Source organism: Lipophrys pholis (genome assembly GCF_963383615.2).
Source record: "Lipophrys pholis genome assembly, chromosome: 22".
Taxonomy (NCBI): Eukaryota; Metazoa; Chordata; class Actinopteri; order Blenniiformes; family Blenniidae; genus Lipophrys; species Lipophrys pholis.
The window spans coordinates 4923730-4995818 of NC_137644.1; the positions used below are offsets into that span (position 1 = coordinate 4923730).

Sequence of the window (72089 nt, forward strand, 5' to 3'; positions counted from 1 at the left end):
ATCTTGGAACTGCTCAGATGCATTAAAAATGTTTTTTTTAAAAAGACATACTCAATTCTGGAGATATTAATGTCTCAAGGTGATATAAGGTTTCTCTGGTGAAGCCTAAATGAATGGATAGCAATGTGTTTTTCAATTCAATTATAAATTATTGTTCTTTATTTTAATTGTCATTTCTGCATTAGACAAAAAACAACCGTGATATTAATGACAATATTTAACTGGATATACATTTTGGACATTTTTTCATCATTTGGGTCCAGGCTTCTTACAGTAAATGTCTCTTTTCACAGAATATTTAAGGAAAAATTAAATATATCTATACAACAAACGATGCACGTAGATGTTCAGAAAGAGAACATTTCCTCAATTCATGTGCTTCCAGTTGAATCAGTGGAAGCGTGGTTCAGTTATTAACTATAAATAACAGATGTTGATATTTGGTTGTAAAACAAACACATCACTATTTAGACTATATTACTAATTTTTTCACACCATTTCAGAGCTGCTCTGCCTGCGACAATCCTACCAAATACTTCATATTTTGTTACAAAACGCTTCAAATCCATGACTTTTGACATTTTCTCGACATTTCACTGTATTTCACACCAATAAACGAATATTAAAATGGCACCATTGTTCTTATTGTTTCTTGAAAACTAAACTGCTTCACAGAGCAATGTGCTCAACTGGGTTTATTTATTTCTGCTCCTGCGGCAGTTATTTCTATTAACGCTTTAATGGGCGATGGGTTGTGTTTGATCATTTCTGCATGGATCCTGTCAACTGCATTGCAAATGTCACATTATACTGTTGGATAGCTGGATTTGTAGGGTGGAGGCTCCTCCATCCACTGACACTTCAGTCCCATTCAGGGGTTTCTTCTGACGTCTGATTTTTAAATCTTTCAACACGTTTCTAATACAAACGTGTTGATTTAGTTCTAAAAAATGGAACAAAAGGCCTGAAACATTGTTGAAACATAAGAGCTTTGGGGAGGATAAGCACAAATACATAATAATCGTAAATGAGCTCCTATGGTGCATCTTCATAGTTTGGAACAATAAATAAGAAACAATGACCATATTATCTGATTTGTAAAACATATTCCAAACTCGTCATAACCGTCACTACAGACTAATAAAAACTTGACTGGAAGAAATGTTACATAAATAATAGGGCGACACTGAACTGCAATAATTTGTGTTTACAGGCACTTCATGCTGTGGAGACCTTTTAATATGGATCCATCAAGACAAAGGTTGGAATCGATGCTTTACTTTACTTTGTGGTATACTTGGCATTACTGAAAATCGTCCATATAAAACAGTTTCACGCAGCAAAATCTCAAAAGTTTATTTGTCTTGTTTTTAGTCCAACATTTCATCCCACTTAATTTCAGATAAACTCACCTGACAAGTAATCCAGCAAGATGCAGGGACTTGTTTTAAGAGGTCTTAAATATATTAATAAATCAAACATTCTTGAAATAATCTTGTTTTGACTTGTATTTTAGAAGAAACAAGGTGTGTTTTACATTTCATACGTTTTTCAAGCTGAGGTGTTTTTCCGAATTGGATCGATAATCTTGATTTAAATTTTTTTTTGGCTTATTCTAAGAAACCGAGCTTGAAAATACTGGTAAAATGTCATTTAAAATAAGTTTTCCCTGCTAAGTGTAAGATCTCAATATTCAAAATCACAACAAATCTTACTAAGACACTTCCACTTCCCACTTATTTCAAGGTAAAAGCACCTTGAAATAAATGTAGTTTTCTTGTTTTGACAGGGGCGTTTTAAAATAGAATATCTAGTTTCCGGCTGACTGCTTATATCGTTTTACAATTTAGTGGAGTTTTCCATCCTTACACGGATTTGCACATTTTTGGCGGGAAAGTTAGAGCTCCACTTCCTGTGGCACCGGAAGTAGAAAGAGAACTAGCGGTACTCGAGTACCGACTCCTCTGTATTCCATTTGGCCCCGCTGGCGGGTTTGTGAGTGACTTTGTGATGACCTCTGTTGCAGATGCCCCCCTCCACCCCCACCCCCCACCCCCATCACCCCCTCTTCTCAGAAAATGGAAATGGCTTAGCACTATCGCCGTTGCGCCGGCAACCATCTGAGTCCCCCATCTCGCGGTGGAGAAATGAGTCCTGAACAGGCTCGAGAGAGGCAGGGATTAAACATGATCCCGCCGACGGGCTGTCAGTCAAACCCGCAACTCTCCAACCTCCTGTTTACAAAAAAAAGAAAAAAAAAAAGAAAGATCACCCCCATAAAATAGGTGCGTTTCTCTCCACCAGCTTCATAAATTAAACCGATCATGAATCCGTCCTCATGCGTTCTCTCCTCTTCTTGTAAGCGATTAAAGCAAAGAACTCTTGAGTAGGAAAAAACAAATGGTTATTCTGCAGCGGATTTAGTGGTGGTCGTTATATTCCCGTGCCAAGAGGCGATGGATTAATTTAATTAGCCCGGTGAAGATTAATGGCAATGCATATCGGCCTTTTCTGTAGATAAGGCTCCACACTGTTATACAGGATGTGTTGTTTTCTAACGCCGCTCTAATTTGGGAAAGTTTGGAGTGTTTTTGAAGCTAAATTCGGCTGAAATTAGCAGATTATAGAGTCCATAGCTTTGGTTTGTGTTCAATTATTGCTATATATTCCTTTATATTGTGGAATCACCGTGCAGTGGTTTAACTCTTCAGACGGTCGCTGGTTTGAGTCCCATCGCAGTTCTCTTCTCTTGATATTAATAATAATACTATTACATGAACTGAAACATTAAAAATGAAATTGACATCATTTGAAAGACTTCAACAGATTAGAATAAATCCAAACATTCTGAGTTACAGGTTATAATGTGATATTATGCAGACGAAGCGGTTTATTTGAAAAGGGTTCATATTAAGTTGAATAGAAACTAAGAGATGAAATAGGTTCAAGGGGAATTACATTTAAAAAGTGGAAAAGTGGATATATTTTCAGGCGTAAAGGACCATAACACCGTAGCATTGTAGCATTAGCTGAACTGGAAGCATCCATATTCTACTTTCAATGAAGATTTTCAACAGATTTCTGTGCAGATATCCACACGTTCATGTTTGACGATATGTATCCATGCATATACAAGCAATTCTCCAGAATTAAACAAGAACAACTTTCCGTATGTTTTGATACTAAAGTGCTGCATCGTGTATGTTTGTCCGCCGTGTGTGCACCATTGTGATGCGGCACGTCGGTTCTCACAGGACCTCACAAAACAAAAAATAAAAATGCACTGCCTCATAATTACTGCCCCTTTTGATGTCTGCCTTTCATTCGGTTCACAAGCGGAAGTGAGGACAGAAGCAATAACATTTAGACCAGTACGCTTTGAGATTTTGTGCACAAATCTGAGTTAAATTACACGAATGTCAGCACAAGTCACCTCACTCATGGTTGTTGTGGTTATTTATCTGCATTATTGAGGTTGTTCACCACAGCTTATTAGTGACATTTAAATGAATGGCTGGGCCTTTTAATAGTCCCACACTTCCACAGAGCTCACATAAAGTATATATCCACTTTGTAATTTATATACTTTATCTCACAATATAACAATTACGGAGCCGCTTTGATGCGTCTCAATGATCCGTTCTTCTCAGACTGCAGTTGTATCATTGAGAAGTCAGGCGTAAATAGAGCCTCAAAGTGTCTGGATGTTTTATTCCTCTCAATAACTGACAGGATCTGATTCATTATTAGATTAGATCAGGAAACTATGACCCTAAAAAAAAAAAAAAAAACCTTTCCAGATTTCTGTAATGTCACTTTTAGGTGCTGATGATGACGGGACTATTCACAAACTGGTGAAGAAAATAAAGAATTAAATCCCTGCCTGCTCATGGAGTAGTTAATCACGTTACAGTAACGAATTACTGGTGCCAGGCTGGGTGGGAGGGAGTGGGGGGGGGGGGGGCTGAGACCCCCGTGCAATTCGATCTGCGCCTCCTTTTGACAGTCATTTAAAGGGGATCTGGAGAACCCGATAGCCGGGGACTTACACCCCTCCAAAGGCTTTCGGGACACTTTAGCCCGGCTCGGCTCGGCCCCGCAGCGCCAGTGAGTCTCCAGGCGGGGTGTAAACGTTAAATGTTCACTATTTGTTCTGTGGATTGAGAGGAAAATCAAGCCACTCTTTCATTCACCCCCCCCCCCCCCCCTTTTTTTTCAAACCAGCCTCCCTCCTGTTTCTTTTCCAGACTCCACAGTCATTGACTGAAGCGGCTTCGAGGAGAGACTCCTAATAAACAAATTAAAAAAGTTTATGGAGAGAGAAGAGGAAGGGAAGTGGAATATTTAGTAACAGCTGACGGCCCGCACGGGGACTGAACGAGTCCTGACGTGGTGGAAGAGGAGGTTATCTGCCATCGGAGCAGTCCTTATCTGAGGATAAATATTTGTGTATCATGGCCAGAACCTCCGACGTGTTGTGATTGTTGCAGCACAGGTGATCGACATGCAGATAGCCACTGTACGCTTCCTCTACAGGGGCACATCCTCTGCAGGGCTCATCTCCTGCAGAAGCACATCTTCTCCATCCTCTGCAGGGGCGCAGCTGCAACCTGGGGGGTCGCTGCCCCCCCCCTCACACCCCTCTACAAAAAGCTATCTTTCAATTATGAGGTTAAAAGTGTGTTTTAATAAACGACTCCCTCATTAAAGAGGGAGTACATTCCCCTGCAGATAACAGGCAGGTTGCATTGTGTTGATCTCTCCTGGGAGGATTCCTGAAGGGGTGTCCACCCCCCCACCCCCCCACCCCCCCACCCCCCACCCCCCCACCCCTCCACCCCCATCCCTTGCATCTCATTAAAGCTCATCTCCACATCTCTATCTCCCCCATCAGGGCCGCAGCATCAACCCTGCACATGCCCTATTTCTGCACGATTCAGATTGTTTCTTTCATGGGGTGAAGTAAAATCTGGCTATTTTGGATGGAGGCCCCTTCAAGCAACAAACCAATGTGATCTGGTTGTTTCACACCACCACCCTCCTCCTCCTCCTCCCCTCCCCTTTCAAATGAAACCCCGAACTGGACTCCCAGTGGCCACCCAGGCCAGGATTACTCTGCTCAGCCAGGAAAAAAAAAAAAAAAGAGGAGGAGGAGGAGGAAGAGGAGGAGGAGGAGGAGGAAGAAGGAGGGGGGCCTGCCTGGATACCCAGCCGCCTGTAAGTGTCCATCCTCGGTTTGTTTGACATGGCAGCGTCCTGGGTATAAAACCGATAAACATCTGGTGGCGCTGCCAGGACATTGGAAAATGAGGGATTGGGGGAGTTGGGGGGTGGTGGGGTGGGGGTGGGGGTGTGCGTGTGTGTGTGTGGGGGGGGGGGGGGGGGGGGGGGCAGCATTGAAAGAGGCGACGAAAATCATAATGAGAAGAAAGATGGGCAGAGAGAAAGAGAGAGAGAGGGAGAGACAGGGAGATGCTGATCAGCTAATTACAGCTGCAAATAAAATGCAAATTTATCCTGGCACAGTGAGCATGCCCAAGTTTAAACATAGCGCCATCCAAAAACTCAGAGCTGCACTGGCTCACAGCCAAGGACGACTTCAACAAAGACTGATGATCCAATAATACAACCTGCACTCGTATTATTATTATTATTATTATTATTATTATTATTATTATTATTATTAATAATAATAATAATAATAAAAATAATAATAATAATAATAATAATAATAATAATAATAATAATAATAATAATAATAATAATAATAATAATAATAATAATAATGATAATGATAATAATAGATTTGTAATGGAGTAACTTTGATTGCAAAATAAAATATATAAACATATTGAAGGCAGAAATCCCCATATTTTCAACACATAACTTAAAATTCCAGTAAATAAAATGAGAATAAATTTAATGATACACCTGGCTATAATAAATGGTATAGACGCACAGATTGTTGTTTTTACCTTCGCATGAGTGTGAATGTACAGCAAGTCGTGTCTCATCGCATAATATAATGTGATATTTAAGTACACATTGACATGTTTAATCTCGTGTCGTAGATCTCACAACATGTGACCTAACTGTATAATCTTATATATAGCTTTATATTGAAGAAAATTTGCAATAACTAGATCTCATTTTTAAAAACAAAATCTGGTTAATTGCAACGTATAACTTACAACTTCACATTTATGTTAAATAAATAAATAAATAAATAAATAAATAAATAAATAAATAAATAAATAAATAAATAAATAAAATGGATATGGCATATGGATCATCTTTTAAAAAAAGATATGTTGTTTTGAAAAATGTATTTATACACCTCTGGCCTCACACCAAGCCAGATTTAAAAATGTGTGTGTGTGCATTTGTGTGCGAGTGTGTGTGTGCGTGTGTGTGCGTGTGTGTGTGTGCGCGCGTGTGAGTGTGAGTGTGTATTTAGCAAAGAATGGGGGTCCTTTCCCGTCACCCTGCTCATTATCTATCATTACCTGAGCAGAGCTGCATCTCCCATCTCCTCCAACAATAAATAAAGAAAAGTGACTCCTCCACCATGATGCTTCACAGCCACAAGCCAACAATACTCCAGTCCCTCCCCCCTCCCCCCCTCCCCCCTCCCCCCCTCCACACTGTATATGCGCACTTTACGCACAAGGCCACACGTCTCCGTTTCCCTCCACCTCCACATCTCATGTGATTAATGATACGTCTCCACCCAAAGATTAATCATGGGAAATCACACCAAAAAAATGTTGGGAGGTACTCCTGAGGACTGCAAGTAGTGTCTGGATCAGGTGGGCTTTGGGGGGGAGGGGGGGGGGGCGAAAACGAATTAGCTCCATGGAATCTTTTTAGATGCAAATATTTTGTTATCTCCACTTTGCTGCACTGTTTTCAGTGTTTATGATTAATTATCTCTTCTTGGTGAAAAATAAATCATGCGAAATTAGGATCGAGCCTGACTCCACCGGCGTGAGCAGAGATGGCAGGTCGATGTTGTTAATTTCAGGTTGAAATTGACACACTAATTATAGTGCAGAGTGCTGCTGGAACACTAGCAGGCAAGATTATACCTCTGTGCTTCTATTTTTTCTCCTTCTTCTCCTTTTTTTTTTTTTTTTATCAGATCCCCCCCACCCCTCCCCCCCCCTCCCCCCTCCTTATATTTTACCAATTAAAAATCGTAAAGGCATTTCATTGCCCCGGGATAAAAAAAGAAGCAGCCTCTCTCCTAACATGGCCATCACTTTCCCCCATCAGATTCATTGTGATGTATTAGATGCAATAAATTATCCCATGTAACAAAACATGGCGAGCTGAAAGGCTGATAATCTGCAGAGGGGAGATAAGGATTCATTATTCCAAATCATTATGAATCCAGCGTTGGCTGTGACTTCTTTCTTAATCAGCTTCTGTGATCCTGGATACGTGAAGGGAGCAGATAAGAGCAGAGTCGTTTATAATTCTCCCCACCTCGGCCTAATATTTTAAAATAAAATCGCAGGGAGGAAAAAAAGAGAAAGAGAGAGAGAGAGAGAGAGAGAAAAAAAAACCCAGCACATTGGCTTAACGTTTGGAGGGTGCACAGGACGAGAATAATAAAACACATTGAGGGAAATAAATAAGTAAATAGATAATACGTGGCCCATACATTTTTGGTGGTGTTTTGTCTCAAATTAAGGTCATCTTATTCGACGTTTACAGCGGAGAATCATGTAGGCAGGGAGAGAGAGAGAGAGAGAGAGAGAGCCAGAGATATATACTGCAGCGTTTATTTCACATTTTGGAGTGGGAAGTGGCTAATAAAATTTAGGCTACACCAGGAGGCTGTAAAAGCGGGTGACCGTAAATGATTTACTCCGTTTATGCACTAACGGGGCAGAAAAGCCACAGTGCAGGGGTGGGGGTGGAGGGGGGGGGGGTGTGAGGTGGGGGTACAGATAAAGCGCATACAGTGAATGTTTCTCATGGCGCCACAATCTGAATCATTAAAAAAAAAAGGAGATGCAGCTGTGTTTAATCAGAATATAACGGTGACATTATAACTCCTCGCCGGTGGAGATTATAAATATCATCTGGCTGTGATAGAATAGATGGGAATAAAAGCCTCCACTCTGTGTGTGCGTGCGTGCGTAATGTGTGCGCGCGCACGCAGGCTCCGCTTGTTATTGTGGCCCACGGTGTACCGAGGAGGGTTTGTGCTTGCAGCTTGTTGTCAGTCCCCTCTTCTTCTTTTTTTTTTTTTTTTTTTTTTTTTCTTGCTTGTCACGCGGGAACTCGCGTCAAATTCTACATTAATCACGCGATTTCACGCGCGCACGAAGGGAACGAGCGCGTGTTTGGACCGGTTCGGGGGGAAGACGAGAGACGCCGCAGCCCCAACGTGGCTCAGCGTGGCGGCCTATAGTAACACAATGCACCCCCGCCGCCCTCCCCCTCTTCCTCCTTAAACTGCACCGGGTCATTTACAGTCTCCATTTACAATTAATTAAGGATCGAGTCCCCTAAAAAACACGCGCCCCTCCTCTTTACCCTCCCGAAAAAAAACCCGTATTTACATCTGCCTCGTCAAATTAAAAAAAAAAAGAAAAAGAAATTCCCTCTTCATTTCATTCTATCCCCACTGAACAAGATGACGTGAATAGTTTTTTTTGTCGTAATTAATCTTTTTTATTACACCTTTAATATGCTTTAAGTATCCGCGGGTAAACGCGCGTTTATTCTCTCTATCAAAGCCATCAGTGTGAGCGTTTATCACTTAATATCTCCACCTTAACACTGGAAACCAAACAGAAAATAATTCCTAAAAATAAGCACTCTATTTACATGAAAAAAAGCAGATTAATAAATCATTACGATCAGCGCGTGTTATTATTTTCTAATTCTATTTAGATACTAATTCCATCAGTGAAAAGGCTGCGCTCGCCCTGCGTGGAAATGCTGAATAATTCATCGGTTTAAAAGACACATTTTGGCTGTAAGTTTATACAACGCCAATTATGTTTAATTTATTATTACCTTAATTGAATCCCCCCCCACCACCACCACCACCACCACCACCAAAAGCTAGATTTGGGTGTGATCAGTTTACATTCTCCTTCAAAGAGTCAAGGCGCAACATGAGAGATACCAAGCCTGCAGCATCCTCCCTCTCTCCTCTCTCCTCTCTCCTCTCTCCTCTCTCCTCTCCCTCCTCTCTTTCTCCTCAGTGTATTTCACAGAGAGAAGGATCGGATTTGCTTGGTGCTCCTTTCAATCAACCATGGTGTCAATAAGCAGCGAGCAGGCCTGTGTGTGTGCTGCGGGTGAGCAGTGGATGGCGCGCCGAGCTCTGCCGCTTTTAACAACAGCTGCCTAAAAGCGCCTGACCACAATGAAGCCCCGATTACATCATCACATTGATATGATAAAAAAAGAGAGATTTGCAGATTTTGTTTGCTCTATGTGCTTTTTTTTTTTTTTTCTTCTTCTTTCTTTTCTCCTGCCTCTTCAAACGTGCCTGTAATTTGGAGTTTGGCGCGGATTGTTGATGAGACACCAGCCATGGCTTCATCTGTCCTTTGTGGCGGAGGAGAGGAAGAAAAGGGCTGCTCCTCTTCTCCTGCACAAAAGCTTGTGCAACGTTTTTCTGCAGAGAAATGTCTGCAGAGCACAAGCTGAAAGGCTGCACAATGTCACTCCATCACAAAAACGCACATTTATCAAACAAAAACGACGAAATTTGATGTGGTGTTTTTTTTTGTGCATTTACGAAAATAAAGTTCTATATTTGACTGAATTTTGATGAAAGATGAGGAGGATTCATCTCGTTGTAGTGGGCGTCACCTGCACGGATTTGTTCAGGTGTGCTTTATTTTGATTATATATAAAAAAGAAACGCCAAAATATTCAAATTGAAGGTAAAAAAAAAAAAAAGAAGAATGATAATAATCGATGATAAGTGCTTCTGTAGTGTTTGTATTCCCGCTTTATTTGTTGTGCACACAGACCCGGAAGAACTGCGTGCTCAGTACAGTAAGTACGGTAAAGAGGCCGCCGTTGGTTGGCCCGGACGCGCGAGCAGGCTTTGCCCGGTAGCCTATGTGAGCGCGTGTTTCTCCTCGCGGTGAGTTATGATGATGTGACTCCGGGACCGAGGGCGCGCGCACCACCACCACCACCACCTCCTCCTCTACCTCCTCCTCTAACACGAACAGTACTGTGTGTGAGTGTGTGTTTTTTCTTCCTTCCACACTCTCGTTCTTTCTCCATCTGCCTCCCCCCTTCCCTCTCTCTCTCTCTCTCTCACTCCCTCTCCCTCTCTCTCTCTCTCTCTCTAAATGCCATCGGCGGCTCCATCTCTATGTCACTCTTTCTTCACATCTGCGGAAAAAATCCTCCACCCTGCCCGGCAGCGTCCACGTACAGGTCAGTAAATATTTAGATTTGCGCTGAAGCCGCATCCTAAAAACGCGGCGTCCAATCGGTTGCCCCTCCCCTCCGCGGCTTTTGTGAGCTCCACTGATGCTGCCCGTCGGTGTGAATGATTGCAAACTTTTGCGCACGGGATTCCAGGTCCAAATAAAAAATAAATACAGTAAATCTGTAGCAAACGAAAGCGCTGGAGTTTACTGTGCCGAAGCCTGCCAGTGACACCTTTCGTCTGTGTGCACTTGCTGGAGGTGGAGGAGGGGGGGGGGGGGGGGGTGGGGGGTGGGGGGGTGGCTGTAGTGTTGACAATACTGGCTACAACATCCATAACGACCGCCATTGTTGCGTTTGACGCCTCTGCTAGCGATGCGTGTTCGTCTACGGTCAAAACCCCCCCCCCCCGCATTATTTCGTTTTTACGCACGGGAAATTTGCTTCATATCCAATTAGGAAACGTGGTTTCCTCACTCAGGCGTGCGTCATTTTGGAATGATGTGCTTAAAAAAGGGTTTCTTAAAATATTTAGCCACCTACCTCCGTGCCGACCCCCCCATAATAGCGCAGATGAGGGGCTTTAACGACCTATTACCTAGCGCGCAGGTCGGTAGTATAGGCAGGATCCCATACAAGCCGTGAAATTGATCTGATTACCTTGCCGGCGGGTCATAAAAAAGAGGGGAGCCGGGTTTGCTGAGGCTGCGCTTCCACCCCGTTATTAGTTTCCTCCATCTCGTCTTTGGTCGATATGTCTTGATATGGCGGGGAGAGAGAGAGCGAGCGAGAGAGCGGGAGAGAGAGAGAGAGAGAGAGAGAGAGAGAGAGAGAGAGAGAGAGAGAGAGAGAGAGAGAGAGAGAGAGAGAGAGAGAGTGGTAGAATGAATAGGGTGCCAAATTAAGGGCATCACACGCACGCTGTCACGGGCCAGGAGCTGTTATTTCTATGAGCTCGACACAGACCTCGTTTAGATCCCAGAGGCTATTTTCAATGTTTTCGTGCTCTATTTTTATTTTTTTTTAATCCAAACCAGCAAAAGTGGTCACTTGGGTAAGATTAAATAATTTAAAATGTGGACGGAGAAACAAGCAGCGGCATCGAGTGTGACACAGAAGGACAGACAGTAGGTACTTTCACTTCTCCTCGCTTATAAGAATCAATCCAAGGCTTTCAGGTTACATTTATTCATAAACCAAATTAGGCCAAACGGTCACGGTATTGCTTGTTTGTTTCGGGGTGCAGAGGCTAAAAAAGGTGAAAAGGCCTCTGCGCGTCAAATGAAAGATTACATCAGTGAGTCTGGCGAGAAGCGATAGAAGCTGATAAGAATCTCAAGTCGGTCAATTGCGGGCCGCTTGGTCTTCTTTCTTTTTTCTTTTTTCTTCTATTATTTTTCTGGGAAAAAAAGACACAGAGTGTCACCTTTTACGTTCCTAGAAGAATAAAAAAAATGCTGTTTAAATCACACCTTTATGTTTTGAATCATTCAAGGAAATTTTTTTTTTATAAGTTTCAGTCTCGACGCGCGGAATTTGACGCCCTCGTTTTGTTCTGAGAAGCCGAGTTGGTTCACATGCTGAGAGAGTCAAGCAGCTACCTTCGTTGTTCTTTTCTTGAAAGGACCAGAAAGGTGACGGATGACTAACTGAGAACACTCAACCTGCACATATCGCTTTCAAAATGTATAAATTAACATGTAACCGAGAGAATATCTCAGAACTGTTGTGTTATTATCCACTGGCTGTGGCTGTCTTTTTTTTTTATTACACCAGGGAACACGAATCAGCTCTGAAACATCGTCTTCACTTAACACGCGCGTCTGCGTCATGTTGCATTTAATTGTGCGTTCATTGTTTAAAATGTTTCCTTTCTATGAAGTTAAACGTCGATTTTTTTTTGCGCAAAAACATACAGAGATTTAAATATGATGGAAAAAGGCTTCAAGGAAACACTGAACTCGGACAGTGCCTATTAATTTTGAATTACTGTTCCTAATTTACTTTAAAATATAGTAAATAATAGGATAGGACACCAAAACATTTTCTTTTTTCCCCATAACAATAATTATTATTATTATCATTGTTTGATAAATAATAGAAGCTGATGGCGTCATGATACTTTGATAACCTACGTGTGTTTTTATTATTGTGTGATTTTTATTTCTGACCTCTGATTAGCAGCTAACGGAGGGAATATGTTATTTATGGGGGGAAAAAACAATGAATGTAACTTCAGATTTTTGATTGGAGGAGGGGGGTAAACACACACACACACACACACACACACACACACACACACACACACACACACACACACACACACACACACACACACACACACACACACACACACACACACACACACACACACACACACACACACACACACACACACACAGAAAGCAATTGATCTCCCTCTCTGGCAAACGGAATAATCCCTGTTCTTGTTTTAAATTCTCATCCGCAAAAAGGGAAAACTGTGCCATGTTTTGATTTTAATCACATCCCGTTGACACAGTCACTCAGAAATTATCTCTCCCATCAGATAAAAATAGCTGCTGGACCCTCGCCTATTTTTTCATTTCTTTTTTTTTTCTTTTCTTTTTTTTTGTGAATCAACCTTTACGCACAACAGCTCAGCTCTTTGTAGGCCACGCTGACTTCACTAAAGACTAATAGCGGCTCCTTTTAGCGCCTCTCTCTCACGCTCGCACCGACTGAGAAAAAAAAAAGAAGAAAAAAAAAAGAGCTGAAGCCACCGTTTCTGCCTTCTTGTCGACAGTTTGGGATTATAAATGACAACTTTTTAAGTGAGACCGTCTTATTCCGGTGCTGAATAAGCTGCGGCGTTATTGACACCGCGGCTTGGGGAATCAAGTCATGGGACGGCTTCCATGTCCCATTCTCTAAGCTTCGATACATCCAGTCAAGAAACAAAAAAACATAATCGGGATTTTAGGCTACATTTACCGTCATGTGTTGCCTCCGAGCACCTATAACGGAGTACTTTGTGGATAATGGCTCCGCGATACTTTTCAAGAGGATAATTACACGAGTCCGCTGACAGCTTGACAATGGAAGCTACAGCAGTTTGCATCCAAGTTCAGTCTCAGGTTTTTGCCTGTGTGAGAAACGCTCCCCTCTTACTGCGCCCCTCTCTGCCTCACACACACACACACTCTCTCTCCAGGTAGGGCTATCATGGAGAAGGGAAAACAGGACGCTTTGCCAAGTCTCTCTCTCTCTTTCTCTCTCAGTCTGTCTCCCACGCGCTCGGCTGAGCACCTTAATATCACACATGAAGTGAGGGAGGGTTCAAAATTAGGATCATAGATGAATAAGCACTAATGGAGTCATCACCTGAGGCCGCCATCATTGTGGAAAAAATAAACTTAATTGGCATTTATCAAGCTGATGAGGCTGCAAATGATTCATGCGCTTTTACGCAGCTCATGAATGAATGAATGAATGAATGAATGAATGAATGAATGAATGAATGAATGAATGAATGAATGAATGAAGCTTGACGCTTGAAGGGACCCTACCTGATGTACACACCGAGATAACCGTACGTGGATCCCTGCGTGGCGCAAAGGGCGTGCGCGCTCCCGAGACCGGGGCGTTCATTTCCTTGAGTGTTTACGCCGCCTGACGTCACATCCAGTGGCGTCGCGGAGGCGAGCCCCCGAGCCTCGTGCGTGCACCCTCAACGCGCGTGCGCGCTCACACCCGCCTCTACTATTACACGCTGTCAATCTTGTGTGGACAAATACAAAGTGGGGTTCAGACATGAAATACCTGAGCAGGACGCACGGAACGCGCACGCGCCTCCCAAATTTGGCTCTGATTTGGAAGAGGTCAATTATAATTGCTTATTTTTAGATGGAAATAGAGAGGGAGTAAATCTCTCCCCGTGCGCGCTCTCGTGTTACATTTAATGCCGTGTTTTGAATAAATCATGACACGACCTATTGTTGCTCGTCTGTTTAATAAGTTGCTGCAGTGAGTAGAAAGTTGCAGCAGCGCAGACATTGAAGTGAGGTGAGTGGCAGCCGGTAATAGCCAACATTAGGATATCTCTCCCTTTTTTTTTACCCCCCTTCTTCTTTTGTGTGTGTGTGTGTGTGTGTGTGTGTGTGTGTGTGTGTGTGTGTGTGTGTGTGTGTGTGTGTGTGTGTGTGTGTGTGTGTGTGTGTGTGTGTGTGTGTGTGTGTGTGTGTGTGTGTGAACTATAAGCTCAGTCACCCGAGCGTCCTTGTCCGTGCAGCTTCACGGTGAGGGAATCGGCTCAATTTGGATCTTCCATTAGAATAATGCGCCTGTCACCGCGAGAGGACGCACTGTCACAATTTTAAGAGCATAAATGTCCCGCAAACCTGCCATTGGCCCGGAGCAACAGGCTTTCTGCTGCATGCAGCCGTCTTCTTCCTCTGTGGCTGTGCAGCTGACTGAACCCGCCTCATTGAAGAGAATTATTTTTTACTTTTTATCGATTATTTTCACTTTGATTGATGATTGAAGCTGATGGGAAGAAGGCTTATGCGTTCTTGTGTTTCTTTCTCTAATGTTTTACTATTAACGTTCTATGTGGGGGCGTGTTATTGTTTAATGTATTAATTTGAATAGGAGGAAAATCCCTCATCCACTTTGGATAATACTGTTTTTCATGCGCAATTAAACGGTTAAGTTTCATAGGGAAATGAAAGAATAACAAATTCATATTTTATTGATATGTTTTTGAATTTATTTGGCAAGGTCATTGAAAAAATCTTGCAGCTCTTGCATCTCTCCTGACCCACGTTATATTCAATTAGGGCAAGCCCCTCCCCTTAACTGATGACACTGACAGACCCTCCTTAAGTTGCGTCGCGCCACAGCTGTCTGCGAGCATTGAGCTGCCTGGCGCCATCCTGAAAGAATGCCTTCACTGTAAAAAAAAAAAAAAAAAAAAAAAAAGGACTGGAGAGAGAAAGAGAGCAAGAGAGAGGTAGAGCAAGGGTGAGCGAGCAAAAGGCGCACAGACCGAGAGGGGAGGAGAGAGAGAGGAGCGGAGTTAATGGAGAGGCTCTACAACTGCGCACAAACACAGATTTGATCAGTGAGTTTAACTTGCTGGTGCTGGTCAGTGTGCAGTGAAGCCATCCACTGCAAACAAGCCCCGCGCCCCTACGAGCCTCCACTACTTGTTGAGCCGGGCTGAATCGCTGACATTTTTTTTCTTTCTAAGAGGAAGAAGTTCAGGAACTCTGCGTGGAAACCGGATTCCATTTTGGACGTATTTATATGACAACACCTTTGTTGCATTTTGTAATGTGGGGGTATGTTTCGTGTTTATATGTCTTCAGTTTTGCGTAAATCCAACAAAGCGTGAGCCAGTAGTCTGTTCAAAGCCGCGCTGAGTGTAAACACATCTGTTGAAAATGAGAGAATAATTTCTTCTTTCTGTTCCAGGTGATCAGAAACGAGCGCGGAACCTGTGGATTTAACTAAAAGAAGAAGAAAAAACTCCGGGATTTGGGACAGACTGTTTCTCACCTTTTTACTTGTGCCGCTTTGCTTCGGCGTACATGAACATTTACTAAAGAGACAACTTAAAAAAAAAGGCCAGCAATGGAAGTAAGTGCTGATCAGCCCCGATGGATGAGCCATCATCCCGCGGTGTTGAACGAGCAGCATCCCGGCTCACATCACCCGGGCCTCGGCCACTCATACATGGACCCTTCGCAGTATCCCCTCGCTGAAGATGTGGATGTACTCTTTAATATCGATGGACAGGGGAACCACGTCTCTCCATACTATGGAAACTCTGTCCGAGCCGTCCAGAGGTACCCTCCTCCTCCACACAGTAAGTAAACGGGCCCGTTTAGGCCTTTTATTTAATAATGTGCACATTATCTCCATGCAGACGTTTGTGAGTAAAAGGCTCCATTACGGCAGCTGCGTGTGGAATTATTTGAATTATCGAAACCGCGATCCAGACCGGGTTGCACGTCGTTTCTCCTGAGATGACTCTAAGAGCTTCAAACGCTGAGAAACGATGCAGTAAATGTGTAGAACTAACCCCAGTTTATTTGTCTTTTGGTTTTCTCATTTTAATTCCACCGTCGAGACGTCACAACGCTGACTCGTATGTCCGAGAATCTCTGAAGTTTTTCTATAGCCCGTGCGCAATTTGCTTTCTAGATCAATCGTATGTTTGGTTACGGATTTCAGCAAACAGAAGTGTTGGCGCCGAAGTCGTAGATACACCTGGATTATTTTTACTCAGAAATGCAGCCGGGCGCACGCACATTTAACTCTCCTGCTTGTTACGGGCAGTCATTTGTGGAAATTCATGAACGTAGATATGAAGTCACCGAGCAGACTTTTAATTTTGTTCTGAATTAAGGTTATATATATTTGTTGCATGTTAAAATGGGAACATCAAGAGTAAAATCTTGCACGCGAAACCTCGCGTAAAGGGAGGAATTGTTTTTTTACGCAGCATGGAAGTATGAATGATTAGCTGTCGTACGGACATTTGAAGAAATAAAAAGCCACGATGTATGTATCTGTGCGTAAAAGTGTTTCCAATTTAATCCAGTGTTGAAATAAGAAGGGGGTTGATGTGAAAGTCAGGTTGTGATCTTCTTGTGTTTCTGTGTGCTGCCTCAGGTAGCCAGGTGTGCCGTCCCTCGTTACTGCACGGCTCTCTGCCTTGGCTGGAGGGAAGCAAAGGAATCCCACCGCACCACAGCACTTCTCCCTGGAACCTGAGCCCCTTCCCCAAGAACCCCCTGCACCACGGCTCCCCGGCCAGCCTGTCCGTCTACCCCTCGGCCTCCTCCTCCTCCCTGTCCACCGGTCACTCCAGTCCGCACCTCTTCACGTTTCCCCCGACGCCCCCGAAAGACGTGTCCCCGGACCCGGGCATATCCACCCCGGGCTCCAGCAGCTCCGGGCGGCAGGAGGATAAAGAGTGCATAAAGTACCAGGTGTCCCTGGCCGAGACTATGAAACTGGAGTCAGCTCACAGCCGGAGCGTGGCATCAATCGGAGCAGGGTCTTCCTCTGCCCACCACCCCATCGCCACATACCCACCCTATGTCCCTGAATACGGCCCAGGCCTCTTCCCACCAAGTAGCCTGATAGGTGGGTCCTCTTCTAGTTATGGTTCCAAAACAAGACCAAAAACAAGGTCCTGTTCAGGTAGGCGTGCGCTTTATTACATTCCCTTTTGATCTAACACTATTCCCCAGATTTGCAGCCTCCATGATGTTTAATTTCACATTCTTCAAACAAACAAACGATAAACAAACAAGCAAACAAACGGCCCATAATTACCGCATTCATGCGTTACATGAAGCAGCTTCAGGCCACACAGGTGAACACAAACAGACATAATAATAATAATAATAATAATAATAATAATAATAATAATAATAATAATAATAATAATAATAACAATAATAACACCAACAACAATAATAATAATAATAAGTGGTGGTTTATTTAAAAATAAATGTGGAAATAATTATATTAATTATATTTGATATGTCTTTACAAAAGCAGGCTAACTCTAATGAATGAAAAAAAAACAACAACCAAAAAACATATATTGGTATTTTTCAATGAAATAACTCGACGTGTAGCTTCCATTAATTTTCCCATCCTCCTCCTGCCCGCCAGCAGACAGTTGGGGGAGAGTGAAAGAGAGGAAAGCCAGCTCTCTGGGCTGTGTCGCCCCGTTTATATGTTTAAGATAATCCCATTACTGTCAGACCAGTGCACGCCACAGTTGCATTGTTTACCCAGCGGTGGAGCTCCGGATGCTGCGCGTTCATTCAGGGAAAAGAGCGGCTGAAGCGCCGCCGTGGCAAAGCGCACCAAACCAAACCACCATCATCATAATCATCATCCCGGGGAGGAGGGGAGAGGCAGCAGCGAGCTCACATAGGGCAGATATTTTAGATGAGGAGTGGGGTAATTATTTTAAAGGTTAAAAATCCCAGTTTTTCTGTAATGAGATTAATATCAAGCGTCTTTTTGATGGGAGCGAAAACAGTGGATTAGTTGATGCATATCATCGGGATTATTCAGCGTCATACACTTGGTTTCATTAATGCAAATAAAGATTTTAATTCGAGGATCATGTGCGATAATGTGCATTTTAAGATATTCCCGCAATCTGTGAACTATTCATATTTCTTTTTAATCCGTGCAGCGTGCTTTGTGCAAACTTCTCCAGCACGCAGCCAAAGCACACCCTGCCTGTGTGTGCGGCAGGATACACAATCTGCATTGCAGAGGCCTGCTTGATCTTAAGTCAGATGCATGGGATCCGACGCGCTTTGTGTTTGATTTCAGCTCCTCGTGCCAAAAAGAGAAAAACCGTCTTTAAAAAAAAAAAAGGAGCGAAAACACAATCCTGCTCAGGTGCTGATGTACGTCTGTTACATCTATAAAAAAAACGCTGCACGACGCGCACTGACACATCTCTGTCTCTTTATTTTTGTGGAGAAGAACTGTGTGAGTTGCTTTATTCTGCAGCTTAAAAAAAGGGGAAGTGAGGCTGTATGAAAATGCAAACAAGAAAAAAAAAAAAGAAGAAAAAAAAAAAAACAGCTCTCGGCGTTGCACAAAAGCCCCGCGCAAGGAGTCTGCGCTTTCAAATAATCTGAGTGTGACTGCAGCTCTCCTTGTTTCAGCCTCAGCCCCCCAACTCGCCCCCCAAATACACACTAATCAAACTGTTAGTGCGCGTCTCACCTGTCGGTGTCACTAGAGAAGTGTCAGTCAAACATGAACGCTCCCTCGATCCATTCTGAACAAAGGACATGGCCTCTTACAGAAAATCTCACACACATTTGATCCTATTATTATTATTATTATTATTATTATTATTATTATTATTATTATTATTATTATTATTATTATTATTATTATTATTATTGGCGGCCTTTTTAAAATAGATTATAATAGATAATAGATTAGTATACATATATTTTTTAATACGTTTGTTTAGTTTAAAATGATTTTACGCGTTTTTACGCATCATGTTTAGGAAGAATTTGTAATGATTTCTGTCTCATGGACCTTATAAACTGCTGACAATGTTTTTTTAATATGTATGTATGTATGTGTGATAAATATATCAATGTTTTATTGTTATTGTTGTTGCTGCTGTTAATATTTAAATTATTATTGCTATTCGTGCGTTTTGTTGCTTGTCTAACACATGCTGTGCCATCACTAACCTTTTTTGTTCCCATGCACACATGTAGTTGTTTTCGATATTTCGGAGGCCTCACTGACCTGGAACCTGTCTCCATGTCCTGTGTGTGCGTGCGTGTGTGTGTGTGTGTGTGTGTGTGTGTGTGTGTGTGTGTGTGTGTGTGTGTGCGTGTTGGCCCTCCGCAGAAGGTAGAGAGTGCGTGAACTGCGGGGCCACGTCGACTCCGCTGTGGAGGCGGGACGGTACGGGTCACTATCTGTGTAACGCCTGCGGACTCTACCATAAGATGAACGGGCAGAACCGCCCTCTCATCAAACCCAAACGGCGGCTGGTACGTCTTTACCACATTTTCTCTATTGATGACATTTCCGTCTCTCTCTCTGTTTTTCCCCTATCCAGGAAGAAGTAGGCCTATTAGCTGCAGGAAATTGACTCGACAAGTGCAGGTCTCTGTTTTCAGATACTACCTAGAAAAAAAAAAAAAAAAAAAAAAAAAAAAAAGCAACAACAACTGCACAGTATATTCTTTTCCCATGCAATTTTTTTATTTGCTAAAATTGTCATTGATGCACATTAAATTTGCTGCATCCATTAAAGAGAGAGCTGCTTCTAGTGTTGGAATGGCTGCAGCCTTGCATTCATTAATGCACCCTGAGCTCCATCTTTTATTTTATTTTTAAAAAAAAAATACAATAAAATACATATGAGCAAGTGTCTTTTAATGGAGCTATTTCTGCAGCAATTTTAGGGAAACCCCCTTCCATCAGAGCTGCATGTCTTCTTATGAGTATTAGAGGAGTTCCCCTCTAGCTTTTAGAAGAAAAAGGCAAACATTGGCTGTCCAGTCCTGCCCTGCTTTACTCTGGACTTCTTCTTCTCCTCCTCTTTGCCCGGCTCCTCAGGAAAGGGCTGCCGGATATCTGAGCAGCGCAGATAAGTCGCTTTTAACAACACAGCCCGCTTCCCCAGTCAAAACAGAAAGGCTGCAGGAGCCCGGGCTAGTCCAGCAACACAGTCACGACTTGAGATTTGTTTAGTGTTATAATCCCTGTTTAAATACACCAAGATAGTCGAGGTATGAGTAATCGCCACGCCATATTTGTCCTTGTGATTTTTTTTGCTTAAAAAAAAACACAATAAAGAAACTACAATACATTTAATAGGAAGGCTTGAGCCTTCTACGTTAATACATTCCTTAAAAAATAATATAGTTAAATGTGGATTAGTCGTAAATTCATGCGTTAAAATTAAATCCACAGTTCCAAACATGGCGATCCTGCAAAATTATAATAAAATAAAACTATATGTAATTTATACATGTATACATGTATACATGTGCTCCCTGATTGGTGATTCACAGCGCACACTAGCTGTGTTTGTAGGCCACCACACGTGTATAATTGGAAATCCCTCCGTGAGATAATGTAGTCCTTTACGTCGGCGTGTCCTCTGTGGTCACCTGTCTATTGATTGTTTTTAGAGATTAAAACGTCAATGTCAAGCCACTGCAGCAAACTGGAGGCTGTGAAGGCAGGCATGCTCAGAATCCACGTGGAGACATGAGTGCGTCAGGCTCAAGTTTGACTCAACCTGCACGAGCCCCCCCAAAATACCAAGCTTTCTTCTATTTTTACCCCCCTTTTTAACTGGCGTGCAATTATTGCCATGTGGTTCATTTCACCACATCATGTAATCACATTTTGCATCCATATTCTTAAGAAGAAAAAAAAATCTTATAAACTACAAAGCTCCTTTCAGCTTTAATCGATACCAAATCTATTCACCCCCCACCCTCCATTTTTTTCCCCTTCTTTTCCAATTGTTTCGCGTCACGACGTTTAAAGCAAGGCACCATGGCACAAACACGCACTTTAAGGGGAAATTTAATCAGATTTAATAGCTCTCCCATTTCAAGGCACTGCTTTTATGTCTTCTGTAAATATTTATTCTCTGGGAGGTATGCGCTCTATGACGCTATTTTTAGCCTTGAGTGAAAGCAGCTCTGTTTTTAGTATTCCTCCCCTTATTTTAAACTATTTTCAGCTTGCACTAATGCAACAAAAACAAAATATATATATATAAAAAAAATCCACTCTGTGTACATAACGCATGCATATACAGTAGGAGGAAAGTTTACGTTATAAGTGTTTTAATGGCTTTACGCACGACAGGAGTGAACGAAGCGGGTGTGTGACCGAATGCAACGCGTTTTTTTTATTTTAATTATTATTTCTTTTCTTTTTTTACTCCATTTATTCAAATGTGTGATAGAACTGCATGCATGCAGGGCCGCAAATATGGCATACCTTTTTTTTTTTTTTTTTAGGGGGTGGGGGGTATTTACATGCCAAAATCCGCACGTTTTGCGTAAAGGCGGCCCTGGATGAATGGTGGAAGCTTTGAAAATAAAATATATTTAAAAAAATCTACTGTTGTTTGGGTCACTACACGGTCATGTGACGTGTCTGTCTTTCTTTCTTCCCTTTTCTGTGACCACTCCACGTGGCAGTCCGCAGCCAGGCGGGCGGGGACGTCGTGCGCCAACTGTCAAACGACAACGACGACGCTGTGGCGGAGAAACGCCAACGGGGACCCGGTGTGTAACGCCTGCGGCCTGTACTATAAACTGCACAATGTAAGTAATAAACCCCCCCGCAGTATCTCTCCATCAAGGCTTGAATATATTGCATCAGTGCTCCTCTCGGTCCTCACGTCCTGCTGGGCCCACCTTTTCCCCTCTTTTTTCTTTCTGCATATTTGATGTGACTCGTCCCTGCAGAGACTTTCCGGGCCATGGTGATAACAAATACTGTAGAATTAATATGATTTATTGGCAGTAAGTGCGAATCTGAAATGTATAAGACCTAAGTGAACTAAGCCCGCAGCCGCCTTGCTTTTGAATATTAAAGAAGAAGGGGGGCTTAATTAAAATTCGATTAATTTCCAGGCCGCCACCCCCCCCCCCCCCCCTCCTCTCTCTCTCTTTCACACACACATGCACACACTCTGCGTATTTCCAGTCCTTCTGGTTCCCAGCGCACCAGGGACTCCGAGTCCCCCCTCTGACCACCAATCCGTCTGATTCGTTTTGGGTTGGTTAGTGCCTCACCACATCATTTCACATCCTCAATCTGAAAACCCCAGGGACTCGTTTATCTCCCCCTCTCTCTCCTCTCCTGTGCACAAAGCTGTCACTTTTAATCAAACTGCCATTGTAGCTGCAAACTAATAATAATAATAACCCGGCTAACTGCTCTGAGGCCACATGTAGGTAATTTCTCCCCCACCTCTCGTCCTCTCAGACAACAGATAAAGGTTGAAAATGTCCCTGTGTGCGAGGGGAAGAGTATCCTGCTTGTCACGCGAGCGGCTCTCTGTTAAATCATTTTCCCATGTTACTTTTGGCAGATGCTAATGCAGTGCAGAGACAGATTCAGACCAAGGTTAAAGGGAGAGCAGAATAACATTTCCCACTTACTCACCAGCGTCTGAACTGACCCCGACCTCGCTGTAATTGTGAAATTAGTTTATTTTGGGTAAATCCGGACTTCTGTTGCTCCCTTTGAAACAAATTCCACATTCTTCATGGAGACTCCGGCCGGAGACCCTGTTGGCCGGCGTGTGTGTTGCTTCTTAAGCAGAACACCTGATGGTGGTGTGCCTGTTGTCCTGGCAGCTCATGGTCAGATAAGACGCTGGTGGAAAAGTTGCCTCGAAGACACTCGGTGGTGTCGACGCTCTTCAGTGTTTCGGGGGGTTTTCTGGTGTCTGTCTGTGAGGGAAGTGTGACACCTCTGAGGTTTCAGGTGGTTTGTGGAGAGAGAGGATGTGCGAGGCGGCGTGTTTAGCGGTGGTCACCGACTCAAAACACTTTGGTCGGGCTCGTTTTTTTGTTTGATGTGCTGACGGCGGCGGCCGGGCGGCGGCCGGGGGCCCGAGGCTCCCAGTCATCTCAGCATCAAAGAGCCGAGGCCTGACTGGCTTTAAGGTGGGCGTAGCTCGCCTCCGAGACACAGGCGGGGAAAGTCACCCAGTACGGAGTCGCAGCTTAGAAAATGAAACTGCACCATGGGGGGGGGGGGGGGGAAGGAGGGCACAGATCTCTGGACCTCCGCTAATCATGGAGGCAACTCTCTTTAAAAGAGTCAGCAAAAAAAAAAAAAAAATTCCAATGTCTCAGACAGCTCCGGAGAGAGAGAGAGAGAGGACAAAATCCCCGTTCCCATTTCCCCGGCAAGAAGCAGTGAGAAAGATCAGGACGCCAGTCGGCCTCATCCACCTCCCCTCATAATCCCGCCTGCAGCCCGAATTCCATCATCCAGCTCTCCTTCCCGGCTAAACCGACGTTGGAAGATGGCAGCTGGGGCCATTTCTGGCCAAGAGATGGCCAAACGGTTGAGGAGGAGGAGGAGGAGGGTGGAGAGGAGGACTTGGCCGATGCCGGCGGTGGCCGTGGCCATGAGTCTCCGCGGTCGACCGGCTGCACATTAGCTGCCAGACCCTTCTCCTCCGCCCCCCCCCCTCCCCTCGACTTTCCCTTTCCTCCGCTTTCTTTTTGGCATGGCCGCAGCCGCAGATACAGTCCAGCTTAAAGGAATCAGCTAAATCCAAACCCAACACACACACACACACACACACACACACACACACACACACACACACACACACACACACACACACACACACACACACACACACACACACACACACACTAAAAGAGTGTATATAAACAATTTTCTGTTCCGGGATGGGACAGTCAGATTTCTCTCGTAATGGGACTCCATTACATGTCATTACGTCCCTCCAAAACCCCAGAATCGTCCCCTGAGAACACAGAAAAGCTCCCCGAGAGCCACATCTTGAAGATTTATTTTTAAAAGTCGGTGACACCCCTCATTTAAGGTTTTTTTTTTTTTTTTTTATTGTGTTGCCCTAATGTTGTTGTGATGGAGCCTCTTGCTTTTAAGATGCCTATCTCACATAAACAAAATACTAATCTGGCCCCTGTTTCCTTGTCTCCTTTCGAGAGCAGATCAACCGACCTCTGACCATGAAGAAGGAAGGCATCCAGACCAGGAACAGGAAGATGTCCAGCAAGTCCAAGAAGAGCAAAAAGTCCCAAGACAGCATGGACGACTTCTCCAAGAGCCTGATGGACAAGAGCAGCTCGTTCAGCCCGGCCGCCCTGTCCCGCCACATGTCCTCCTTCCCTCCGTTCTCGCACTCCGGCCACATGCTGAGCACCCCCACACCCATGCACCCCTCCTCCAGCTTGCCCTTCGCCCCCCACCACCCCTCCAGTATGGTCACGGCCATGGGTTAGAACCCCCGAACCCTGAACGACCTCGCCACTGAAATTCACCACCAACCTGCCGCCTCCGCCGCCACGCCCTCCTGTTTCTCTGCTGACCTGCTTCCAGATCCTACAAGACGAACGGACCCCTCGGTCTGACCTACCCCCCACCCCGACCCCAACCAACCCCACCCTACCCCCTCCCCCGTCTCACGGCACGAGAGGCTTTAAGGCTCCTTCCTTCCCCCTTCGGTTCTATCTTATTTTTATAAAAATCAAAGTGTACCTCTGCGATGTGAATGCTTTGCAGACTTGACTGTGGCGCGCTGACCTCCCGGAGGGGGACACCACCTTTTCATCAACCACCTCCACCTCCTCCGCCACCTCCACTCAACACGGAGCTCCATTTGTGTACAAAAAGCCATTTTTTCCCCCCACATTACCAGAACTTGACGCCCACTCCCTCTACCTCCAACCCTCTCCTCGCCTGTGTAACAGGAAGAGCCCCACCCCCACCCACCCCAACGCCCAACTTCTTCTTCCCCTACTGGAGACACTGACGTTGAATATATTTGTACAAATTGTATGAAATACAGTACATTTAATGAAGACTTTTTAATTAAGTAAGAGGAAAAAAAAAAATGTAAACATGCCCGTGGGCAGCTAACGACGAGAAGGGTACGAGTCGCAGCGGGTGGAGAGACTTGCCGCCGGAGAGGAACGAGGGAGGATGGAGGCGAGGAGAGGGAGAGACTTTTGAGAGAAAAGGGGCAGGCTTCGCTTTTCGCCTGCATGAACTGCGTTGCATTAAGTTGGGGGAGAGTCGGCGGCTCCAGCTGCAGGTGTCTCTCCACTTTCTTTCTTTTCTTTTCTTTTTTTTTTTTTTTTTGAATGTGCTATAGGTCTCGGGCAATTGGTTTGTGTTGAAGCGCGCACGTACACACACACACACACACACACACACACACACACACACACACACACACACACACACACACACACACACACGATCACCTAAAAGACTTTCTTCCTGCCCACAGATTATATGCATTGTGAAAAAAAAAAAGTTCCTGTATTTGTTATTTGTATGTATAAATCAGAGTACCAAAAATACGAAAGAAACAAAGATGTAGAATTATTTCTTTATGTTATGCAGACTGAATGGTTGTAAAAATTTAATAATAATCACTAGTGTAAAATATGACTGCTTTTTTGTTTCGTAATTTTTTTTTCCCCCTCTTTGAAAATAATAAACTAGTTTAATCTCTGTTGACATGTTAGAGCCGCGGTCCGGGGTCGTCTTTTCTGTCCGACACACACACACACACACACACACACACACACACACACACACACACACACACACACACACACACACAACAGAAAGTGACAATGTCGTAAAGACATAGCAAACTTTAATAAAAATCACCTGAATTAGTAAAAAAAGGTATTCAAGCAAACTAATCAAAAAGATAGTCCTATATATTCACACTTCAATATACACTTTTATATCATTTATTGGTACAAACAAATGTTGAAATGACATATTTCACTTTTTCCAGCTCATGGTAAAGTCCAGCTGTTCCTCATTTCTTTAAAACTAACTGATATAAGTTCATAACAGTTACGGGAAATATCACATTTCAGAGATATTATGATCAGGAAGAGACAACAGGTGAAAAAAAATGAACCTAAATCTGATTTCCTTGAAGCATCGGATGTTTCTTTGTAAGACTTTCTCGAGACAAGAAGAAATCGGAAATTTTCAAATTTCACCGGCCTCATAAGTTACTCAACATAAATCATTTTAAAAGGTATTTCTCAAAGTAAGAAACACTATTGAAGTATCAGTTAAGTTATTCAGAAGAAGAAATGACTGAAGTGCCGAGCCAGAGAGGTGAAAAAGAGGAACTGACTCGGGTTTCGACCACTAATTGAACCGCAGATTAGATGGAGCTGCTTCCTCCATGAACCTGCTCGAGCTTTGAAAGAGCGAAAGAGACAATCAGGCTGGAGTGTAAAGCTCCATTTCAACACCACTAAACTGTACAAGAAGTGTTCAAGCTTTGAAGGCATGACGGCACGGGGATCAGCCACAACATTAAGACCAACGCTCAAACTGCTGAGAGCAGTGAGAGCAGTGTTCATTGCGCTGAACGAGGACCTGCTGGTCATAATCTTATGGCCGATTTGTGAATGACCGTATTGAGTCTATTCATGATGCATGTCTGATTTACACCCTCTCAGTCAAACCTTTCAGAAACACTTGCCGAAAGAGTAAAATACGTTTTCAAACGTCTCAACCCCGACGACTCGATAGCATTAGCATTAGCAACACTATGCTTTAAAACATAAAGGACTAAAATGACTGAATAATAATCTACAAATACTCAAAAATCCTAATGTTTCCCTTTCTTTAAGGGTATAGAAATACAACTACATGAGATTTTTATACAAATAGTTTTTGCATAACTTGAAAAATATCAAAGAAACACGTCAAAGCTTAACGTCTATTTAATTTTTTCTTTTTGTTTCGTTTCTTCGACTTGAATTTGTACATTTGACACGTTGCCAGGTCGTCTCTCTGGCCGTTGTTTGGACGCCTCTCACTTCCGTGGGATGAATTTGACATAAAACAATGCTAACTATATAAATTGGTATGATAAGATTTGAAATAATAGTATATATCCATTACAAATATGTGAACAACGGTGAGATAGTTTGAGGTTATCCTCACAAATAATCTCATACAATCTAATCTGTGTGCATTTAAAGTACAACAGTGATCACATGCAAATGGTCAGAAGATGAAATTATGATAATTTTCTGCTTTTGATCATCAATTCCGACCTTGTAATGATGCAGAAAGCTCGGGAATCAGAGCAAGCGGGTTCTGATTGTTGTTAATCGTAATATGCAGTTTGTAATTTAAGCGCATTCTGTGAGAAAGTGCGTCACACCATCCAGCGCAGGAAGAGAAAAACCCCGTTTATAGCAGCATTTCTCTGTGCAGCCGACACACTGTCGGTCTTGTTGGACTTGATTCCTCATATGCAAAACGCTTGATTCTGTTTTGTGCCCGTGGCCTTGCAACAACTCTCCAGAACGGGAAGCAAAAAAACAAAAACAAAAAAAAAAGAACTGCTGGAAAACCACATTTCCAATATTGAAATATATATTTGCACAAGTGGAATGCCAAATCCGGCAGCTGCAGCCGTCTCCGGCCTCGCTGCAGAAAAAGGCCATACAGAAGTCAGGTATTTGGCATCATTTGTTTCTGAGCTGCTGTGACCAATCGCCAGATTTGCTCCTGTGTTTTAATAGCGAGGTCAAGGGGCCATGTGGAATGAGAATGGGAACGGTGTGTGTATGTGTGTGTGTGTATAGAGGGATTGAAGAGAGCTTTGCCCCAGCGGTGGGACCCCCCGGCCCCTGGCTGACCTTTCTCTTTGTCTCCTCCCCGGTGTCGGGCTGTGGACGGCCGCCAGCGGCGGGTGGAGGCGCGGCGGGCGCTTCAGGTGAGGACGACTCCAGACCGCAAGTCGCTCCTCTGCCGGCGTCTGAACCTCTTCCTGCATCTGCCTCTCGTCTTTCAGGTGAGGACGATGACAGAGCGGCCGGTGTAATGGGCTCTCAGCAGCCGTCCATCTTCATCAGCAGAGGTCAGGTCACCGAGGAGACGGAGTTCAACCACTTCACAATACTCTCATTTTAATCCAAATAAACGTGGAGGGAAACCTCTGGCCCCGTTCCAAATACAGTTCAACTGAAAACGCATTGTTTTCGTTACAGAAATGTTCCGTGTTTACACGACAAGGTGTTGAAAACAATATCCATTTACATGGAATTGGCAGAAACTGTTGTGCTGTTGGTTGTTTTTGTACTGAAACCACACACACATGCAGCAGAGAACAATCCTCTATAAACATTAACATTAACACTGACATTCTGGGGGACCGATGGCCAAGATAGATTGTTATTAGGGTGGCAGGCAACGATAAAACTACCAAGTCCAGGAGAATCTGGACCGGGAGCCGTGACACGACGGAGGAAACGTTGTTCACTGTCCAGCTACTGAGCATGTGCAGAACTACTCGTTACTACGGACGTGATGCGCATGCAAAGTAGCAGTGTTTCCGTCGTTTACACAAACGGATCTGAGCGTTTTCAAAAAGTTCCCCCTAGGGGTAATTTCCCAAAACTTGTGTTTTCAGCGACTCTGAGCACGGACACACAAGACTTAATGAACGTTTTGTCATTTCACTGCAAATCATTGCCTCTGACGTCCCCTATCGGTTAAATCCAGATACTTTAATGGCCTCTGTTTATCTCAACGATAATGATCTATATTACACTATACAAACTTTTCAGCGTGTAGTAAGTTAATATGCAATGTTACAATCAGTCCTGTAAATAACTTCATATTTACTTTCATAAACTATAGTGTGTTAAAGAATGAGCTTCACTACTTGTTTTACTGTTCCACCAAACTATCACATCTTTAATCTGACGCATTAATTTAATAGTTTGGGCTCAGTTTCATCTCCAGTGGGCAGGACTGATAATATAACGCCATAATAACCTTTAAAGTCAGACTTTTCTCTGTTGTGGCGCAAAATATACGTGATGAAAATGTTGGTATTTTCAGGAAACCAAACAATTACCACCAAAAATGACTACAATCTAAACCTGAGGCCAATTTTAATGAAACCGTCATTTGAATCCCAGACTTTCTGATCTCCAAGCTAAAAGGGCATAAAAAAATAAGGTAAAATAGTCAAAATTGCTGAATGAAATAAAAAACAACAAACAAAAATTTGTTGTAAAAGTTGTAAAATGTCAAAAAAAGAAAAAAAAAAGACTCAAATAGCCAAATAATAAAACATTATAAAGAAAGTGAAGATGACTGATGTCGATATAAAAACAACAACAAAAACAAAAAGAGGAAGAAACACAAAGCTCCTGAAATGGATTATAAAAAAGAGCAAAACAGGGGAAATGAGAAATTACTTTTTTTTTTTTTTTTTTTTAAAGTAAAGATGACTGAAGTCAATGAAGTGGCTAGAAAAGGCCAAAACAAATAAACATAAAATAAAATGATTAAGTAAAGTAATTCGGCTAAAAGAGCGAAACTCCCCCACCCCCCACCAAAACCCTAAAAGAGAAAAATCAGCTAAAAGGCCTCAAATACTGAAATGGCTGAGATGGAAAACAAATTAGATGAAACTCCTTCAAGCACCAGAAAAAAAAGGACAAAAGAAGCAAACGAGCAAATCAGATTAAACTGTGTTAAAAACCCACAAAACAAATAAAAGTGTCCACTGAGGCTAAAACAGCTGAAATTGATCAGTTCAAACGTCTATATTTGCTGAGCCGGTTAAAGTTTGTAAAACCAGAAAATAATTTCTCTTGTTTATGACAGTTTATGAAAGTTTATGACGTCCAGCCTCGGTGTGTTCAGTAAAACTTTGTGTTATTTTCATGACTTGGCGGAAAGTTAAGTTTAAGGAGCAGAAAATCTCTCACACCTTTTCAGAAATGGTTTTGGTAAAACATTTCTACCCTCTGGACTCTGGCGTGTTAGTTTCTACAAACATTCTGATTCTGGTTTGAGGGACGGACCGAACCTCTGTCAGTGTGTCGACGTCTGACAAACCAGCTTGATGATTCCCGTCTCATAGCGGCATGGTTTTAGGCAGCGAGCCGTCCGGCCGGCATTCGGACGGTCATTTTTTGTAAAAGATCCCGACAAGATAGCGGACGTGCTGCTCAAAGCTTCTCAAATATGTGTATAATGTCCATCACTACTTGTCACCGTCTATTTTTGCTTTAATTCATCTTTTTTCACAGAGATATAGCGAATTATCAGCTCGAGTACACAACTCGCCACTGACTTTAGGTTTGTAATACGCCCAGTAACGAGCAAAGAGACTGGACAATTGATACCATGTGGTATATACGTTTTGAAAGGCAGCCTCTGATTGGTTCTGACTTATTCTGATGTGTTCAAATGCTGAAGCAGAGGGGAGGAATTTGGAAATATTTTCTTTCCAAAATGCTGAAGAATTCTATCTGCAGAATCCACACAGGCGGTATTAATTCTATAAACCGATGATCCATCTAATGTTTCATTTCCAAACTATTGACACATGTTTGTATATCTGCACATCATTCACGCTTTTCATTGAAGAATAAAATATTTTTGCTGTGAAAATGCAGATTTTGATATAATTATTGACAATCATGTCTGTTCCATCACCAAATTATGTATGACTGTGACATACTGAGGTCTTGAGACTGAGCTATAGGAGGCCTGCAGAGAACAAATAAGATCTAATATTCAATTAAAAACTAATAATAAGATGATAGAAACTTTTTCACAGTTCAGAGTCTACAGGTGCTCAGTTTAGGGTGCAGATAGAAGCAATAGGAAACTACAGGGGGCATAAACAAGTACAGGTTGTGACGTTTGGAGTGAGGTGAGTCAGGTACAGGTACAGGTACAGGTACAGGTACAGGTACAGGTACAGGTACAGGTATAAGTGAAAACCATCACCAATGAAAAGAAGATATTACCTTAAAAAAACTAAAAACTTTTGAACAAAGTAAGAAAATAGATTTGATGCATCAGCAAAAATGTCAAGAAGAAAAGGAAACATAACACGACGGGGCGGCATGGCTCGCTTGATAGAGCGGTCGTCTCCCCATCGGAATGTTGCAGGTTCAATTCCCATCTCTGCATGCCGAAGTGTACTTGGGCAAGACACTGAACCCCAAAACTGCCCCCGTTAGAGTGACAGCATCTTGCACGGCTGCTTTGCCAGCTAAAAGACACTATACAAGTTACTGTTAAGAAGCAAAATCTACACGTCACAATGCCGTATTTAGTCATCCAGAATGCATTACAATGCACCATTTAAGGTCTATATCTATTTTAATTTTTTAAAATACCCCTCCCCCCCGAAGACAGACCCAAAACACCAATTCCTGCTCAGCGGAGACCAAACCCAGTCCGAGGGCTCAAATTACAACCGAATCCTGAAAGATACTTTTCAAAAAATGATTAAACTCATGTGTTTAAAGAGACAACGCGGGTCTTAAGCACGTCGATGATAAACAATAAACGCATGTTGTTTCTCCGAACGCTTCATGATGCATCTAAAACTTATGATGGGATTTGTATTGTCATTTTTTATTTATTTTTTCAAAAGTCAGGGACAGATCGCTTCTTCCTGTCTGCCAAAGGCCTCGGAGCTTGAAACATGGGGGATGAGCTTGTGGGGGCATTGTGGGAGTTCTCCCACTTGTTGGAGACCCCCGCGCCACTTTGAAAAGAGCAGCCTCGCGTCGCATTGTCTCCTTAACAATCGTAAATTTGAACCATAATCTCCCGTCACAACATCGCAGATAAAAGATAATTATCTCTTTTACTGAGGAACCCTGGGGCTTCTTGGACGGCCTCGCAGACAACACTCCTAAACCCTCATCACACACACACACACACACACACACACACACACACACTGAAGCGGGTGGAAAATGCTCACAGTGTTTATGTGAATGTGTGCACAAACAAACAGCATCCAAACCTCCTCTCACAGCTCTGAACAAGCAGATTTCTGCTGTGTTCTCGCCTCCGAAATGAATTTGACCGCAGAGTTCTCACCGGCTGACTTAAAGAGCCGTTTCCAGCGGAGTGCGAGTGAAGGGACGATGGTTTCAGGTGGCCGAGGAGACCCAGAGATCAAGTGTTTTGGAGAAACTTTACGTAAAGCAGGATTTGGTTTAAATAAATAAAGGAGGATTATCGGGGAGAAATTAGTCAAATATGGCGGCATCACTACAGCATAAGTCCAAATTTAGGAATAACTACACAGATTGATTTCAAACACAGTATTCTGAGGGTTGCCACCCTCGATTCATCTGAATAGACTCAAAGTCAATCTGCGTGGAGATCATTGATAAAAAAAAAAAAAATCTTCTGGCTCTGGCTCAGCTGAGGAAGTCAAGACGAAGGTCACACAATGATGAACTTTGTCAAGTTGTCCCACCCACCGTCCAATGAGAAACAAACTTCGAGAAAAGAACTGGCTTTAATTGCTCAGATTAAAAAAACTAAAGAAAAAAAACCAACCTGTTCTTTTTTCAAGATAACTTTTTTGTGTCTATTAATAGCTTTTGTAAACGATACCAAACTTAATTTCAAAATTAAAAACTTTTCATGAACTTAACGTAAATAACCTCTCACAGCCCAACTTCTGCACCTTCAGGTCCCACTATTCGGCCACTTTGTTCACCACTGCTGTAGAGGATCTGAGAATATAAATGTTAAAGTTACAATAGAATGAAGGAAATGACACAAAAGGTTTTGCAATGTTTGCAATAAAATAACAGAGTTTGAGAAATAATAGTTTTTTTTAACTGACGACTCCCTCTAATGATACGACCCCAACTCTAAAGCTCGCAGAGACCCCGTTCACACGTCAATCATTTAAAACTGTCGCCTTAGTTTCGTTAACGTTTCACTTTCAGACAGAAACATTTTAAAACCGATCGTCTCACACACACGGAAAAGCTTTCGTCTGCATGTCAGACGACATTTGCATTTTCAGAAAACAATACGATGTATGTACTCAGTATCTGTGTCCAAGAAACACCGTAAGTCTCCACGTATGCAGATGATGGTGCAGAAAATGTAGATGAAGTATTTCATTGGATGACGTGTGTGTATGTTGAAAACACAAACCTGTACGGAACTAAAGCACTTTAGCATGCGTTTGGATAATAATGACCTCATATTGTGCAAAATTCCCTTTCTACTGGTTTTCTAACAGTAATGTTTGTCCCCAGCCTGTATGAGGCCCAAGATTTGAAGAAATTCTGTAATTTCCCTCACTTGGTCCACGTTTTAGTGAATGTGTGCTCATACAGGCCAATCAGAGATGTTCCCTTAATGACATCACCTGGGGAAATAACCTCTCCCTCTGGTCGTGGATACTCACTTTGATCCTCCCACAGGTAAATGAACTCGACATTTTTTCCCCCTGGCAAACGCTACGGGAAAACAGATGCAGCTCTTTGAAGGTCCCGACACAGAAACAGCCTGTTCTCAGTAGAGCTCAATGGAGGGACTTTTAGACCAGCTGAAACTCTGGACCAAGGCTGGACTTGGAGAAATACACTTTGAATACAATGTTTTTGGACCTCTGACAACTCTGTGAAATTCTTGCAAAACTATATAATGTGGAACCTTCAAATCAGCCTATAATGACATTATATTTTCCTGTGCTTTTTGAAACACACACCATTTGTGTGTGTTGCCATGTTTTCTGCTGTACTCTGCAGGACATGCTCAACAGCCCCGTCCCCCCTGGCTGGTCCTGTGTAACGGACAACCACCCGCCCCCAGCCCCCGGGGCCAAACTGAGTGTCACCTGTCAAAAAAAAAAAAAAGAAAAGAAAAGAAAAGAGAAAAGAAAAAACAGCGCCGTAGCGAGCACATTTGCATGGGCCCGCATCCACAAACTGTCAGTGGGGTTTACCCGACCCTGCGTGAAGCCTTCAGCGCTCTTCACACGGAGAACAAACACCCGGCCAAATCACCTGAGCGGTGCAGCAACCGACTGATAGCTGACTGGCACCTCTTAGCCACATCACAAATCCACAGAAAAGTGAAGCAGACAGGTGTTTGTGTTGGGTTCATTTGGCTGCAGTGCCAGGGGACATGCATTAGCTAAGCCGTGTTTGATGACACGATCTTGGCACCATCTGCGAAGGCCTGTTTGAGGAGTGTGTGTTGAATACCACTCTGTTTATATCTGGGCCAAGTCATGCGTTAATCACCTTTTAATAGACTGGATAAGAAGTTGATATCTCAGGACAGATGTGGCAGCTTTATTTCTCTGCTTGCTTTTTTTAAAAGTGGGGGACATAATTAACTATTAATTTCTTCTATTTTAGAGTTTTATTGACTTGGCTCTGATTAAGTACACAAAAATACAAGTTTGTGGATTAGATTTATTTATTTTTTTGCCATAAAAGGTCACTTTTTGGGATCTTTTTAGGTCATGTTGCATTCGACACCTGAAACCTCACAATGAGAAGCTACCGACAGCAGGCCTGGTTCACTGAAGCTTTTCAGGTAAAAAAAAAACTGCGGCATTACAAATGGAGAACTTTAGACATCTCGCTCAGGACTAATATATCTTTGTCGCGGTGTAAAGACATTGTAGTGCCCTGATGGCTGACCGCTTTGAGTGACGCGTTCAGGTGCATCATGAAAGTGCGCCTTCCGGCATGTTAATGAGCTGCGGGGCTCCTACACTAGTGACGTTACATGATAAACACGATTAAACTATGACTGATTAGTGAGCTGGAACGTGCGCCACACGGCAGTGCAGAAAGTTTCGGGGGGCCTCATGTGCGCAAAGAAGACCATTCTTCGCAAGAAACAAAGCCATGTGACACTACACTAAATATATTTGAACATATGCTAGATATATGAAACATATATAAAATATACATTACAAATAATATGAAAAAGTACATTGTACAGGATTTATTTTCTCCCCGAAATTCTGAAATCTCATCCGTGGACGAGGTGTCCTGCAATTGTCGCGGGGTTATCGGGTCGAGAGGTTGGCTGATGACATCATCATTTTCAGCAAATGTGTGTCCCCACGTCAAATCCATGGCGGCGTCTTCAAAATTTCTCCACTCTGGAACCCGTTTTCAAAACAACCCGTTTTCATGTTCCTAAAACGGGGGTGCCGTGTGGCTGATCGGACAAAAACAACATGAAACAGCGTTGTCATGTGGACGGACACGGCCTCATACGAAACCTGAAGAAAGTTCACCCATTTGGTCGGGTTCATCCTCTGAGGATCCCGAACAATACAAACGACTTCTGGCACATTTTCCAAACAACTACTCTTTGGATTAAAGGAATGTTGCTGATGAAGAAAGTTCTGGTTTTCTTCAGATGAATGAGCAACTCGCTCTTTTTCATGTGATGTGAAAACAAACTTCCTCTGTGACACATGCAGGAGTGAACGTCTTTTAACAAACTGCCTCAGAAAACTTACTAATTACACAAAATACAGCTCAAACTGTATCCAGTGTGTGTGTGTGTGTGTGTGTGTGTGGACTGCCAGCAGTTAGAGTAGCTACCTGACTAACAAAGGGACTGCTGTGTCGGTGGACTTGTCCAGAGCCCCGGGGGCTGTTTACACATGCCATTGTCTCCCGCCGGCCAATCAGACAACCCTTATTAGGTAAATACCCCGGCTGCGGCCAATCGCTGGCAAGCACACCACGATCTGGGCCGGTTATCTGCAGCACCCCAGGAAGTGGGAGAAACGATGAGGGAAATGACTAAACACATTAGTGCACCCTGATATCTCCTCCCCTCCGACTATCTACCTCTCATCTCATTAGAGGCTTAATTCATCTGGTCGTCTCCGTTCTGATTGGCCCCTCGATAGCTCCGTTCTCGCTCATCGTCTATGGCCGATGGATTTCATAGGATGGTTTGAGCATCGCTGATAAAAGCTCAACTTTGTGTGTGTGTGTGTGTGTGTGTGTGTGTGTGTGTGTGTGTGTGTGTGTGTGTGTGTGTGTGTGTGTGTGTGTGTGTGTGTGTGTGTGTGTGTGTGTGTGTGTGTGTGTGAATTTGCAGAAGTCCTGGCCGACACAAAGACGCCCTTTTAGTTCAGCTCATTGTTTTTTTTTATTTCACCGTGATGCACCTGAAGCCCACATTTGCATAAAGCGTGTTGCTTGGAACTTCAAAATTTGTGGCTTTTCCAAGTCGGCTGATAAACATCGTTGCTTTGAGAGGCTATTTTGTGCAAAGAAAAAAAAGAAGAAAAATGAGGAGAGATAAAGAAATATTTCTCTCGCAGCTTAACAAACCAATTTGAGCCGGGTTGTGACGCTTAGAGCAGCGACAAACATGTAATAAAGGGTGTTTCCTCTAACTATCTGAGAGAAAAACAAATGTTTTAACTCGTTTTTGGTCTCATTAAAGTTATCAATCCAAACTCACTGACAATATGGACGATAAATCTGCATGGTGGTGATCAGATTAACACTTACAAGCTGTTTCTGACTAGAGTGTAAAGACGACAGTGTGTAGAAGCTCCACATCTGCAGCAGAGCAGGATAATTACTGGCAGCTTTTGGGGAGTATGTGAGGCTGAAGATGTGCAGACGGAGGCAATATGGAAACAGTAAACGAACCAAAACATGGTCTTTGTGGCGCATCCAGCCAAGCCTCGTGACCTTCTGACCTTATGCCTGGAAAAGCCTTAAACATTCTTCATTTGCAAACTTGATGACAGACACAAACTTGATAAAGGTTGTAGCTGGATGTAGTCGACACTCTGGGGGAAACCTTGTTCTGATCGTGCAGCTACTGAGCATGTGCACAACTACTAGTTACCTTGGCTGTGGTGCACGCCTTCTCCGGTTACCATGGAGACAGAGTCTGAGCTTCCTGGGAAAGTTGCACCCTGGGAGCCGTTTTCAAAAACTCGTGTTTTCAGTGGCTCCGAGCCCCGCTGTCGTGTCGCTGGACACACAAAACGCAGCAAAAGTTTTCAGGGTTGAAGTTTGAGCTGCCGTCTCGCTGTCCTGCTCTTAACGTGAGCATTAGCATTATCCGAGAAACACAGTCAGCTCATCGTGAAATACTCTAAGAGGTTGTTGTTGTGTACTTTCCGATCTGTTACAGGTTTTTTTTAAACGTGTTGTGTTTTATCTTTTATTGTTAGTTAGTTTTTCTCAGGTTTTCAACACATTTCCTTCATCCCTTCGTTTGTGTTACTTGCAGCGGATTTATTCCCATGATCTGAAGTAATCCTGGGAGTCGACGCCAAAGTAACCAATCAAAACTAAACCTTACAAAAATGTTTTTTTTCTTAAAGCTTGTAATCAATTTTTGACGTGCATTGATCCGCTGTTCCTTGTAGTGGTGTGTTTCTCCTTCCTGAGGTGTGTCTGCCCCAACCGACGGTGCCACTGTCCCATGTTTGCCCCCCCCCCACCCCCCCCACCTCCGCTCCCACACACCCCTCCTCCCTCTGGGAGCCCTGGGAGTGTTTGTACTGGAGGCAGCCAGCGGAGACGGCCGGTGTTTTCATAGCTAAACCTCTTTCCTGAGGTAATGCTGGCCTGAGTTGACCACCGCGGCACGTAGAGACCAGCGGCGGCGCTGGCAGGAGGTCACACACTGCCTGTGATCACATAACCATGGAGCTTTAGAGTTTAATGTTTAGCAGCTGATATTTGCTCTATGACTCGACTCTACAAGTGCAAGAGTTCACATGTGTTTGCAGGCCGGGAGTGACGAACACAAAGCCAACGGAGCCGCTATGAGGCCGACAGAAACTTGACGGAACACGACGAGAAGTTTGGTCAAATGTCTGTTTTTTTTGCGAATTTTATTCTTTTGTTTGCGATCTGGAAGATTTACGGATAGTCCAAAAACAATTATAAAGTATTTGACCCATCTGCCAACTTCAAGCACTATAGACAAGGTAATTTATAGATAAATAGTTGAACAGATTGGTTGGCCTCCCAAGTGTATTGTTGCCTGAAGCGACGTTAAATATTTCAGTTCTTACCTGTCAGTCCGACCTGCAGCTTTGGCAGGCTGAACAAGTCATGTTAGCACGTGAGTTTAGAGAAAGATTAGTGGGCTTAGAAGAACTTTTTTTTTTGTACAGGAGAGGAACAAAGTAATAAGAAAGAGGGATTTAGATGCCTATGCACACAAATGTGAGAGGGATAAAGTGCTGACAGCTAAGGATAATCTTATGATCAAATTAGGCGTTTGTGGTTCTTGCTCTCACTTAATGTGTTAAAGAAATAAAGAAAACAATCACAAATGTTGTTGGTTTGGGTCTTATTTCCACATAACCCACAGAAAGATTAGAGTTAGATAAAAGCTGTTTGCCTACTTTCCTGTGTGATGTTATGAGTCGTGAGAGCAAATCAAGAATTTAGTTTAAATTTGTTAAAAAGATAACCTTCCATAAACTTTGGTTTGTATGAAGTCATTCTGTCGATGATCCAACCCTTTCCCGTATATAATGTATGACCAAAAAAACCCCAAAACTTCCAGAAAATGTGAATTTAGTAAATTGAATAAATGCAACAGTTGTAGATCGTCATACTCAAATTACTCCAACATACAATCAGCATAAGTTCAAACCTGTGAGCTTCTGGTGACGTAGACCAATTCCACATATAAGCACAAATATACCTCCAGTGTAACAAACTAGATTCTCTCCAGTTTAGAAACTTGTGCTCGGTCTAATTTTAGATGAGCACAATGTCCCAGTGGGCTGTTGGAGATTCTAATTTCTTTTACACAAAAAAAGAGGAACTTATGATAAAAACAAGCGAAGCACAGTTCACTGCTCCCCTGAACTCCTAGTGTTCACAGCGAACCTCACCTTTAGAGGAAACCTCTCGGTCGTGGGATTCAAACCTGAGCTCTTTAACCTCTAGGACACTACACTGCTTTACTTCCAGCTTTCTTTCCTGTTTGAAAGGGTTTATATGATTCTAACATACGAGTTCATTGCTTGATACACGGTGCGATTTCTGACGTGTTGGAAATATGATGCAATTCTGGACGACAAGGACATTTTCCACAAAAAATGAAGTATTCCTGCACCTTCACACATTGAAACCAACGGCAATAAATGTAAATGATCCTGTTTTGTACATCCCATGAATGTTCAGTGGAACCTCAGTTCTCATTCCGGTCCCATTCCAGGTGACATGATTGAATTGATTTGAGATGTTTACATCTTTAAAAAAAGAAAATAAATGGCCACAAATGGCTAAGTTCAGTATAAAAGATCGGCAAACTTAAGGATGGATTAGTTTGAGGGAGGGGTGTGTGTGTGTGTGTGTGTGTCCGCGGTGCCCTCTAATTTACTTAAGTGCGGTCTAAATTGTGAAGAAGAGATAAGAACGTTGCTAATAGACCTTGACCTCGACTGACAGTCACACAATGCGGGCGGACAAAGGAGCCATCGTAACTTCTTCTGCCTCCAAAGTATCTCCTCAAGATGAAACCACCGGCTCAGCCGGATTACTAAAAAACATTCTTTAAAAGTCATTAGTAAGTTTGATTTGTCGGTGACCTGGGGCCTTCTGGTTTGAAAGTTATGCATGATTCACCTGCGTTTCCTTGGTGCTGTTTGATCACCGAGTTTGAAGAAATTCTTCCATTAGGGCTTTCGCTGGTGATAATATGAGACTGGGTGTGGTCTCAGACTGTAATAAGCTGATAAACATTTCATCTCAGTTTGTGCTCCAGGGAAGGCTCTGTCGCACTGCACTTAATGGTGCCTGCGCAAGCAATTTCTCAGCTGCAGAATAAGCAAAGCAAAGACAGACAGAAATATGCTTAACACCGGCGAGGGAGACCGATCCGTTTGAAAAAAATAAAAAAGAGAGGGAGAGAGAGAGAGAAGGCGCTGCCGAAGCGCCCGTGCAGTGTGCGGTTGCGTAAACGAGGGGCAGATGAAAAGCGGGAATGCGACGCTGTCAACACCCGAACCAAACGAGACAGAGTGTGTTTATCTGAACGCCTCCCGATCAGCAGCCGTGAACCAGGAAGCAGCAGGTGCTTCGCTCCAACGGCAGGCCCGCTATTGTTGACAGTGGATAAACAGGTTGGGGATGGGATGAGGTACTTTGAGAGAAACGGGAAGGGGGTGAGTCGGGAGGGGAGGGTTTGGTGTTTTCCCCTAAACATTGGAGGAGGAATTAGCCCTGACTAGCTCAGTGTAAAATTTGAAAGTGTAAGCTATTTGTTGTTTTTTCCCCCCAGCTGGCGTTTATTAGTGTTGTCTTATTGCGGCTCTGCTGAACAAGCCTGGCCCGCGCCGCCGTCTGGCAGGGGCGGCGGCGGGATAAAAAAGCCAGCGAGGGGAGATGGCTGGCATTGGGGGAAGGAGAGTCTCCATTGTGTTTCCATTGTAGCTCTGTCACTCTCTGCTGCCCTGGCTTGTTGTCCCCCCCCCCCTTTAAGCAGCCCGTCCATGTCAGCAGAAATGAGCTTTTTCATCCCTTTCGACTCTCTTTTCTTCTTCTCCTTCTTCTGCTATTCACTCGGCTGTTTCTCCAAACGTCTTTAAGTAAAACACCCAAACCCGATCACACAGTCTTAGCACATTAACACATCTGCGGCTTAACCTTGAGAGCTTGGCCCGTCGAGAGAGCAGGGGGAGGACGGGAGGCAAACAAAAGTTTGGTTGGTTTTTTTGGAACGGCGTCGTTCTAAATGGACTGGAAACGAGGAAAAAAAAAAAAAAAAGTTATTTCACAGTAAAGTTTGGCTCAACAGTCGGGGCTTTGTTTCATGTAATGTTTCATCAGAGCAGAAGGCTGTGGAGCACTCCGGCGGTTTCTCCTGTTCTGCTCGCGGTGCCAGATGGGGGGGGGGGGGGGGGGGGTGCCTCCAGGGCAGGTGAGCAAAAGGGGAAATGGAGGTGGGGTAAGATGAAGGGTAAGACTCGGGTGACCAGTTTTACCTGGGACTGACTCGAGCCCGTCCGGACATGCAGGAGAAAGAGAGCGAGAGAGAGAGAGAGAGAGAGAGAGAGAGAGAGAGAGAGCAGCCCGAGGGGAAGAGAGAGAGAGAGAAAGAGAGAGAGAGAGAGAGAAAGGAAAACACATTCTCATCAATCTTTTCTGTTTGGCCTCAGTCCTTCTCTCCTCCCTGCTTTGCCTTTATCGGAGCCATCTCCATCTCTCTGTGAGCGCCCTGCTCCTCCTCAACGGCAGGACATTCCCCATTTCACGACGTCTTCCTCCACCACGGTCCTCCTCTCTCACGAATCCTTCCACAAACTCCAAGGAGATGAAAATGTTCCCGTCACTGCTGGCTTGTGAAACAGAAACAGAACAACTCCCACGTACCAAGAGGAGGTGGATAAATACAAGTTGGACGAGTCCGACGTTTGTAAAAGCGCTGGGTTTTCATTCCTTCGTCTCATCTGTTTGTTATCATCTGTATTTTCACACTCGGTAATAAATCAGGCGCTCGAGCTGAGTGGTGTGACGATATCAGACAATGAAAACAATTTATTAAGAGCTAAGTGTTGTGTAAGTCTGATTCTATTGCTGTAGATCTATTTCTAAAGATCCGTTCATGAAAATGACCACTGCTGTCAGGGGTAGAGTTAGGAGTAGGGAAAAAAAACCCTAATAGTACGTCAACTACTTTACAACAATGCCAAATAGAAGAAGAATTTCACAAGATGTGGTAATTATTTTAATACATCTTGCAATAACAAGCATTTTCTGGTATTATAACATCATCCACCTCCACCAGGTCACGGTTCTGACGGAGACGGGAGAACACTGTCGAAACATGTAAGGAAGCCCGAACAGAAGAAAAGAAATTACTTTCACGCATTTGCTTGTTTGCATTGATCCAAGTTGTGTCACACCAGCAGGAATATGTTCAGTGTTCAGCCTTTCAGTGGAAACTCAAACAGCATATTTGTTTGCACAAAGGTAGGTGACGTCCACGGATTTCCTTAAATGACCGAAATGGTGCAATCATTGCGTGCTGCGCTGGTGAAACTGCAGCATATGGCGGACAAACAAAAGCTAAATGTTTGCCAACCTCAGCTGCTCTACCTTGAAATGTGAAACGCCTCAGGGATCTTTTGGTTTTGTGACATTTCTGTAAACAAATTAGTTGCGAGGACCGACGTTAAAAACCCTCAAAACACCCGGAGATGTAACATTTCCATTGTAACGGGGGGGTATACTGTAGTTATCAGTCCTCCTGTGTCTATGAATCTATTCCCTTGGTTCATTCAATACTTGGGTCACATTTACACGACAACGTTTCAAGTGAAAACAAATCCAAAAGTTTTCATGCTTATGCAGGAAGGTTTTTACATGGCAGAAACACTGGTAACCATGTTGGGCCACTAGTTGGCGCTGTTGGCCATTTTTTGTAATGAAACCACACACACATGCAGCAGAGGACAAAGCGCTCTAAACTTTAACAATGGGACTAGACGACCAAGTTGGATTGTCAAAATAAAACTACCGAGAATATGGACCCCCGTCATGGGAGGCCGCCATTGTTGTTATTATCCATCGACTCCCACATGAGCAGAAGAACTATTTATTATCATGGGCGTAGTGCAGTATTTCAGAAAAGTTGCAGTTTCCCCCTTTTCCACGGAGATAGTGTCCGACCGTTTCCAAAAAGTTCCACCTTTTGTAGCCCCTTTCAAAAAGTTGTGTTTTCAGTGACTCCGAGCACCGTTGTCGCGTAAACGGATCTCAGGTTGTGTGGAGACACTAAAACAAAACCTTTAAAAAGAAACAGGCATCAGTTTGGTAAACACAAACAGCCTTGTCTTCCTTTTAAAGGTGATGTGGGTTTTGTTTTGTGCCAAACGTGAATTTTTTATTTTTTTTCCCACTCAGTTCTTCTCACAGGAATAGTGAGCCTGGATCTTCTTCCTGAACTTTCCTTCACCCGGACGTTGATGCCTCATGGCACATATCCCAGGAAGGGATGGGTGGGTTATTTATGAGTATTGGACATGTGTCATACAGATACTGTATGAGTGTTCCTCTGTGTGAAAACCCAGCAGAAGCTTTCTGTGGGTCATTTCACCTGCGTAACGTCTTCAGAAGTCGCCTCTTCCTCCTGCTCGGTTCGTTCCTGCGAAGCCGGATGACACGCTCCGCACGGTTCAGTCACAGTTTAACTGAACGCTGGCAGGGGTTATGGTAATTACAGGAGTGGCAACTGAAACTATGGTAGGAACTTTTTCCTGTTGGGTCTGATGAAGTCCCCTCCCCCATTTCCTCCCCACTTTTTTCACCCACGACAAATGAATGCAACCAGGCGGTGACAAAACGGCCATTCGTCACCTGCCCGACTAGATTTCAAGAAATCTATTATTCATCTCCTCAGTTTAGTTTATCCTCATTGATTTGTTTTCTTTCCCCTTCTTTTCCTCCCTTTTTTCTTTTCATTTAATTCCCGCCGACCCAAAAAAATGATTATTGATTGAGTTGCTGTAAATACCACTTGTTTTATGATTTATTGTAAATTAATTATTCTTCAGCTCCACCACTGTCGTGCCCAAGCATGTCTGAGTATGTAGAGACTTCAGCGTTACACTCACCTGCTGGAACCTTCCTGCTGAACGACAGCTGCTACTGTTTGTTGGACGTCTAATGAATCAGGTGTTTGCTGACTAACTGCTCTCTCAGAAAGAGCACAAGGAGGCAAAACCCGACGGCCTGCCGACACGGCGACAGGCGAGCGAGCTCTCCGTGCCCGTTCGTCTAAAGTTGGCTTGGACGTTTTGCTCAACAGGTGACCCTCTGCGCTCGCTGGTTTTCAATCATTAACCCTGTGGGGCTCAACGGGCCCTCATGTAAGGCATATGAGACTTCTATGACCATCAGGAGAGGGTAATGGTCTCTCAAATCAATGTCAGCGCCTGTTTAGATTTAATTAGTGGCCTTAGAACAGGTTCCCTGTGCGGGTGCATCCACTTAAAGGGCCCCTCATTGGATTTTCACGTTCACAATGGAAAGCCTGAAGCGTCAATTCTAGTAATCCTATATCTGCACTTGTTGGTCTGTCCCTGGAGGGCGATGCAATGCGGCGCTCTCTCCTCGCGTGTGCATGTTTTTTTTTTTTTTTTTTCCTTCTTTCATTTGTCATAAAGCATATTTGTTGCATTTAAATTTGCCTGGCGTGCGCGCGAGAGCCGGCGCGCACGTCCATTCGCACCGCGGCTGGATTGATTGAGCGGTGAATTGCGAGTCCCCTGGGTGTTTTTTTTTTTTTTTTTTTGGAGCGGTTTGTTGTTTCTGTTTTGTGGCTTCACAATGGGCCTGTGTGCATCGGGGTGGGATTTGTGTGCATGTGGGTGGGAAGCGAGTGACTTTCTCAATGTATGTATGTTTGAGTGGTGAAGGGCTGGAATGAGAACGTAGCGCACAGAATTCCTGCCAAGCTCTTGAGCAACAGGGAATCAAAAATAGCCTTTTTTTCCCTCCCTCTCTCTCTCTCTCTCTCTCTCTCTCTCTCTCTCTACTCCGCTCCGGGTAATTCCAGTCATAGGATAGTGTGAGAGAACCAGAAGGACTGCTATGATGAGACGGCACGTCCTACCTTGATAAAACTATGTCACAGTCTTGTCGGACAAAGACTTGCTGACAGACGCAGAAGTCGTGCCGTTGACTTTACCGTCGGGTCCGTTGGTTTGACGTTCCTAAGTTGCAGTAAACTCTTTGTTCGGCTCAACATCGAGAAGAGAGCTTTTTAAATCTTGCCAATGAAACATCACCTGCTCGTCTCTCTCCCTTCCTTTCCGCTTGGGCGACCCGGTGTGACCGCGAGGTCTGGGCCGGAGCAGGGTGGAGGAGCACCGGGGATGAAAGCTGGGATTGTTGCAGGGTGGGACAGGTTCCTCCGAAGCACCTGGCCATCTGGACATTACATCCCCCAGAGCCGTAATGGATGCCCTCCCACCCCCACCACCCCCTCCATCTCCTGGCTGAAGCCCCATAATAGACGCCCCCGCCAGCCCTGAAGGGGAGCCCCGGTGGGACCGCAGTTTGGGGAGGTAGTGCAACAGGATAATGGGCTTCATTTAAAGCTCCATTCATGGCCGAGGCCGGAGCCGGCTCTGAGGAGCTGTGAACTGCGGCGGAGGCGGGTCATCCGGGGTCGCGGCGAGGACCGCACAGGTCTGACCACCGGCTGGTAGTTAAAACTCGATCGCTGCTGCAGGACCCAAACCGTTACCTTCCTCCTGCTGCGGGGGCAGCAGGTGTAAAGGGGAGGGGCTTGTGGTGCAGGTGTGTGAGCCTGATTCAGATTACCTATGAACATTTCCAGACGTGATTAATTCTGTGGTCCACTGTGTTGATCCGAAAAGGAAAAAGGAAAGTCTTCTTTCGTTTTGCAAACTTGTGCGGAATTCACCAAAATGCAAATGCTCATTAACCGAACTACTGGTTGATTTCATATTTTTCCATTCTGAGCCTCTAAGTCACAGCAGCTCACACATGTGCATGCATGAGCTGTTTATATATACTCCACTGGCACCTGAGCACATGTGTTCAGACTACCTGGAGGGTGAGTCATGCTCGCTGTACTTCACAGCAGAGGTGAGAACAAGTGCACGAGGACAGCATAATGACAGGAAAGTGAGAGTGTCTGTCTGTACATTGACATCAGGTACTGTGACATACCGTTACATGTGCTGTTCTACGCCGAGCCGCGATGTAGTAATGAGCTTGTATCGGTTCCCGGGCGACACAAAAATTTGACTTTCACTCACGTTTCGGCCGCCAAATGTGAAAATTCTACTCTTGGAAATCTGAAAATTGGACACTAACTCGCACGCTTCGCATTCCTCAAGTGGAGCAACAGATGAGGCAAGATTTGACATGAAAATCCGCAAAGAGACCGAAGCTCGTCCTGGAACAGTTGAACGTTTGTCTCGTCCCCCCCCCCCCCCCCCACCCTGTCCAACAGCAGACACAGCTAACTCGTTCAAGAGTTTTGAAGTTGTTTTTTTTTTCCCTTTCCTTGACTTCCAATCTTCTCCACCAGTGGGGACGGAGGAAGGCACACACACACACACACTGCGAGTGGCTCCCCGTCCCCCAGGGGCCTCTCCATCTCATCACTCCGCCACTTCTTCACAAACGGGAACATGTCAGGTGTGATTGGAGGAGTGAGACAGAGATATTCCAATTAGCCGGAGCTGCTGCATTACTGTGCCGCTGCTCTTCTCGAGTCACGCTGACAGGAAGGCAGCTGGGTGGAAGACTGCTACTTTATTTAATGGGGCCTCGGTTAAGATGATGGAATGCAGCGCGGCGCAGCCTGCAGTGGAGTCTTTCAGGGGAGAAAAACCCATTCGGCCTCAGTCACTTTCAAGTTGACTCACCTTTTTAAAATCTCATTATCTTAAGACTTAAATGCATGAGTGGCGAGCAGTTACAGGCTGATATGATTTACATTTAACATATAAGACATGCTTCATGGGGGGAAAACTCCTGAGTAATGACACGGTGTTCCTCTGAATTCATGGCTTTTCTTTGGATGATGTTATATGTTGAAACGGGGAAACATCTTAAAGTGATCCTGATACAACTTTTACGGCAGTTTCATGTCAACGTACGGTGAGCGCACGAGCCGCACAACTGGAAGTACGTCTGCTTCTTTGTTCGCAGCATTAACGCGTGTAGTTTGTTGTATGATAGTCGGAAATCTTGGTGGTTTAGATTCAACAGGCTTCCTCAAGAGATTTTGGAACAAGTTCATATGCCAGCATTACACGATTGCCACCGATTTGTTGGCTGAACATCCATGATGCTAATCTTCTCCCCGATAAACTCAAGATGTTTGAAATGATTTGAGCTTTGTGACCTGATGTGTTTGGCCTAAACCAAGTACAGCTGGAGTGAGGGCCGCACTGGACTTTGTTCTCAAGGCTTCATTGGGCAAGCAGCCATATTTGATAATGTCCGTAAGCCTTCAAAATTATTTCCCGTGGAGTTAAATAGTCGTTTGAATGGAGACAGGCATAGGTTAGGCGTGGTTTTGACAATTTATGAAACTGATGATAACTTCTGCTTCGGGCCTCGTTTACAAGACGGCTCTTCAATCGTTTCAGAGAAGTTTTGCGTTTACAATGATTAGTTACAATCCACATAACTAGTGTTGTAAACCGACGCATTACTTTGATAAGAATATTGGGTGATAATTAAGTCCCCGTTTACACGACGACGTTTCAAGAGAAAACTCACGTTTTTTTTCACTTTTGTGTCAGAAAAGTTTTGCTGTTACACAACAATGTTTCAAAAACAAATGTCTGTTTCCACAAAAATATGGGAAATGATGAAAATTATGTAGTTAGCATGCCATGCCTCTAGTTGGTGCTGTTGTTTGTTTTTGTAATGAAACCATACACACACCCATGCAGCAGAGAACAATCAGTTCTAAACATTAACAATGGGAGAACGCAGACATTCTAGTGGACAGAAGACCAAGTTGTATTGTTATTATGATGACTTTCAAAATAAAACTACCAAGTCCCAGGAGAATATGGACTGGGAGTCATGACACGGCGGAGGAAAGTTTGTTCTGATTGTCCAGCCACTGAGCGTGTGCAGAACTACTAGTTACTACAGCATTTCAGAAAAATTGTGCTTTCTCCCAACTTTTCTGTTTTCAGAAAGTTCCACCTCGAAAGCCATTTTCAAAAAGCTGTGTTTCCAGTGACTCCGAGCGTCTTTATTGTGTAAACAGACACCCAACAAAGTTTCACCTCATCATGTAAACACAGAGAAGCTCCAGCATGGATTCAAACCCTGGACTTTATGCTGTGAGGCAACAGAAACGATTAAATAATACAATAACAGTTGTAATGAATGAAAAAAAAAAAAAAGTGAATGAAAATCCCTAAACTGGGTCTAACGATGCAGCTTTGAAAGCACCATAAGAAAACAGAATGCAATGCAGCGCCTCTTCTCCTGATAAGTTTTACCATCAGCCGCTTTGTGCAGCTGCAGGGAAACCATTAGGCCACTTCCCTCCAACAGTCGACGATGACATGTTGGCATGTGTTAAAAACTCCCGGCGCGTGCTTTGATAGTTTTTTCCCCAACGCGTCGCGTCGACCTTTTTCTGGGGCAAGGTGACGCTATCGGCTCCCAGGATCTTATCTTCCCGTGTAATGTGTAATAAGTGGTAATGTAACTGAGGTGTGTGTCTGTCAGTGCCGGGTTGGGCAGATGTGTGGCACTGCGATGGCGACGCTGATATGTGTGATAAATGTGCCGATGTGTCAGTCATTTCTGATACGCCCGCTTAGCCCGAGGGGGGGGGGGGGGGGGGGGGGGGGGGATGGGTCGCATTTGATAAATACGGGAGAGATTCCATCTGCAAACAAGGGGAACGTTAGATTTGTGATTAGGACCACATGTCTGAAGGCTGCTCGAGCTTTGGAGGACTGAGATTTCTGCTCGGCGCCGCCGCTGCCGTAACGTAGCAGAGATAGCAACGTGAACAGGATGTTCGGCTTTATAGTCGGTATTAGCGCGTGGGCACCGAGAGGAAGATCCGTCGCGCTCGATAACTTACCGGGAGTGCGGAGTTTAGTGGCTGATTGCATGACATGCTAGCAGTGTGTGTTTTTCTGTGTGTGTGTGTGTGTGTGTGTGTGTGTGTGTGTGTGTGTGTGTGTGTGTGTGTGTGTGTGTGTGTGCGCGTGTGTGTGTGTGTGTGTGTGGAATGTTTCTCTACCTGCATCGACAGGTTGCGCAGCTCTTCTTCTTCTCTACCTGTCAGACCCGCGGGGCCAGGTCACAGCTCGGCTTACGTGTCTCCGCGGGGCTCCGTGTGAATGGGAGTGAATCTGAGGGGAGGGGGGGGTTTAGGGGAGGGGGGGTCTTTGTGTTTTCTGTATATACAACTCTCAACCTGCTGGTTGGTGTGGGAACGTCTCACCACCACTTCAGTTGCTGTTATTGAGCAACGCCTGCAGCAGACCTTCCACCCGCCGAGATGTTTTCTGCATTAAACCTCAAAATGGAAAGTTAAAATCCTGGTATTTCGAAGTGTTGGGATTTTTTTTTTTTTTTTTGGGACATTTTGATGGTTTGATCGCAACACGATCGACTTTCCCACCCAATGAAAACATTTCAAGTGAAAATTTGAGTTTTCATTCCAGAAAACTTGTACGTTTACACAGCTATGCTTTGAAAATATGTCCATTTACACAAAAATAGCAGAAATTATGAAAATGATGTAGTTTTCATTTTCAGCCTCTAGTTGGTGCTGTTGTTTGGTTTTGTAATGAAACCACACACACACACATGCACACAGAGAACAATCACCTCTAAACATTAACAAGAACATTCTAGTGGATGGACGACCGAGTTGGATTGTTTTTACGGTGACTGTCAAAATAAAACTACCAAGTCCCAGGAGAATCTGGACTGGGAGTCGTGACACGACAGAGGAGCTGAGCATGTGCAGAACTACCACCTGTAGTTACTACGGGCCGCGATGTGCATGACCAGTAGCAGCGGTTCAGAAAAGTTGTGTTTTCCCTTGTTGACACTGTAATGACGCTTTTTAAAAAAAAGTAGTTTTCGTCTCTTTCCATGGGGACAGAGTGGGAGCGTTTTCAAAAAGTTTACGTTTCCATGGAGACAAAGCCTTTTCACAAAGTTGTGTTTTCAGTGACTTCTACTCGGCACCCTTTGGCCTAAATCCAGGCAAAGAATGTGATCTTGAATTTGAAAAAAATTGAAAACACTGTATTCAAAATAAGAGTGTATGGAAAGTTTTTTAAACGTAAATATAATTATGAGTCATCTCCGGAATTGTTTCGATAAAATCATTTCATTTCATTTTTCCCCCGTAAATATTTTATTTTTCATTTAAGGTGCTATTTTTTTCAATTCCAGGTTCGATGTTGTCAGATTAGGATCTTATTTTTTTACACATTCACATCCTGTTTTCAGGTTTTAGACTTTTTTTTTTTTTTTTTTCACCGGCAAAACTTAATTTCATATTCAGATGGTATACTTTCAGTTTGAAAGTTTTGGCCACATTCTGGCGTGCGTGCGGGGGGGGGGGGGGGGCCTTCAACTGAGAAAGGCTGGGATTGTGAGTGACAGCATCACACCTTCCCTAATCGTGTTGCCTTCAGGAACAGTGGATACTTCGAAAGATATAACTCAGCACTTCCTATACAATATGTTCAAATGATAGCTGTAAATAAAGTTATGCTGAGGACACAGATCACTTCTACAGACTGGACAATTCTCAGCAATTACCAAAATATGAGAACTGTAAAATTCTAATAATTAAAATGATTATTAAGTTTAACCCGCATGTCTACAGCGACAGGTACATTAACATAATGTGAGAGGCCAGTTCATGAGTACGTTATCAAACATGACAGGGGCGTACGTGTAGATTTATTGTCAGGGTGAGCGATTTCTAGGAGTTAGAGAGATCTTCAAAAGGTAAGAAATGAAAAAAAGCGACAAAAGTCGAAGAAATAAGTAGGATAGCTACTTGATATTAATGAATATTACATAAAATAATGTTTTGGAAAGCAGATTTCAAAGATAGCGACAATAAATATGCTGACGATGTCGTTAATTGAACCATTTTCTGTATCGCTTCTTTAATCTGTTTCTCATCCAAGCTGCGTACGTCAATTTTAAAAGAGTTTTTCTTCGTGGAGAAAAACACGCCGCTGATTGAAAACGACGGACGCAGCAGCCACGTCAGAATGAATAACACGTAGAGGCAAATTTGCGGTCCGATAAGTGGAAACTAAACATCTGATTACGCTCGGAAGGAATCCACCAAACGCAGTCATCATCCTGTTTGTAAGGTGAAGGGGACAGCGGGCAACGATAAGAATGTTTGGTTTCACACGAGAGGGAACTGACTCATTTTCAGAGATGAAATCAAAAAAAAAAAAGACTCGAAGCGCAGAAAAGCCGCGCTGCAGTTTCTCGTTGCAGTAAGATAATATGGCCGGCGCTGAACGGAGCAACAGGTAAGAGAGTAAGTGGTGAAGGTAGAAATTAGCTTTCTATTTCTGTTTCAACCGCCCCAACGTTTTGGAGTGTTTCTCTTTCAGGGATAGTGTGTCGCCCGCTCTATAGAGGGCCTTGTTCCCGGGCCTGTATTGTTTTACCGGATCGCCCATTGTGCTCTCAGACAGAGCGGGGGAGGGGGGAGGGGGAGGGGGAAGGGGGGGGGGGGGGGTGGCCCGGTGCCAGGACAGGCTACACCGGCTGCCAGCCTCCTGCCAGGACACACACACACACACACACACACACACACACACACACACACACACACACACACACACACACACACACACACACACCGAGGAATCGAGAAGCCCTGGATGTCAATGTTGCCGATGAATGGATCAGAACTAATAGGGCCCAACCAGAGCTCTGTTAGGAGTACCAATACTGCAGAATCACACACACACACACACACACACACACACACACACACACACACACACACACACACACACACACACACACACACACACACACACACACACACACACACACACACACACACACACACATCTATGCATAAATGCACTCACACATGCACACAAACTCTTATGAGACAGAACCAGTACAGACTTGCACTGTGTGCATGTTTTCATCCTAAACACTCTGGGGACAATAAGTGGACTTATATTGATTTTCCTGCAGACCTTTCCACACTGAACTTTATTTCAGCTCGACTCTACAACTTATAGATCCCGGGGAATCAGACAAAGTTTAATAGAAGCTCTTAACTTGTTATTTTGACCGTTTACTCTGCAGCATTTTAAGCAATTACTTGTTATTTTGTTCTAAACGATTTGAATCTATTCTCACACAGGATGCCTTTCTTTATTCAGCAGGAAAACATTTCTAAATTCAATCACACTACATTAACTATCTCGCCAGCTGAAGGCTTATTTTCAGATTGTGGTTGGTGAACACAGCTTTCCTTGTCTTCTTTGCTTGTATTTGTATTCGTCCTTTTAAAAAGTGGTATCGGTGCATCCTGAAGGAAAAATTTTAGCAGCTATTTGCTATTTAATACTCTATATTTGTGTTTTTTTTCCCCTCAAACTGTCTTTACAAAGCTCAATGACATGTAGACGATCTGAGAATAAGATTTGACATTATGCCGTCGGATACTGAATCATGGAGGATGCACGCGCACAAGTGCAGTGTGGCCTCCAACAAGTCACCACATGTCACTTCATGGTTTCTCCGGATCGTCTGCAGTGTTCACACACTCACGCAGGGAGACCTATACTTCCCAAAACTGTTAACTGACACTGAGAAAAATGATCCTATTGTTTGTTTAAGAGTGTGTGTGTGTGTGTGTGTGTGTGTGTGTGTGTGTGTGTGTGTGTGTGTGTGTGTGTGTGTGTGTGTGTGTGTGTGTGTGTGTGTGTGTGTGTGTGTGTGTGTGTGTGAGGTCTGACTCATCCAATCACACTTGGCCAGGTTGTATTAGAGTTAATAAAGATGTAATGATCGTCCTCCTGTGACTGTAAAATGCTCAGACTTGGCGGGGCTCCAGAGGGAATTGCTTCCACCGACAAATTATTGTTGAATTACAGGCAGCGATCTGTCTGTCTCCCCTCATCTTCCGCTAACTTTCCTCTTTTCTCTTTTTTTTTTCTCTCCCTCGTCTAATGACTTTGATGTGCCCGTCATTTCTTCTGGAGGATTATTGCCGGGTGGTGACGGCATCGCATTCGCTGATTAGATTCTGCAAAAACACGACGAAATCATCCCGGGTGTGATTTTTATTTCTTTTTATTTTTTTAGCCTTTTACCTGATGACATTGGCTGTTTTCTCACTGTGTTCTCAGTCTTAAAGCCCCCGGGGGTCACAGTTTCTGCACTAAACAGAAAGCTTACGACAATACCAGTAATTGGAAATGTGAATCCGGGCTGGAAGTTTGTCTTCCACGACGAGAAAATGTGCAGAATTATTACAACTTACTAAACGCCGCCTGCGGACAGGCGAAACCAAACGTGTGAGTACGCACTTTAAATGCACGACGGGCTATTCAGAGCAACCCACACTTCAAGGCAGTTCAAGAAACTAAATAAATACAATAAAACAACTCAAGATCAGTTGTGAGCTTCTGTTTGAATTCACTTAAAATCATGTAAAAGTTGCTTAAAAAGGTTTTAAAGTCTCTCTTAACCAATTATTAGGGGATCATATTTAGGGAGGATTTTCATTGTATGATAAAAACACTGATGTGTGTTGCCTCTTAAAAAGGAGACACACCTCACATGGAATACTAAAAGAACATTTTTTACATTTACAAACATCTTTACGATAGTTATGGTAAAAAAAACGCATGTTTTTCAGTGGGTTTTCACTTCTCAACGTAATTTATAATACTGAGGATCAATATGTTATTGTATTGGAGAACTTTATTGAAGGAAAAGAGAGATTAACTTTAAATTCTGACAGGATTTCTTGTGAAATGTTCAACAGGCCTGTCGCCTAAGTTCATCCTGGGTGGGCTGGACTCGTAAAATAGTACTATAATAACCTATAAATCTTAACTTTATAGTTTTTCTTTGTTGTGGTGCGGAAGATACGTAATGAAAATGTCAAAATTTTCACAAAATAAAAACATCAACATATAGCAAATTTTTATAATGCAGAATAAAGTGAACCGTCCCAAGTACTTCTGATGCATTCTGGGTGTTTTTACAAACTCACCATGACACCACAGCTTTGAGACTAATGCTGGTGTGTCACCTCTTCATGGCAGCTCGGGTCTCAGTGTTATGTTGTGTCGCTACTTGAAATGTGTTAAAACTCAATGTTTTCCTAAAATTCTTTACAATTTATTTTGGCGGTCTGTCCGGATTGGAGCCTCTTGCAGGCTGGTTCTGGCTCATCGGGCCTGATGTTTGACACCCCGGATGTAAAAAGTGTCCAAAGTAACAACTTTTATGATGAGGTTGGTGTTAAATTACTCAAAATCGCAGGCAGATTCATTCATAAAAAGAAGTTCTAAGAAAATCTGTTTATCAGGTCTGAGCTACACGGATGGGTTTGACCTCTAACATTTGAAAAAAATAAAAAAATATATATATTAGTGGATCTCTAGAATCTACGTATCTATATCATCTTTTTAACAAACTATTTTACGTGACACTAAACTGAAGCCCTGAAAAGGAACATCACAGTTTTGCCTACAAACCATTAATGTCGGAGAACTGCGTCACTTCCTGACTCTACAAACACTCGTATTGTATTTTTAGCCGCACTGGCACCTCTCGAGGACGTTAGATCTCAGGTGGATGCACGTTCAGCTCCTTATCGCTCCTTTGCACTGCAGCATTTCTCCGGCTGGCATCAATTTCACACACAGACTCTGGCTAATATGCAGATGTTTGCAGGTCTTAAAGTAAATGAATCTCATCTCAACAAGAGTGAAACTTTTCTCCACTGCCTTATAAGAAGTTGTATTAGTCAGAATTGAAACTCTCTTTACAAGTGTCAATCAAAACTACGTATGTGAAACCAGTAATAGGGCTGAAATTGCAAATAAGTTGTAAGGATAACTGATAAGACGTCTGCAGCTTGAGGGCTGAAGGCTACATGTCTGGTGTCTGCATGTTTCAAACTCAACCGGGCTGAATTACCTGCAAACGTCAGTAATTACAGCGACATCACTGGCTCTTATTCACAATTCCTTGTGTGTTTTTTTGTTTTTTTTTTCCTAATTCATTTAACTGAAAAAAAAAAAGCCCCTTTCTTCCCGCTGTTGTGCCGCCTCTCGTCGTGTCTCCTCTGCACGGCGAACTCGGGTAGCGATGAGGCAGTCTGTTGACTAATGCCTCGGAACGGCACAATAAACATGTGAAACGCTCGCACAATAACGGACGTCTAAATCCGCGCTCGGGGGCAATGAGGAGGTGCGAGGAAGCTTGGCAGCCTCCTCTAATGTCTCATCTTTCGCACTTCTTCCTTCTCCTGCTCTCCGCGCTGTGCAGTGTGGGTGATAGATGAGCCTGAACCCAGAACAAAACCGTATTATGGCGGCGAGATAGATCGCTGAATCACACTGCAAAAGTTCGCCATGCACTTCTCATGTGCGGGATATAATATGCTAGGAAATGATATAATGTCAGTCATCTGCTCAAACTCTTTTTTTATCTTTACTCGCCCGGTTAGAAAACACTCGCTGTCAAAGGTCAGCACACAACAGTTGATGTGCGGGAAGTTCCTCTAAATGAGTAATAAAAGATGTTTTGTTGACATCAAAGTGCTGATCAGGAAGTTAGATTTCGACCTCGGTGGAACTCGCGAGCAACTTTCCTTTGAACTGACGTGAAAATATAATCCTTGTTTCAATGTTACATATATTGAGAGATTACATCAGAATGATTCAGCAGCACTGTGTTGGAACTGATGTTTTAAAAAAAACAACAACACACCATCACTTTTATTTTGTCAGATTTGCTAAAACAATATTTGAAGCACAAGCGCAGGCTCATCCGTATATGACACCATCATCTGCATCAGTGGAAACTTTTTTTTAAGACTGGACAGTAAATGCTCTTTCTGTCCATCTTCTGTTTTAAAAATGATCGTTTGTTTCCCATTAACAGCAGCTAACAGGGCCTAAGAGGTGAATGCAGACCTCCATGGAGCAACGTCTCTTCAATTTTGAGGAATTGCAGTGAGAATGTAACTGATGCATAAAGAAGCTTTGTCAGGGTTTCTCTTTCTGTCTTCTTGTCGAACGAAGCTTCACATCTTTCAGCTGGAACCAGATTGAAGTAAATCAATTAAAAAAAGAAAAAGAGCAGAATCTTCCAAAAATGCAGGAACACGTTGGACATCGACTGGAAAGGAGGTCAAATGTAAACACACACACTGGTTCTCTAATCATGATTTAATTGAAAACCGACATTAACACTTTAAGGCCCTGGTTACACGACACTGTTTCAAGTGAAAATACATGCTTCTGTTTCACAAAAGTTTCCCATTTACACTGCTACGTTTTGAAAACGTAGCAGAAACACTGACAAAGATGTAGTTAGCATGTTGGGCCACTAGTGGGTGTGGTTGGTTGTTTTTGTAATGAAACCACACACACACACATGCAGCAGAGAACAATCCGCTCTATACATTGACGATGAAGGAACACAGACATTCTGGTGGACAGACGAACAAGTTGGATCGTTATTACGGTGACTGTCAAAATAAAACTACCAAGTCCAGGAGAATCTGGACTGGGAGTCATGACACAAAGGAAGAAACATTGTTCTGATTGACTGAGCATGTGCAGAACAATTATTTCAATTATTATTAGTCCACAAAATCTATCGACTGTAATTTCATGAACCCAGTTGCTACATGTTAAATACTACACAACAAATGAAAGCAGAGAGTATAAAACTGTCAGGGTGTGTACACGGTACAACTGCTGGGAAAGTCCATGTTTTCAGACCACAGAAGTGCAACGCGTCCACTATAAAAAGAGACACACAAAAACATTTTGTTGACGTTGTAAAACTCAAACTCGACCATAAGTACTACTCTACGTGCCAAATCCTTACTTACAGCCTAATTTCATTTAACTGGTGTACTCTTGTGTAATCTGCATTGTGCGTTATTAAAGCGGTCCGTTTTCGTCTTTGGCGACGTTTGAAAAAGTGTTTGTAAATGCAGCGAATTGAGCATGAGAGGACATACGTCCCACGTCATATTTCCCGCCCCCCATTGTGTGATTTGTTGTTAAATGCATTTACAACTGGATTGTTCTTCATTTGCGTCGTGGTTTGTCTTTAAGGCTCCTGAAGGTGAACCAGACCTGCTCCGGTCCACTATGGAGGTCAAAGCAACAAGGACTGTAACAACAACGAGAACATTTCAGATGAAAATAAGGGGAAAAAAAACAATGTCAGCCTCGGTTAGAAATCTTTTCAACTCACCTCTTAAAGAGACAGGCACACAGAATGATACCATCCCCAGTTTTAAAAATCAGCTTGAATTTTATGAATGAAAGGTGCTATACAAATAAAGTTGCACAGTTCCCAGATGGGTTGGAGTGAGAGCAGATTGACGTTCCTTCGTGGCGTTCTTCGTCAGAACCAGGCTGCGGTGGTAACGCGGCTGATTACAGGTGTGGATGTTTCAATGATTGCTGTGGAGGATTGGGTGGACACTTTCACTCTTTCTCTCTGATAATCCCACAGGTCCTGTTGCCCAACACTGTTACACAACCTGATCAGTGTGAAAATGAAGTATTTTCTGCACCTTGGGGATTTTTGTCTCCTCTGAGCGCCCTGCCGGCGTCACCGTCCATCAATAATCCCTGACAGGAAGAATCGAGCAGCGTCGGCACTGTAATACAACACAGCCTGGTCATGCTAGCCTCCGCCGGCCGTAATAATATAGATCATTCCTTTAGACCCCACGTATAATTTATTAATAGGCCCAGACTAAAGAAGGCCTCGGCTCTTGTGTGTGTGATGGCGAGGAGAGAGAAAGGTCTCCTCTCAGATGACTAAGTGTTTGTTTATGCTGGCTAATCTCCACGGTGGATTTTTTTTTTTTTTTAACCATTGTGGCGGGAGTCTTTGTGTTCGCTTGACAGAAGAAAAAAAAAAGAGCACTCAATGTAAATGAATGGGGTTAACCCCTCGAGGGGGGGAGCACGTGTGGTGTGTGTGTCAGTGTGTGTGTTTCTGCATGTGTGTGAATCTAGTTCAGCCATCTTAATCCAGCACCCAGACTCTTGGCTCCTTGGCTCATCAAAGTGAGAGGCCAGCGGTAGCCAGCCCAGATTTAATCTCTGTGTGTTTGTTTGTGTGTGTGTGTGTGTGTGTGTGTGTGTGTGTGTGTATGTGTGTGTGTGTGTGTGTGTTTGTGTTTTATGCATTGTGGCTCCTTCATATGCTCAAGGGCTTTGCAGCAGATTGCTTGCTGAGCTAATGTTTGCATCATTTGTACCTTTGGGTCAACCATCACAGCGTCACACGCTCGTAGCTGTGTGAAGCTGCCAAAAGCTGCATGAAGCTACAAGAAGACGCATGAAGCTTCAAGAAGCCTCATGAAGCTGCATGACGCTTCAAGAAGATGCATAAAGATTCAAGAAGCCACATGAAGCTACAAGAAGACGCATGAAGCTACAAGTAGCCACATGAAGCTACAAGAAGCCATATGAAGCTACAAGAAGCCACATGAAGCTACAAGAAGCCATATGAAGCTACAAGAAGCCACATGAAGCTTCAAGAAGCCTCATGAAGCTGCATGATGCTTCAAGAAGACGCATAAAGTTTCAAGAAGCCGCATGAAGCTACAAGAAGACGCATAAAGCTTCAAGAAGACGCATGAAGCTACAAGAAGACGCATAAAGCTTCAAGAAGACGCATGAAGCTACAAGAAGCCATATGAAGCTACAAGAAGCCACATGAAGCAACAAGGAGATGCATAAAGCTTCAAGAAGCCGCATGAAGCTACGTTATGTTTATTAATTTGATCTCGTATTTGTTTCTGTTTTCTGTTTTCTGTGAATTCTGGACCTTTTTTTCCTTCAATCTAAAGCAGTTCTGTCTAGTTGCAGATGCCCATTTTTTAATTCCATATTCATTTCATTCTCTTTAACAACATCAGGAACTTTCCAAGTGGGAAATTTTACTTCCCTACCATCAAAAACATCAGATTTAGTGCTGATGCTTGTTAAACTGGACCAATCAAAAAAATCCTGGTCAAATATGGAATGAATTGAATTGCTTTATTAAAGCCGGGCAAGATGCACATGCTCTCCGTATTCATCGGTCGTTACTCACAACCCACAGCAGCTTACGGTTCAGACGGAATCAGTCCAACAACTTCACCTGACCTGTTTAACGAAACAATAGGACGTGTTTTTGCATCAGTTTCTAAAAAATACAAAATGAAGAAGAAAGCCACCACCGCTAGATTGTTCCTCTAATTATTTGCATGGGAAAGCTACGAAGAAGTGACAGAACACTCTGAAAGTGTGAATCTTTTGTACAATGGGAGGTTGCAGAGACGCTGCGATGCGGGATTGGAAACCTACCTGCTCATATCGAGCCTTTCGTCATACCGAGGTGTTGCCAAGATACATAGATCACTTTATATTAAATTCCTTCGACTAATCTGACACACAGCTGTAAATCAGAGCATGAAAGGAAAGTTAATCTGCGGCTCCGCTGCCTCGCCGAGTCTCTGTCTCGTTTTCTCCTCGCCATAACTTTAATGTCTTTCTGCCTGATATTCCTCCAGTATTTTGCATCTCGCCGCGCTGGAGTCACTAAAGGTCAAACCACTTAAAACTCTCCACTTTGCCTTTTCCATCGTTTTGTTTTTGGCTTGATTGCAGGGCAGGCTTCCTCCTCGAACAGATCCTTTCATCCAAATTTTTTTCTCCCCCCCGAGTGTAATTACACATTAAATATTCAAGCCGAAATGTGCTTCGTTAATTTCTCCCGCGCTCCCCAAGGTGTTGTTTACCCAAGCGTCTGCCGTCCGATCGGCGAGGCTTTTCGCCTCATTAAGACTCGGGCTAAACGGGTTAGAGCCCGATGAGTGTTTCCAGGACAGAGTCCACGTTTCCTCAGCGCCATATCTGGGGCTCGCAGTTTTTCCTGGGCTGACACTTTCCCTGGCAATGGAAGAATAATACTTTATGTAACTTTCACTCTTAAATAAAACACACCAGGGTGTGTTCACACTTTCTGTGTGCCGTGTAAATGTGGCTCATTTGTTTATTGGACAACCGAACCGCTGCAGATGCAAAGTCACTCTTTTGATCATTTCCAACGTGTCGTTGGTGGAACTATTCTTCTTTATATAGTTTCTGGGCGGTGGCGTGGTATGAACACTGAGACGCTGGAGCCGTCTCCCTACACCTGAAGCCTCTTTGTTCAGTTGTTTACATCTTGATGCGCCATAAAAAAAAACCCCGCTCCATTACCTGAGCACAGTTCCTGTTTGCTCGGTTACCGGGGATGCGGAGAAAACAATCGGCTGTAATAATATTGCCGGCTCTTGATTGAGTTATGACTGGACGATGGGAGGCCATAAATACTAATGCACAAGATCTTGAGCTTCATTGTTGTCAATAACGCTCCTTTTCTTCAAGGCCTGCATCCGCCTGCAGCCGCGCCGACCCATCAGCGGCTCCGTCCTCGGAACAGCGGCCATTTAACTCCTCTTCTGTTCACTGGAGCCCCGATTATTCCCACGGTCCGTCCCTTCTGCCCCTTTGTTCCCTCTCATTTCATCCTCTCCATATCTGTGAATGATGACACTCACGCCGTCCTTATCGTCACGTCCAGCTTGTTTTTTTATTATAATTGGGGGAATGCTGGGACACAAAGGGGCCTGTTGCTATCAGCCGTGCCCACCTCCGTGCATCCAGCTGTTTTTCGATCCCCCTTCAGCGTCTAACCTGTTGTGTGTCCTCGTTCTCCAGAGAACCGTTTGGGGGTGCCGGGTTCCCAGCGCCTCGGCTCTCTCTGGAGACCAATATGGACTGATGGGCAGATAGCATCAGAGCTGCACTGAACGATTGCAGGGCTGGGGGGGCGGACCGCTGCACTAATGAGACTGATTGAGGGCCAGAAAAGGCCAAAAGGGGGCGTGGAAAGTGGTCCAGGGTTTTGATGAGGGGCCAGTTAACTGTTTTTTGGGTGGCTGATTACTTCTGTTTGTTCCTACAGATAACTGGCGCTCTGACCCTTTCAGCGTAACCTTGAGACAAGATCAACGTCAATAATGCAAAAACAGTGACGGGAAGCAGAAACGGCAGGATTCTACTATTAAACAGCAGAATTAGATCAAACACACGCAAGACTTAAGATTTCTGGCACGCTGCCAAAAACCTTTAATCTCCTCGTGGCTGAGTTAAAACCAAAAAAAACGAAAAGATTTCCACATTTCAAATGTTTCTTTTGCTTTAATGAATCAGTGAATTATAAAAACAAATCTTTGCCAATACTTTGAGCAGTGACTGGTCACGTCAGATAGGATCACTATTTAAGTGTAAACCTAAAAGAGGATTTTTATCAATATAAAAGCTCGACGTGACGATCAACCTGGTCTCTGGAGCATTGGAAGAAAAAGTTCTTTTACAAACAAGTCTCAGGCTAAAAGTCTTTTTATGTATAAATGAAAATAACGAATCAAGCCAAGTGAAAGACGGCGACCCAAAATCCTTCTTCTTGTGGCGTTAGAAAAAGAGGGAAAGGAATCCAACTTGAAATCTGCTGAGTCGCCGTTGGCGGTCGTTGTGTGATGTGGCGTCATCAAACCCGCCTCGCTGTTCACAAAAACCACAGATTTTAAAGACACAATGACAGATATCGTGACGACTGCCCATACTCATGATCTTAACAGGTGAAGGACTGAAATATGTCTCCGTGCACTGTCCCTCAAAGTCAAAATGACAGGCTTGTAAATATGAAGTTAATTTATTTAAAGATTATGAAGTTAACAACAAAAGCCTTTTTCATCAAGACACAATCGCGAATTTTATCGTTATGACAATACTAAACAACCACATATCAAATGACCAGGAAATACTGACTCTCATTAACTGTAATGAGCATTTTCGTCAAATTCCCCTTATCTAAATGAGCGTAATCAACAAGTGTCGCGGGATTAACTTGCACCTCATTCATGGATGTTTGGCGCTACGCTACTTTAGTCAGCCTCGTAAATAATTTCAAATTTATTTCAAAGTTTCCAACTGATTGCAGGTTTTGTGGATGTGTCCTTAAGTATTAAAAGGATGAGCGAAGGGTCACATTGGCTTGTCCTCTGCAGGCCGGGCCACAACTCACAGATAAAGAGACACAAATTAGATGAGAAAAGACGCCGGCAGTGAGACGACAGCCTCTCTCGGGGATATCACAACGCATCGCTTGTACGTAAACAATCTGAGATTTCTCTTATGTGCGACAGATGAAAGCCTCAGATCCCCGTTTCCTCGGCGTAAATAAGTAGGTCACCTCTACAAGTCATTAGCCTCATCAGTTTCCATTACATATTCATGGAGGGAAATGAGTTTACATGTGGATTGCCCCCCCCCCCCCCCCCCAAACCTCAAACCCCTCATCAGTACACATGAAAGCTCGGGCATAAACGGGCCTTCTCGTCTCGTTGCGAGCTGATTGTGCATCTCCCCTGTGGTCCTGGTTTGTATCAGAGAGCATTCAGAGCTCCCAGAGGACTGCCTCCTTTGTCGGAGCTCGGAGGAGTTAAATCGTATATAAAACAAATTAATTGCCCCTGTTAGATCACTCAAGCACTCACCCAGGGGAACATGTGCTTATCACACACCCAGGGCCACATGCACACGCACACACACACACACACACACACACACACTGCGAGTGTCTGCTGGTAGCGTTCCTGTGCTTGCCAGCCTCGGTCCTCTGTGGAGTTGGGAAGGGAGGGAGGAGGGTCCCTCCTCTCCATCTGTTGGTCTCCTCGGAGTCCCGTCGCTCGTTTTAATTTCCGTCCCGACCGATCCCGTAACTCCGGTCCATCTGTCCCACCCCGGCTCGAGCGATAGGGACCTCCATGTTGTTTATGGGGCCGGTCGGCGCGGCCCTTTAGAGCGGGGTACAGTGGTGATGGGGAGACTTTACGGCCCCTGGGTCTTTCAGCTCCGTCCTGTACTGCAGAGGTCACTCTGATTGCAACCTTTATAACTCTAACGGCTGTCACTGCAGACCGCACAGCAGGCCTGCTCGCCGCCGTTTACGGCCTCCGGCGGGCGTTTGTGTTGAGGCGCGTTCGTTCTGCGGCCGCCGTTGAAGCATTTATGACCTTGTTAGTGTATTCAACAGGATAAGGCTGCGTGGAGACAAGTGGAGACAGGAAGCACTTTGCTTTGTTTTGAAATCAGTTTTTCTCATTACTTTACCATACATTTTAACTTCCCAACACTATTTCATTTCATAATAAATGTGTTTACTCTAAAGTGTTCTAATCACCTTTTGATGGACGTATTTATCGTATTTTTCTTAAAAAATTTTCATTTTCGTCTTGCATTTAATTTTCTTTCCCGAATTCAAATTGTTTTTGTCAATCATCTGTCTTGTACTTGTTTCATATAAACCAAATTTGAAAAAAAACAAGTCGACATTTTTATTGAGAAAACTTTTGTTGTGTTTTCGGTGTCTAGTTTCCACGACAACGCTGCCGACAATGCAACTTTGTGAAAGCGTTCCGACTCCGTCTCCGTGGAAAACTGTCCACGCTCTCCCACTTTCGTGTTTATAGTGTGTTGTTCTTGCATGTGTGTGTGGTTTCATTATTAAAACAAACAACAGCGCCAACTCGAGGAAGACAGACATCGCTTTTAAAATGTTAAAGTGTAAACGCAAAAAAAACCCACAAAAACAATGCATTTTCACTGCAAATTCACATTTATTAGAAATATCTACCTTTAATTTGGCGGAATCTGTTTGGATAAGATGGGATAAGCACTTTTTTTCTGATTTCTTCAATGCGTGTGTTTTTTTTTTTTGTGTGGTTCGTTAATTTTTATATGCATTTATTGATAAATAGAATACAATACAAAATGTATAGGCGCATGTATGCGGTTAAATATTCAGTTTCAACATGACTGAGTAACAAAATATATCTAGGAAGGGGTATTTTGATGTGAAAGTTAAATAAAATAAAGATTACTTTTTAATATTTCCTTTATACTCAAAAATATTCAACAACAAAAGAATGCTTCACCAAAATAATATTATTGAAAAATAGCAAAAAACATCCTGGGGGGTGGACCTGGCTCCCGGCCTAATTTCCCCACATATCATGTTTTATTTTTCATTAAAACTGTAAAGCACTTCGGTTCGACCCTGGTTGTTTTTCAAATGTGCCGACGAGATAAAGTCGACTGGACAGTGTTTCAGTGCCGCAGTTGATCCCCCGCCCCACAGAAAAAGATCAAATGTCAGGATTTAATTGTAGAAATTACAGGTATTAGCTGTTAAAAGCCGCCTCCCTGCCAATGACTCCATTCACAGGGTTTGTTGGCCGCGTGCATCGAGTCTCATTTACCTCCTCCTGTGTTTCTGTGCTTCATCTGTCTCTGGGGTCGAGTGGACCTCCACCAGCACAATAAAACCAAATTGGCTATTTGTTTTGGGCCTAGTGGAGGAGGGGGGGTGGGATCAGGCGGAGGGGGGGGTGACGGGGGGGGTCCAGACGCACACGCACCGTGTTAATTCAGCCCCTGCAGTGTAACTCCGGCTCCTTTGTGAGGCAGATTGACTTGTTGACCTGTTGAATCGGGCTGGAGGAGGAACAAAAAGATGCTGAGGAGGGTTTTTCAAGGGTTCGGCTTGAAGAGAACAACTGAGCTTTACAAGGACGCGAATCGTTGATCGCTGTGAATGCATCTTGTGACGATACGCCGACACCGAGCAGCAATGGGGAGTCGTTGAAAATGATTTCATACAATAAAAAAGTTAAATCTCGCCTCCTATCGGGTTGTTAAGGTAGCTTTTAATGAAAGTCGGTGGGACGGTTTTATCCCAGTAAACCACCACTTCTACTTTTTATTGTGTATTTCTGAAATGAACAACAAAACCTGTCAAATCCATAAACTTTCCCCTGAAAACTATTAAAGGTTTGAAAGTGTTTTTAAGGATATAAAAAAGGATTATTTAATTACACTTCTTAGTATTTTTATGCCACAATGAGACCAAAAGAGACCACAGTGAGAATACATAGAATATACATAGAATACACATAGAGTATATAATATAGAAGTTAAAGAATTCAAACAATTAAAAAAAATTAAGAATTTCTGCAAAAAAATGAAATAACTTTTTAAGATATGCAACAATGAAAGAGGAGAACATCAGAGTTCAACTACGGACTTTAATATGAATAAAATACAATTTCAAAATGTGGCTAATTACTACAACTAATGAATGATTAATGATTAATGAATGATTAAATGCCAAAATGTCAGAATTTTGTTTTAATAAAAAATTTCAATATCTTATAGTTCCATCAATTATTTCCTGCTTTGGGCAAGAAAAACCTAATATAATTATATGAAAACACTAATATACGAAAATACAAACAAATAGAATAAGAATAAGAATAAGAATAAGAATAAGAATAAAATATGTTTACATTTGATAATTTACTCATTTAAGCTGTAATTGAAAGAAAGAAAGAAAGAAAGAAAGAAAGAAAGAAAGAAAGAAAGATGTCCTGTCCGATATACAATGTCCACGTCTCGACTCTGAGCCAAAACTAATAAACATTTTGGCGAAGCTAATGCGTGTAAACACCACAGACCTGTGTGTGTGTGTGTGTGTGTGTGTGTGTGTGTGTGTGTGTGTCCCTGCTTGCCTAATACAGTTAATTTCCCCCAGGGGCCGTTAGTCCGTTTCAAAGACATTCCTCCGTCTCATTCGTCCACGTTAAAACTCTTTCAGGAGTCGGTCGGACGTTAGGAAACAGTGTGTGGAGCGTTTTACTGGAACAAACAGAGCTGAGCTGCTAAAAGCTGGTTTCTGTGTCCCACAAAGGCTTTTCTACAGTGCGGTCAAACCTGTCAAACCTAAAGCCGACCTGCTCGACGCTCCAGTCCGACCAATGAAAAGGATAAAAATGTCAGAGAAAACATTGATTTTCATAACAAGGAGGAGCGACGCGACTGGACACTGAGACCCGAGCTGAGATATCGGTGATTCGGCCATGAACGAGAACAAACCAGCATTGGCCTCAAAGCCATGCTGCCAGGGGGAGTTTGTAAAAAAAAAAAAAAAATACACCCAGAATGCAACAGCGTTTTACTGTATTTTGTACCAGAAATTTTCATTAAAATTGGTTTCATGTTGAGTTTGTAGTAATTTCCCAAAGTAATTGTGACATTTCTCGGCTCCGCATCAAAGACAAGTTTAAATTTAAAGGATATTGTGGTATTAGATTGCCGGCCCCGCCCACTAAAATGTGCAGACTCAACCATGGAAAGCTCACCTGGACTCTAACCTCTAACCCCTAAATACACAGAGTTTACACCACATCGTGTCCTATAGCAAACTCAGAACTGAAACTCAGAACTTTGTGACGACCTGCTGGGGGTTTAAAAAAAAAAAGAAAAGAAAGAAAGAAAGAAAGAAAAGAAAGAAAGAAAGAAAGAAAGAAAGCCGTCCCGGCTTTTGAGAAGAGGTGCAATTACAAAACAATGTGAGGAACAGTAGCAGGTCTGGGGATTAGAAAGGAGGTCAAATGTTAACGTTTCTTCTTTGTTGTTCTTATTCTCAACACGTGGAGGGTGTGTGTGTGTGTGTGTGTGTGTGTGTGTGTGTGTGTGTGTGTGTGTGTGTGTGTGTGTGTGTGTGTGTGTGTGTGTGTGTGTGTGGCAGAACTGGACGGGCTTGTTTCTCCAGGAGGGTGAGAGGTCAGCGGACGCACACACAACAGGATGCTCTCTTGAATATTCCACCTGAAGGCGTTTGAACGATGCTTTTTTTTCCCTCCTTCTTCTCTTCGGCGCTGAAACGAGCCGTTCAGATGATTTTGTTGACGTGTGACAAATGTGTCTTTTATGTACGAGAGGAGGGAAAAACAAGCTGCGTTGGAGTCGACACCGTCAGAGGTGGAGCTTCGGATTCGACTGAAGACTTTCAGCTGTGAGAAGAGACACGATGACACTGAAACTACGTCTCAAAAGCCATAAAGGAAGGAGTCTCATGAAAAGTAAAGTAGCAACAAGACTTTCAAAGTCACAGTTTATTGTTGAGTTAAGTTTCAGGGTTAATTTGGTCACGTGTGAAAACTTAAGGACTGAAGCACTAACATCAGATTAAAGAGCATCTTCCTCCTCTAACATCCAGATTATAGAGCTTCTTCCACACACCAATAATCCATATCATAGAGTATCTTCCTCTTCTAAGGTCCAGATTTTAGAGCATCTTCCACACACTAATAATCCAGACTATAGAGCATCTCCTTCCTCTAACATCCAGATTATAGAGCATCTTCGTCCCGCCAATAATCCAGAATATAGAGCATATTCCTCCCACCAATAATTCAGAATATAGAGCATCTTCCACACACACTAATAACCCAGGTTATAGATTATCTTCCTCCTGCTAATAATCCAGGTTATAGAGCATCTTCCACACACACTAACCCAGATTGTAGAGCATCTTCCTCTTCGAACATCCAGATTATAGAGCATCTTCCTCCCACCAATAATTCAGATTATAGAGCATCTTCCTCTTCTAACATTGAGATTATAGAGCATCTTCCTCTTCTAACATCCAGATTATAGAGCACCTTCCTCTTCTAACATCCATATTATAGAGTATCTTCCGCGTCTAACGTCCAGATTATAGAGCATCTTCCTCTTCTAACATCCAGATTATAGAGCATATTCCTCCTCTAACAAGCAGATTATAGAGCATCTTCGTCCTCTAACAGCCAGATTATAGAGCATCTGCCCCCTATAACATGCAGATTATAGAGCATCTCCCCCTCTAACATCCAGATTATTGAACATCTTCCTCCTCTAACATGCATCTTCCTCCTCTAACATGCAGTTTATAGAGCATCCTCCTCATTTAACGTCCAGATTACGGCGCAGTTTCCTCTCACTAATAATCCAGATTATAGAGCATCATGCTCCTCTAACATCCAGATTATATAGTATATTTACATTATAGAGAAATGTTTCAGTACTTTATGGTTGAAACAGAAAAGAAAAGACACTGTGAAGTAGGAACCAATCAAGGTAAAGGGGAGAACATTTGAAATAAATAGAGATTATCTTCAGGAGATTAGCTTGAGAAAAGTCACAAAACGATCTGTGATCAAGTCATTTTCAGATTTCCTGAGAACTTCTCTGTGAATCGGCAGTGAGTCTGTTGCTGAAGTGATTCACTGCCTGTGACTCTCATTTCTTCTTTATTTCAGCTTCGCTCATGTTAATGCTTCTTCTCCCAGATAATTACTCTGAGAAAGCCCAGATCAAATGCAAACCAACAAACAAGCTTTCCCATGCACCCGAGCGGGAGCCCCCCCCCCCCCCCCCCCCCCCCCCCTCTCATCGCCCCCCTCGTCGGTCCTCCCGCCGCAGCCTCGGAGCGCTCCGGCTTCCTTCCTCTTCCTCCCATCTCTGCGTAATGAGCGTGATTATCAATCCAAACAACAGTTAGAATAATTGCGGCATTAAAGAGTAGCCATCTCCCCGGCACTTCCTGTCTGCGATGACTGACACACCTTCCTGCTTCCTCTCCCGGTGAGTGGGAGTGCAGGAAAGGGCGGGGCCTGTGTGACTAATGACCGCGGCCGCCGCCAGCTAATGGGCTAACGAGGTTTCGTAATGTACCATGACATAACGACATTATGTGGTTTAATGATTATACAGTGTGAAGTTTACAGAGACGTGATGGGCCTGATTGAGGGCTGCAGAGTGAGGCCTTATCAGCTGCTTCACCAGGATAATATTTCAGCTGCACAAGTGCATCATCATCCTAATCTCGTTTCAAACGATGGAAAACCTGTCAATTCTATTTTTTTTTTTTCCAACCTAAGGATTTGACGATGGAGTCCAGGGGTCTGCAGCCTGCGTCTCCTCAGGTCTCTTCTAGTCTCTGGGCCACGGACGGCACACTTTTAACAAACTAGAAGAGCAGCGTCATAATCCGTATGAACTATTTATCTTACAAGTCGACATAAATTCAACGAAACATCCCAAAAGCAAAGTCCTGATTGCCGCGTGTTTCCAATGTTTGTTTAAATTCGCCCGTTTGGCTTGAAGTTATTGTCCCTTCACCTATCAGGAAGCTCAGGTATCAAAAACAATTCCCAGGAAACACGTCAGGAGCAGCAGTTACTATCAGGAAATTCCAGTGAATGTCTTCTTTCATTTGGCTGCCGGCCCTCACTCATTATAACGACATCATTCCTTGCAGTGGTGCCAAACATAAGGCCCGTGGGCCAAAAAACGTTGTCAAGCGGCTCCGGCCGGGCCAAACCACCAAGCACACTGTGGCAATTCCAGACGCGACGTAACGCAGAGACGCGGGCGGAGACGTGGCGATGCCGCCATGACAGCTGGTGAACTCACGCTAGCCTCAGGGCCGTGCTGCCGGGGAGCAAGAACGTGGACAATCCAGCAGGTTTGATGACATTTCACTGGGAATTGTTTGAGGAAGAAGAAGAAGCTTTATTGTCATTGTTCAAGTACAACGAAATTCCGTTTTTTGCATCACTAATAGCAGCAGCAGCATGTCACATTCACATTTAAATAAAAAAATAGTCTTTGGTAAGGTGCGGTATTGAAGTGCAAGTTCTTTTGGGGGGGGGGGGGGGGGGGGGTCATGATCCCTGCAGCAGTCTCTTCACAGCCATGGGGAAGAAGCTATTCTTCAGTCTGTTGGTGTCTGGAGTCTTCCAGAGGGGGGGGGGGTGGAGAACAGAGTGTGTCCTGGATGGGCGGGGGTCATTTCGGATCATTGTGGCCCGTCGGAGGAGCCGGCTCGAGTAGATCTCCTCTAGGCGTGGTAATGGGGATCCAGTGATCCACTGAGCAGTCTTGATGACCCGCTGCAGTTGTATTGTTTCGTTTGCAGTGCAGCTGGCGTACCACACCGTACAACCGTAGGTGAGGACACTCTCTATTGAGCAGTGATAAAGGTTTTTCAGCAGAGGTGGAGGGAGTTTGTTGCTCCGCAGCGTTCTCAGGAAAAAGAGTCGCTGCTGGGCCTTTTTTAATGATGTGGGTGGTGTTCACAGTCCAACCCAGGTCCTCTGAGAGATTGGTATTTGTGAGAAAAAAAAAATCAACATTTTCACGACGTAAAGTCTGCGCCACGACAAAGATAAAACTTCACAGTTTAGATTTAAAGGTTTTTATGGCGCTACTGTGGCCCACTCAAGAGGAAATTGGGCTGAACGGTTAAATCTTCAGGCTAAAAACTGTTAAATAAAGTAAAACTGATAAAGCATCTTCAATTTCCAAAAATATCTATTTTTAAAGATTGATTAAATCGGTAAAAATTTAAAATTTGTAGAAAGTAGAAGAAAAAGGAGACAAAGGAAGAAAAAAAAGTCTAGTATAGTATTGATGAAAAATACGACAGTTAAATAGCTAAAGTGGCTAAAATAGACAAAATGCATGAAATTCGCTGACGTGGGAAAATCCATGAAAAATAGAGAAGAAACTCTAAAAATGGCTACAAGAGCTACAAAGGTAGTAAAATATATTTAAATTGTACCCATTACACTTTAGGAATACCTCCTAAGTTTATTGTTTTTTTTATGTTTTCTTGGTTTTTTCAGAGACCTGACATGTCGTGCGGCTCGGGGACGGATTTTATTTGGGAGAAAATCGCAACAAAAGCTGTTTTAGTCGTAAAAGTTTTCCTGTTTGGCTTTTCTACATATTCGTTTCTTTAAAGTGTCGCAATCATAACCTTCGCTGTCAAACGATCCTCTGTCCCGACCAGTTCTGTCGTACTGACGACCTGAAAGCACCCCATCCCCCCCAACACACACACACACACACACACACACACACACACACACACACACACACACACACACACACACACACACACACACACACACACACACACACACACACACACACACACACACACACACACACACACACACACACACACTTGAAGGTGAACCTGGCTCATCATCATCATCATCATCATCATCGTCATCATCATCATCATCATCGTTACCCTGAGAACCAAAACAGAGGAGCTGTTCGTCGTCGTGCACACGTGCTTTCTCACACTTTCTGACATGTTTACAATCCAAACAGAGCTGCTGAGAAAGACTCTCGTCAGCACCCTCATCGCTTAACACACACACACACACACACACACACACACACACACACACACACACACACACACACACACACACACACACACACACACACAGACGTCCCCCCCCCCGCCCCCAGCCCGGACTGAACCGCGCCGCGGCGAAGCCGCGCCGGGCGTACGGGGACATTAATCACTCGCTGGCTCCGTGCCGCAGCGGCATCGAGGAAGTGGCTGTAGCCGTGTGTTTTGCTCTCAAAAGAATGAAGAAGTGAGTGCAGGAAGTGCACACGGGAAACAGGACGAGGAACATATTTGGGTGCAGAAGACACGGTCCACATGCAGCCTGGGCCGGTGCCCCCAGCTGGCATGTCGACAGGCAGGTTCGCGTGGCTCGGCGGGCCGCAAAACTTTATCGTTTCGCCATCAGAATGACTTCCTGAAATACAAGCTACTGCAAAATCCACCTCCAATTACACTCGAGGTTTTGGAGAATTTGAGGTACTTTTAGTTTTTCTGACGTGTGAAAGAACTCCGTTCATATGTGATCAGAGTTTGTTAAGAGGAAATGCTGAAAGTGAAAATAGGGTAGAAGATATGTGAAATGGAAGTACAGCTGAGGCGGGCATGTTGGATTGTTTGTTTCTTAAAGACAAGGGCAGAAATAATTCATCTCATGACTGTTATACAGGAAGTTCACCACAATTCACAGCAGTACTTCCAGTGGGCAGAAGC

General features: G+C 43.6%; 1 protein-coding gene across 2 annotated transcripts; it reads left to right on the forward strand.

The window, feature by feature from the left end:
• Positions 1–15304: 15304 nt before the first annotated feature.
• On the forward strand, positions 15305–26205 carry gata3 (GATA binding protein 3). 2 transcript variants are annotated; one of them, XM_080491717.1, is made up of 6 exons: positions 15305–15737; positions 15871–16264; positions 17074–17607; positions 19819–19964; positions 22143–22268; positions 24666–26205. In XM_080491717.1, the coding sequence occupies exons 2-6, from the start codon at positions 16030–16032 to the stop codon at positions 24954–24956; spliced, it is 1332 nt and encodes a 443-aa protein (XP_080347843.1). In that variant the 5' UTR covers positions 15305–15737; positions 15871–16029; the 3' UTR covers positions 24957–26205. The 2 variants fall into 2 exon arrangements, with proteins under 2 accessions (XP_080347843.1, XP_080347844.1); XM_080491718.1 differs by lacking the exon at positions 15305–15737 and adding an exon at positions 20033–20079 and having other exon boundaries at positions 19819–19875.
• Positions 26206–72089: the final 45884 nt, after the last annotated feature.

What these genes read in the sequence shown, in the direction of transcription:
- gata3 (XM_080491717.1), top strand. Translation starts at nt 16,030, where the DNA reads ATGGAAGTAAGTGCTGATCAGCCCCGATGGATGAGCCATCATCCCGCG. An exon ending in GTACCCTCCTCCTCCACACA is followed by an intron (nt 16,265 to 17,073) that starts GTAAGTAAACGG and finishes GTGCTGCCTCAG; the next exon opens with GTAGCCAGGTGTGCCGTCCC. An exon ending in TGTACTATAAACTGCACAAT is followed by an intron (nt 22,269 to 24,665) that starts GTAAGTAATAAA and finishes TTTCGAGAGCAG; the next exon opens with ATCAACCGACCTCTGACCAT.